Raw genomic sequence first — 72,089 nt, forward strand, 5'->3', positions numbered from 1 at the left:
CCCTGAATATGAACCAGATCTGTAACAAAGAACCATAATCCACCATGAAAGAGATAGAGACATATTGCAGCTATTTCCAAGATCTCCTTCTGACCATCCTCCATAATGCCAACAATGCATTATATGCTCCCCCTGAACCTGTACCATCAATCAGAAAAGGTTCAACAATAAGATGATGCATCAACAACCCCCAGCTTTTGCCTGAGGTATTCAAAAGTGTCCCTGGGCAATGGTTTGGTGAGAATATCAACAACTTGTTCCTTAGAAGGAACATACTCCAACTTGACCTTCTGTTCAAGCACTTGTTCCCGGAGAAAATGATACTTGATTGGTATGTGCTTGGTTTTTGAATGCATAACAGGATTCTTTGAGATGTTGATTGCACTTGTGTTATCACATAAGATGGGGATTGGTGGTGTACAAGTGATTTGAAAATCCTGCAAAGTCTGCATCATCCAAAGGAGTTGGGTGCAACAAGATGCAGCAACAACATATTCCGCTTCAGCTGTAGACAAGGCAATCGAACTCTGTTTCTTGCTGAACCAAGATACCAGTCTGGAACCCATAAAGAACGCACCACCACTTGTGCTTTTCCTGTCATCCACGCTTCCGGCCCAATCTGCATCTGTATAAGCATGAAGTGTAAGATCTGTATCTCTAGGATACCATAAGCCATAATTTTGAGTCCCTTGAAGATATTTGAAAATTCTCTTCACTGCCTGAAGATGAGTCTCCTTCGGATTTGCCTGAAATCTTCCAACTATTCCAACTGCATGCATGATGTCTGGTCGGGTACCTGTCAAATAAAGTAAACTTCCAATCATAGATCTGTAGGTTGGTTGATGTACTGCTGCAGATTCATCATTTGCACTGAGGCTACATCCTGTGACCATGGGTGTACATACTGGTTTTGCATCTTCCATACCATATTTCTTCAAAATCTGTTTGAGATACTTGGTTTGAGATAAAAAGATTCCTCCTTCTTTTTGTTGGATTTGCAAACCAAGGAAATATGTCAGTTCTCCTAGCAAGGACATTTCAAATTCTTTCTGCATGACCAAGGCAAAGTTTTGACTCATAGCTTCTTCATTGCTCCCAAAAATAATGTCATCTACATACACAACAAGTATTAGCAATTTGTCATTTTCAACTTTTATATAAAGATTGCTATCTGCCGATCCTTTTGAAAAACCTTGTTGATGAAGATATTTGTCCAAACGGTAGTACCAAGCCCTTGGAGCTTGTTTGAGACCATAGAGAGCCTTTTTCAATCTGCATACAAGATTTGGATCATTTCCAAGAATGAACCCATCTGGCTGTTCAATGTACACTTCTTCTTCCAAGTCTCCATTCAGAAAGGCTGATTTCACGTCCATTTGAAATACTTTGAAGTTTTGAAAACTTGAGAGAGCAAGGAACATTCGGATGGCCTCAAGTCTTGCAACAGGAGCAAAGGTTTCTTCAAAGTCTATTCCTTCTTGCTGCGCATACCCTTTACAAACAAGTCTGGCTTTGTTTCTAATTACTTCTCCATTTTCATTCAATTTGTTTTTGAAGACCCATTTTGTCCCGATAACATTCTTATTTTTTGGTCTAGGAACCAGCTCCCAAGTGTTGTTCTTTTCGATCTGCTCAAGTTCTTCATCCATTGCTTTCACCCAACATTCATCTTTGCATGCCTCTTTCACATTTTGTGGTTCAGTAGAGGAGAGTAATGCCAAATAGCTTGAAGCTTCTGCAACTGTTCTTCTTGTTTGTACACCTGCTTCTTTCTGCCCCATAATCTGAGATTCTGGATGGTTCTTCTGAACATATCTGGATGGAGTCTTTTCTTCTATTCTTGTTTTCTCCGTAGGTTCTTCTTGAGGTTCTTCTTCTTCATCATTCTGTCGTTGGGGGTAGCCTTCATCTTCTTCGATGTCTTCATGATGTACTTGCCTAGGAATGTATCCCTTCTCATCAACCACTACATCAATGCTGTCAACAATTCTGCCAAGTCTTTTATTGTAGCATTTGTATGCTTTGCTATGTGGAGAGTAACCAAGAAGAATGCCTTCATCTGCTCTAGGTTCAAGTTTGCCAAGCTGCTCATCAGTATTCTTGATATAGCATTTGCTCCCAAAGATTTTGAAGTGCTTTACTGAAGGAGTCCTACCACTCCAGAGCTCATGAGGAGTTTGAGTGCTGTTCACCCGGACATTTGTTTTGTTGAGAATAACAACTGCAGCATGTGCAGCTTCACCCCAGAAAGTTGCGGGAGTTCCTGACTCATCAAGCATAGCACGAGCCATTTGTTGGACTGTTCTGTTCATTCTTTCCACAACTCCATTTTGCTGAGGAGTTCTTGCTGTAGAGAATTCTCTTCTTATCCCATGTTCTTCACAGAAATCGAAAAATTCATTTGAAGTAAATTCCCCACCTCTGTCGGATCTGAGGCACTTAATTTTGTGACCTGATTCATTTTCAACCAAGGCTTTGAAGGATTTGAATTTTTCGAATGCTTCATCTTTGTGCTTCATAAGTCCTAACCAGACAAACCTGGAGAAATCGTCAATGAATAATATCAAGTATTCTTCTCCTCGAGGTGTTCTTTTCCTGAAAGGACCGCATGTATCTGTATGTACTAGCTCAAGAGGCATGCTAGCTGATCCTTCTTTCTCTGGAAAGTTAGTTCTGGTTTGTTTTCCAAACTGACATGATTTGCATATGGTGTTGTCAGGAATTTTGATATCTGGAAGATCGCGAACTGCCTGATATTTGCATGCTTTCCTTATTTGTGAAAAGCTTAGATGTCCCAACCTCCGATGCCATAACCAGTGCTCATCATCCTTGCTCAGATAGCATTGTTGTTGTCCTTCTTCAAATATGTACAGATTATTTGGAGTTCTTTTGCCTTTGATCACTGTTTTACCTGTATCAAGATCACGAACAAGACATCCATTTGATCTGAATATAACCTCGGTTCTTTGATCACACATCTGGCTGACACTTAGAAGATTATGCTTCAATCCATCAACATACAAAACATTTCCAGCCTTGACCTTTTCTTTTAACTGAGCAATGCCCTTTCCTTTTATAGTTGCAGGAGTATCATTTCCAAAAGAGACTTTCTTTCCCTTTTCTAGAGCAGAATAAGACTCAAGTTTTTCTTTATCACCTGTCATATGCTTCGAACATCCACTGTCAATGTACCATAGATTTTCCTGTCCTTCTGCATAAAATGCTATCCCACATCTTTCTGTTTGAGGTTCCTTTATTCTCCATGTTTTGGTGCTTGAGGCTTGTTCCTTTTTCTGCTGAAACCTGCTCCTGCATTCAGAGTCTTCATGACCAAAGTTATTGCAAATAGAACATTCAACTTCATTTTCAAGAACCGAAAAGTTGTTATAGGTCCTTTTTGTAATCCCTGTCATACTTCTTTGTTTTTGAGCTTCCCTAGTCATGATCGTTTTATATGCAACACATTGAGCTGCTTTGTGACCAAAGTTATGGCAAGAAAAGCATTGTCCATTGAAGAAACTTCTGCGGTTATCGAATCTACCAGCCAACTGATTGTAATTTCTATTTTCATCTATTCTTGAACCAAATTGAGAAGATTTTACCTGTGGTTGGTTGTAGCTTCTTTTCACCCTTAAGATGGATTGCCCCTGATAGTTTCTGTTTGTAATTCGTCCCTGCTTTACCTGATGATCTTCATTGTTATTTTGCTCATTTCTTCTTGCTGCATCAAGATAACTTTTTGAGGTGGATGCTTGAGAAGTTTCTCCATTATAGCCCAGACCTGTCTTGTTTAGTGGAGACCGCTGCACATTGATAATCTCATCCAAAGTTTCAGATCCTTTGACAAACTTGAGATTAATAGCTTTTGTTTTCTCAATCTCTTTTCTAAGACCAACAATTTCACCTTCTAATTTTTCAAGATGTTTTTCCTTTTCATCAATTTGAAATTGTAGAGTATCAATGATCATGTTCTTTTCTTCTATACATCTCTTGAGTCTAGTAATTTCATCATAAAGGTTATCCACATCTATAGCATCCATATAATCATCATCTTCAAATGCCATTAACAACTTATATTCATTACCTTGTTCATCTTCATCACTGTTTGATAGACCATCACTATCTTCATGAGTGTAGTAGCTTTTCTTATTTGCGTTCTGTTTCTTGTTCCATCTAGCAGGTTCCTTTCCTTTATCCTTATAAGGACATTTTGCAGCATAATGACCTACTCTTCCACAAGCAAAGCATTTAAAAGGTAACTTACCTCTGAACCTTCCAGAACCCCTTTGAAGATTTCTGACAAAATTTGATTCTTCTTCCTCTTCTTCTGGGACGTGGCTTGCTTCATAATAATCTCCTTTGCCTGATGCTTTGAAAGCAGCTTCTCTTCTGTCTGATGGACCTCCCTTTCTCATTTCATAAGCAGTTAGAATTCCATGTAGCTGAGACATAGTAAGAATTCGAGATTTTCCTTTTCTTCTATTGCAGATACTTTAGATTCAAACTTGGGGGACAATGATCTTAGAACCTTTTCAACCACAATAGCCTCTTTTATTTCTTCACCCAAATTTTTCATACAATTAACAACCTCATCTACCCGAAGAAAATAGTTAGCCACACTTTCATCATTATACATTTTGAGAGTCTCATACTGAATTCTGAGAGTTTGAAGTTTAGCACGTTTTACCTGTTCATCTCCTTCATAGCTCGTGACAATTTTGTCCCATATCTCTTTTGCGGATTTATAGTGCATTACCTTCATGAATTCTGATTGAGATATACATCCTAATAGAGTACTGACTGCTTTCGCATTTGTTTCATACTTCTTTTTCTCGGCTGCATCTGTAGGAGTAGCTGAAGGAAAAGCATAGCCTGTCTCTACGATGTCCCAAACTTCTGTACCAAGAGATTGAAGATAGGCAGTAACTCTTACCTTCCAATAATTGAAGTTTGTCCCATCAAAAACCGGTGGCCTGATTGATGCTTCTCTCTCGTAGTTGCTCATGATGAACGATCTACCTTCAAGCGATCAAGCTTCTCTGAAGGACCTGCTCTGATACCAATTGTTGAAAATAATACTGAGAGGGGGGGTGAATCAGTATTATCTTATTCTTTTAATAAATCTTCCTTACTTGTTCTTTGAATTATTTTTGCATGTCAGTACCATAAAATAATGAGCATGAACAAAGAAAAACAGATAGTCACACCAAAGAACACAAGATGTAAGGTGGAAACCCAATGTGGGTGAAAACCACCTGCTGCAATATGTCTCTATCTTCTTTCAAATTAGAAACTTCTTTTACAATGGTTTTGTACTGGTGCAGTCCTTTACCAGTACGCAGGCTGCAACCTGCAGAGAGCTACAACTCTCTCTCTCGTTTTCCAGTCTCTCCTGGAAGGGAGCTACAACCCCCTACTTCTTTTCATAAAGCATCAAATGATCATCAAGTATAAAAGTTACAGTCCACTACAGTTATCAGATCAGCAATAACAGAACTAACCCAGAACACCTTATCAACAGAAAAATTCAATCAACAGAACATTTTAAGACAGAGACGCAGTTTTCCCTTCTGTGGCCTGCGTCGCTACGCAGTTCACCTTCTGCTTTCCTGCGTATACCCGCAGAGATCCTTCTGCCGCACTGCGTGCCCACGCACTGTTCCTTGAACCGCGCTGCGTACTATTACTGCAGGTACGCACCCAGAGACATTATCGCGCCACGTACTGTTACTGCAGGTACGCACCCAAAAATACTATCGTGCTGCGTACTTTTACTATGCGTACGCACCTGAACCTTAGTCGCTCTGCGTACCCACGCAGCTCTCCTTCTTCTGCTCTGCGTACCGACGCAGGTCTCCTGTTTCTGCTCTGCGTACCCACGCAGATCTCCTGTTTCTGCACTGCGTACCCACGCAGCTCTTCTGTTAAACACCTGCGGCCTTCTGATTAGGGCCGAATAGGCAGTCCACCAGAGTGGCACAGTTGCTTAGATCTGATCATGCGCTCGAGAGATCACCCTTCACAGATTTGCCTTCAACTTCCCTTTCATATAGATCAAGCTTTTAAGACCATAACCCAATATTTCAGATCTAAAGATATTCAATTGCAAAAGATGCTTAGCCAAGTGATCTCCTTTGCTTTATATAGGCAAGCTCCTCCTAAAATCATGGAACAATACCACGAGCCAAAACCGTAATAACACAAATACCGTCGGCTAAATACCAAGAGTAAAACATAAGAAACCCCACGTGTGCTTTTCTCTGCCTTGAAATGTGTGCACTGGGGGTACGCACCTCCTGAACGGCTGGCCTGCGTATCTGGACGCGGTCCCTGCATGGTGTACCTGCGTGTACGCACCTTCTGAACTGATTTCCTGCGTACTTCTTAATTTTCAACATATTGAGAGCCTTGCCACGGGATTTGCCATCAAGTACAACATCTCTAACATATAGCCATACCAGAAACATAATGCCAACAATCTCCCCCTTTGGACTTGATGGCAACCTCACAATCTTCAGCTTCATTCTCCCCCTTTGACATCAAGGGCAAAGGGGTATGCTCCCCCTGAATATGAACCAGATTTGTAACAAAGAACCATAATCCACCATGAAAGAGATAGAGACATATTGCAGCTATTTCCAAGATCTCCTTCTGACCATCCTCCATAATGCCAACAATGCATTATATGCTCCCCCTGAACCTGTACCATCAATCAGAAAAGGTTCAACAATAAGATGATGCATCAACAACCCCCAGCTTTTGCCTGAGGTATTCAAAAGTGTCCCTGGGCAATGGTTTGGTGAGAATATCAACAACTTGTTCCTTAGAAGGAACATACTCCAACTTGACCTTCTGTTCAAGCACTTGTTCCCGGAGAAAATGATACTTGATTGGTATGTGCTTGGTTTTTGAATGCATAACAGGATTCTTTGAGATGCTGATTGCACTTGTGTTATCACATAAGATGGGGATTGGTGGTGTACAAGTGATTTGAAAATCCTGCAAAGTCTGCATCATCCAAAGGAGTTGGGTGCAACAAGATGCAGCAACAACATATTCCGCTTCAGCTGTAGACAAGGCAATCGAACTCTGTTTCTTGCTGAACCAAGATACCAGTCTGGAACCCATAAAGAACGCACCACCACTTGTGCTTTTCCTGTCATCCACGCTTCCGGCCCAATCTGCATCTGTATAAGCATGAAGTGTAAGATCTGTATCTCTAGGATACCATAAGCCATAATTTTGAGTCCCTTGAAGATATTTGAAAATTCTCTTCACTGCCTGAAGATGAGTCTCCTTCGGATTTGCCTGAAATCTTCCAACTATTCCAACTGCATGCATGATGTCTGGTCGGGTACCTGTCAAATAAAGTAAACTTCCAATCATAGATCTGTAGGTTGGTTGATGTACTGCTGCAGATTCATCATTTGCACTGAGGCTACATCCTGTGACCATGGGTGTACATACTGGTTTTGCATCTTCCATACCATATTTCTTCAAAATCTGTTTGAGATACTTGGTTTGAGATAAAAAGATTCCTCCTTCTTTTTGTTGGATTTGCAAACCAAGGAAATATGTCAGTTCTCCTAGCAAGGACATTTCAAATTCTTTCTGCATGACCAAGGCAAAGTTTTGACTCATAGCTTCTTCATTGCTCCCAAAAATAATGTCATCTACATACACAACAAGTATTAGCAATTTGTCATTTTCAACTTTTATATAAAGATTGCTATCTGCTGATCCTTTTGAAAAGCCTTGTTGATGAAGATATTTGTCCAAACGGTAGTACCAAGCCCTTGGAGCTTGTTTGAGACCATAGAGAGCCTTTTTCAATCTGCATACAAGATTTGGATCATTTCCAAGAATGAACCCATCTGGCTGTTCAATGTACACTTCTTCTTCCAAGTCTCCATTCAGAAAGGCTGATTTCACGTCCATTTGAAATACTTTGAAGTTTTGAAAACTTGAGAGAGCAAGGAACATTCGGATGGCCTCAAGTCTTGCAACAGGAGCAAAGGTTTCTTCAAAGTCTATTCCTTCTTGCTGCGCATACCCTTTACAAACAAGTCTGGCTTTGTTTCTAATTACTTCTCCATTTTCATTCAATTTGTTTTTGAAGACCCATTTTGTCCGATAACATTCTTATCTTTTGGTCTAGGAACCAGCTCCCAAGTGTTGTTCTTTTCGATCTGCTCAAGTTCTTCATCCATTGCTTTCACCCAACATTCATCTTTGCATGCCTCTTTCACATTTTGTGGTTCAGTAGAGGAGAGTAATGCCAAATAGCTTGAAGCTTCTGCAACTGTTCTTCTTGTTTGTACACCTGCTTCTTTCTGCCCCATAATCTGAGATTCTGGATGATTCTTCTGAACATATCTGGATGGAGTCTTTTCTTCTGTTCTTGTTTTCTCTTGAGGTTCTTCTTGAGGTTCTTCTTCTTCATCATTCTGTCGTTGGGGGTAGCCTTCATCTTCTTCGATGTCTTCATGATGTACTTGCCTAGGAATGTATCCCTTCTCATCAACCACTACATCAATGCTGTCAACAATTCTGCCAAGTCTTTTATTGTAGCATTTGTATGCTTTGCTATGTGGAGAGTAACCAAGAAGAATGCCTTCATCTGCTCTAGGTTCAAGTTTGCCAAGCTGCTCATCAGTATTCTTGATATAGCATTTGCTCCCAAAGATTTTGAAGTGCTTTACCGAAGGAGTCCTACCACTCCAGAGCTCATGAGGAGTTTGAGTGCTGTTCACCCGGACATTTGTTTTGTTGAGAATAACAACTGCAGCATGTGCAGCTTCACCCCAGAAAGTTGCGGGAGTTCCTGACTCATCAAGCATAGCACGAGCCATTTGTTGGACTGTTCTGTTCATTCTTTCCACAACTCCATTTTGCTGAGGAGTTCTTGCTGTAGAGAATTCTCTTCTTATCCCATGTTCTTCACAGAAATCGAAAAATTCATTTGAAGTAAATTCCCCACCTCTGTCGGATCTGAGGCACTTAATTTTGTGACCTGATTCATTTTCAACCAAGGCTTTGAAGGATTTGAATTTTTCGAATGCTTCATCTTTGTGCTTCATAAGTCCTAACCAGACAAACCTGGAGAAATCGTCAATGAATAATATCAAGTATTCTTCTCCTCGAGGTGTTCTTTTCCTGAAAGGACCGCATGTATCTGTATGTACTAGCTCAAGAGGCATGCTAGCTGATCCTTCTTTCTCTGGAAAGTTAGTTCTGGTTTGTTTTCCAAACTGACATGATTTGCATATGGTGTTGTCAGGAATTTTGATATCTGGAAGATCGCGAACTGCCTGATATTTGCATGCTTTCCTTATTTGTGAAAAGCTTAGATGTCCCAACCTCCGATGCCATAACCAGTGCTCATCATCCTTGCTCAGATAGCATTGTTGTTGTCCTTCTTCAAATATGTACAGATTATTTGGAGTTCTTTTGCCTTTGATCACTGTTTTACCTGTATCAAGATCACGAACAAGACATCCATTTGATCTGAATATAACCTCGGTTCTTTGATCACACATCTGGCTGACACTTAGAAGATTATGCTTCAATCCATCAACATACAAAACATTTCCAGCCTTGACCTTTTCTTTTAACTGAGCAATGCCCTTTCCTTTTATAGTTGCAGGAGTATCATTTCCAAAAGAGACTTTCTTTCCCTTTTCTAGAGCAGAATAAAACTCAAGTTTTTCTTTATCACCTGTCATATGCTTCGAACATCCACTGTCAATGTACCATAGATTTTCCTGTCCTTCTGCATAAAATGCTATCCCACATCTTTCTGTTTGAGGTTCCTTTATTCTCCATGTTTTGGTGCTTGAGGCTTGTTCCTTTTTCTGCTGAAACCTGCTCCTGCATTCAGAGTCTTCATGACCAAAGTTATTGCAAATAGAACATTCAACTTCATTTTCAAGAACCGAAAAGTTGTTATAGGTCCTTTTTGTAATCCCTGTCATACTTCTTTGTTTTTGAGCTTCCCTAGTCATGATCGTTTTATATGCAACACATTGAGCTGCTTTGTGACCAAAGTTATGGCAAGAAAAGCATTGTCCATTGAAGAAACTTCTGCGGTTATCGAATCTACCAGCCAACTGATTGTAATTTCTATTTTCATCTATTCTTGAACCAAATTGAGAAGATTTTACCTGTGGTGGTTGTAGCTTTTTTCACCCTTAAGATGGATTGCCCCTGATAGTTTCTGTTTGTAATTCGTCCCTGCTTTACCTGATGATCTTCATTGTTATTTTGCTCATTTCTTCTTGCTGCATCAAGATAACTTTTTGAGGTGGATGCTTGAGAAGTTTCTCCATTATAGCCCAGACCTGTCTTGTTTAGTGGAGACCGCTGCACATTGATAATCTCATCCAAAGTTTCAGATCCTTTGACAAACTTGAGATTAATAGCTTTTGTTTTCTCAATCTCTTTTCTAAGACCAACAATTTCACCTTCTAATTTTTCAAGATGTTTTTCCTTTTCATCAATTTGAAATTGTAGAGTATCAATGATCATGTTCTTTTCTTCTATACATCTCTTGAGTCTAGTAATTTCATCATAAAATTTATCCACATCTATAGCATCCATATAATCATCATCTTCAAATTCCATTAACAACTTATATTCATTACCTTGTTCATCTTCATCACTGTTTGATAGACCATCACTATCTTCATGAGTGTAGTAGCTTTTCTTATTTGCGTTCTGTTTCTTGTTCCATCTAGCAGGTTCCTTTCCTTTATCCTTATAAGGACATTTTGCAGCATAATGACCTACTCTTCCACAAGCAAAGCATTTAAAAGGTAACTTACCTCTGAACCTTCCAGAACCCCTTTGAAGATTTCTGACAAAATTTGATTCTTCTTCCTCTTCTTCTGGGACGTGGCTTGCTTCATAATAATCTCCTTTGCCTGATGCTTTGAAAGCAGCTTCTCTTCTGTCTGATGGACCTCCCTTTCTCATTTCATAAGCAGTTAGAATTCCATGTAGCTGAGACATAGTAAGAATTCGAAGATTTTCCTTTTCTTCTATTGCAGATACTTTAGATTCAAACTTGGGGGACAATGATCTTAGGACCTTTTCAACCACAATAGCCTCTTTTATTTCTTCACCCAAATTTTTCATACAATTAACAACCTCATCTACCCGAAGAAAATAGTTAGCCACACTTTCATCATTATACATTTTGAGAGTCTCATACTGAATTCTGAGAGTTTGAAGTTTAGCACGTTTTACCTGTTCGTCTCCTTCATAGCTCGTGACAATTTTGTCCCATATCTCTTTTGCGGATTTATAGTGCATTACCTTCATGAATTCTGATTGAGATATACATCCTAATAGAGTACTGACTGCTTTCGCATTTGTTTCATACTTCTTTTTCTCGGCTGCATCTATAGGAGTAGCTGAAGGAAAAGCATAGCCTGTCTCTACGATGTCCCAAACTTCTATACCAAGAGATTGAAGATAGGCAGTAACTCTTACCTTCCAATAATTGAAGTTTGTCCCATCAAAAACCGGTGGCCTGATTGATGCTTCTCTCTCGTAGTTGCTCATGATGAACGATCTACCTTCAAGCGATCAAGCTTGTCTGAAGGACCTGCTCCGATACCAATTGTTGAAAATAATATTGAGAGGGGGGGTGAATCAGTATTATCTTATTCTTTTAATAAATCTTCCTTACTTGTTCTTTGAATTATTTTTGCATGTCAGTACCATAAAATAATGAGCATGAACAAAGAAAAATAGATAGTCACACCAAAGAACACAAGATGTAAGGTGGAAACCCAATGTGGGTGAAAACCACCTGCTGCAATATGTCTCTATCTTCTTTCAAATTAGAAACTTCTTTTACAATGGTTTTGTACTGGTGCAGTCCTTTACTAGTACGCAGGCTGCAACCTGCAGAGAGCTACAACTCTCTCTCTCTCGTTTTCCAGTCTCTCCTGGAAGGGAGCTACAACCCCCTACTTTTCATAAAGCATCAAATGATCATCAAGTATAAAAGTTACAGTCCACTACAGTTATCAGCTCAGCAATAACAGAACTAACCCAGAACACCTTATCAATAGAAAAATTCAATCAACAGAACATTTTAAGACAGAGACGCAGTTTTCCCTTCTGTGGCATGCGTCGCTACGCAGTTCACCTTCTGCTTTCCTGCGTATACCCGCAGAGATCCTTCTGCCGCACTGCGTGCCCACGCACTGTTCCTTGAACCGCGCTGCGTACTATTACTGCAGGTACGCACCCAGAGACATTATCGCGTCGGGTACTATTACTGCAGGTACGCACCCAAAAATACTATCGCGCCGCGTACTTTTACTATGTGTACGCACCTGAACCTTAGTCGCTCTGTGTACCCACGCAGCTCTCCTTCTTCTGCTCTGCTTACCCACGCAGGTCTCCTGTTTCTGCTCTGCGTACCCACGCAGATCTCCTGTTTCTGCACTGCGTACCCACGCAGCTCTTCTGTTAAACACCTGCAGCCTTCTGATTAGGGCTGAATAGGCAGTCAACCAGAGTGGCACAGTTGCTCAGATCTGATCATGCACTCGAGAGATCACCCTTCACAGATTCGCCTTCAACTTCCCTTTCATATAGATCAAGATTTTAAGACCATAACCCAATATTTCAGATCTAAAGATATTCAATTGCAAAAGATGCTTAGCCAAGTGATCTCCTTTGCTTTATATAGGCAAGCTCCTCCTAAAATCATGGAACAATACCACGAGCCAAAACCGTAATAACACAAATACCGTCGGCTAAATACCAAGAGTAAAACATAAGAAACCCCACGTGTGCTTTTCTCTGCTTTGAAATGTGTGCACTGGGGGTACGCACCTCCTGAACGGCTGGCCTGCGTATCTAGACGCGATCCCTGCATGGTGTACCTGCGGGTACGCACCTTCTGAACTGATTTCCTGCGTACTTCTTAATTTTCAACATATTGAGAGCCTTGCCACGGGAGTTGCCATCAAGTACAACATCTGTAACATATAGCCATACCAGAAACATAATGCCAACAAAAACCAACCGAATGATCATTTATGGCCCAAAAGCATTTACAATGGCAGATTTATGCCTTTAAATAGGATGCATTAAAAGAATACCATGAGAAAAAACATGGGTTAACAAAATCTAGAGCTTGAAAATTGCTAACAATAAATTGACTCTAATGGATTAAACTTTTCTCGAACTACCCTAACAATCTCCCCCTTAAAATTGACTTGGGAAGATTAACCTGGTTCCAATCACTCCGTTGAAGTCCATATAAAAAATTTACTTTCCAATGAAATACGTGGGTAACCAACCGTTGTATCTGTTAGTTTTCTAGGACACTTTTTTGGTACATGTTCATCAACCATCTCACGTATTGAGATTTCACATGCCCCACCCCAAGCTAGCATACGAGTACACATGCCACCCTCATACCTACTCAAGTTGTCCATTCCACATCGTGATCATCCACAACTTATTGCACCACTGCACTCCAACATGTCTGCCTAAATAATAGGTCTTATAAAAAACTAAACTCAAGCTATCATACTAGTATGCCTAGCCCCCTCATCCCTATTTGAGTAGTTCATTCCACAACTTGAGAAATCATGTGCTACCACGCTACATGTATGCTTAAATAACAAGTTTTACAACAACCATGGGGAATACAACTTGTGCATAGCTACGATTTACAACATGGACCAAAAAAAAATTAGAGTGCTCACACACCACTGCACCTCTCCATCACATGTTCACTCCTTCATCAAACCACAACACCATTTACTTCATGCCATTTTATCGTCCATGCAGCGATGCAAACTCTTACTATATTTCCAGCCAGTGTCGATCCATAACTTTTCCTGGTCTTCCAACACCATCTTGCTAGATCTACATAGTGTCTGATCAACATAGCTCGTATCTATTTAGTGGGCATCATCCTCCTTTATCATTACCACCATATATTTTGACTGCATATGCACACATGATGCAGACTTTATTCTCAATAGCTTCTCCATGGCCTTAAAAAATGGTGTAGTCTAACTTATAGACAAAATAACCTTTTTCACTAGAATTCACCAAAATTCGACAATACAATTTCAAGATTTTTTGTTGTTTAAAATGCATTTTTGAATGCATAAATGGATTCAACACCCTGAAAAACCTTGGGGCACTCAAATTATGCAAATTAAACAATTTAAACTCAGGTTTTCAAAAGTCTCTATTGGATTTTGATTGAAATTAACCAGAAAAATGGTCATGAAAAAAGGCCATTTCTTCTATAAGTTAGAGTATGCCTTAAAAAAATGTTAAGCAAGTTGTTCTACCACTCCAACATGTATGCCTCCTTCATTTGATTGTGCTCATCTCTTCCCTTCCATGTGATTCTATCATGATGGAGGGATTCAATGATTTCGTCCCACAACTACAATGTCCAAAGTGAATGTGGCACTAACTTCATCCCTTGCAATCCTTCATCTCCTACCGTTCTCTATAGTTTTTTTGCACAACCTTAATCTCCATACAATAATCACAACTCTTTAGCAATTGCTTGCTCCTAATTTATTGAAGATATACATCTCCACATTATTGTCTATATGTCATCACCATTGTGAGAGTTTACCTCTATGGCTTTGATGCCATATCCTTGTTCCATGCTCTATTGTGTGATTATCATCCATAGCCACAAACTAATTACAACTCATCTAAATCTACCCCTGCTCATTCTGTGACATAGAGCACTTAGTCTACCGAGTCATACTAGAGTGCCTCAACGCAACCCTTGGGGTTTCTCCTTATTAGCTTTCTCTCTTCACAATATACCATAGATATGAATGTGGCTACACCATGTCCAACAACTTCTCCTCTATCTTGGCATGCACGAGAGAAGCTATGGTAGGTCATATCAATCTTGATTTCTATCTCTAGTAGAACTCCTAAGAAATTGATATAAAAATATGGAAACTCCTCTTGAAAGGTGGCTCCTCCACCCTCGCACACCATAATGAGTTTAAACTATATTGAGATCTAGCTAGCAAAAGCACTTGGTTGTTGTCCACTTGTGCATTATCCTTAAGGTTTTCTTTCTAGTGGAGATTACTACGACAATCCTTATGGAAACAACCTTCATCTTCATGTTCAAAAGCACCTCGACGTAGAACTCGATGAATTCACTATTTATGTTCGAGGAGTCACAGAGAGTAGTAACATGACTAAGATCATTAGTTTCTTGCCACATATTTACCATGAATATGCAAAGTGAATCCTCATATTCAAGTCCACCATCACTCACATAGAGTAGATCATGATCTACCTTTTATCGCTTATCATAGGATATTTCCTTGTTTTTCTCCTCTTCTTACATTACTCACCAAATTCAACAATGATTAAAACACCACGCACCCATAGTGTAGAATGTATGACGATTGCAGATCACAAGTATGCAACTTTTGTTTGTCTTGGCTTTGCTCTTTTTACAACCTTCTTCAGTTATTAGCTTGGACTTAAGACCAACCTTCTGCACACAGACTCTACTAGGCCATCCACACTCAACTCTAGCTGTAATTCCAACCGGTAAAAAAATAAAACAATAATGTGAAAGAAATAAACAAATACATCATAAACAAATAGACTTTAATAGCATGGACACAATTTTTTTACCTTGGAAACCCTTGTAGGAAACCAGCTAAGATCATTCATGGCCCAATGATATTTACAATGGAGTCTTTACACTTTTAAATAGGTTACATAAAAAAAAATATGGATATTATGGATAAAATCACGAGTTATCAAAACCTCAAGACAAAATAATGCAAACAATATATTGACCTTGACCTAATGAAATTTAAGAGAACCGCCTATTTGTGTGAAAAAGATTTCATTAATTTTTTTTTTTAATAGGAAAATGGCATGCTTATTCGAGAATAGTCTCTTTTTATGTTAATAAATGAAATAACATTTTTCAGTGGAATCCAACTATGCAATTTCAAGCAAGATTGTGATTTTTTGTTGTTTAAAATACATTTTTGAATGCATAAATAGATTCAACATCCTGAAAAACAACTATGAAATTTCAAGCAAGATTGTGTTTTTTTGTTCTATAAAATACATTTTTGAATGCATAAATAGATTCAACACCTTGAAAAACCCGGATAATTGAATTATGTAGATGAAACAGCGTAAACTCAAGTTTTTAAAAATCTCTACGGAATTTTGGTTAAAACTAATTAGAAAAAATACCATAAAAAGGACCATTTTGTCTATTAGTTAAGATATGCCTTAAAGAATAGTGAGTCAAAATTCTCCATTTATTGGATACAACTTAATCAATAGGTGCTTGCGCTCTTCAACAACTTAATATCGATCACAATCATGAGTGTCATAGCCAGTGTGCTATGTTGGTTGATGGTTGGTGATGTCAACCTTAACTTAAATTTTATGAAATCTTAAATTAGATTTTGGATCAATTTGGTTCAAACAAATGTTAAAATATTAAAATAGTTTGAGTATTTTATTTTGCTTTTTAGCATAGAGGTGCTAATTCAGTATGGTAGAGATGTGGTAATGTATTATTTTAACATTTTAACTCTATCAAAATAAAATAAAATAAAAAACATACAATTAATAATTATAATTGTAATTAATTATAATTAATAATTCTAAGAGGATATCTGGTTGGAATCAATGTCATTGGACCAAATTCCAATTCTAAGCGACTTGGGTGACAGCTAGTGTGGGGACTCCAGTAAGTTCGTATATCTGCACCCGAGAAGGCAAGAATGAATGGAGACTGTTAGACCCCGAGTGTCATGCCCCTACACCTGCGGTAGTCTTTCAACCACTTATAGCGAGGTGCGGCACCACCGAACATTTTCTTTTCACCAATACTTATGTTCGTGGACTACGCCTAACATTCACTTTCTCCTACTTAGTTTGTGTTTCGCAACCAAGTATTATTATGTTTATCCTTTATACCAATGAACACCCATACTCATTCATTATCAACAGCAATTATAAACAAGAAGACAATTGCACAGTATAAAGGGGAGGGGCAACTCCCTGCAATATGAGTCTTCCCGAATCAATATATTATATAATCATCATTTTTACAATGTACAAGCTAAATCTTGGGAAACCCCAAATTTACACAGTCAATTTTACAATCAAGGTGAACCTCCATTCACCTTCGTGCACACCTTGCACGATGGGCGGGTGCTCACCCTAGCCACTAAGACACCCACGCCAAGTCTTGGCACAAACTGGCACTTTGCACGACCGTCGTGCACACCGCAACCGATCACCGGGCACACCTTGCCCAACGCCTTCACCCAACTCCAAGAACGACACTTCTCTACCGTGCGGCTAAACCAAGAACTAGTGCATGAGGTATGTGCCCTCCCTTCTTGTCTTCTGCGCACTTAGACCTGCGCCTCTTCCTCTTGAGCGAAGTTGCTTTCCGATTGAATGAATTCCAAGTGCTCCAACGCACTTACATATATATGCATGTTTGAGTGTGGGTGGGCTACCCAGCCGATCACCTCACACTTGCCATACACACCCCTTGAAGCGCCTTGCAAATAGGTCGGCCTGCCCTCCATGTTATTTGGCCTTCAAACACCATCGCTAAACGTTCATCGGGTATAAAAGGCCATCGCAAATCGTATCGTCGCACATGACTTGCTTGTTTGTCGCTTCTCCGTGTGCGCTCGCCCGCGCGCCCGCCGTGTGCGCTCACCCGCGCGCCCGCGCGCGTGCTCGTGTCAACTCGCCCGCTCGTCGCACCACGCCCGCGCCCATTCACCGCGCCCGTGCCCGTGTCAACTCGCCCGCTCATCGCACCGCGCCCGACTCAACTCGGGGACCTTACATCCTCCTCCACCTGAAATCGTTGTCGTCCTCGACAACATACCATCTCGATAGCCATCCACCAAGATCATCAATATCCATGATGTCAACTCCTCCACATACTGCAACCATCTCTGCATCGTATGTAGAACCACCGTCTCCACCATGTCTCGCCTCGGCAACCATCTGTCACCAAGATCACCATACCAAGGTATACACCTCATCGGTATGTCATACATCAGAGATCATCTCAATCCATGATCATCGACCACCCTGTCACAATCTCCACATGCTGCTCCCCATCGTGGAAGGCTGGTCCCTCCATCCAAGCTACATGCCCACTGCAACATCTCGTGTCGACCTCATCATGTGTCATCATGTGAACTGCTGCCATGGTACTCCAACACAATGCTAACACATCTTTGTACACTACATGTCCCCATGTTTGAACTAGTTGGGTAGCTAATCCAACCGTCACGCCCAAACCATGAGAGTGCACATCCTCATGCCATCATCAGTCGTTTCTCAGAACATCTTGTCACATCCTCAAGTCGATCAAGAATCCATCTCCATATAAGTATAAGCCATGCTCAGGTCCATGAAGTAGTCCTCATCTCATCTGCAACATGTTGTCCATGATGTTTGGTGTCAATGTGCTACATGAAATCAGCCACATCTATCCCAACATCATCATCCATATGTGTATCTCCTCCATATGAAGAGACCATCTCATCAATCTCCAATTCTCAGTGTGCCACATCCAGGTCCATGAAGCAACCTCCATCATATCTGCAATGTGTCATCCCTCAAGTCTGCCATAGAAACAAGTATCTACTTGTCTCATCTATCCATGTGCTGCCTGTGATCATAGATCAATCAGCTCCCATGTCAAAGTAGTTGAGTCTCGGCTCAACCAATGCCCAAGTGTTACCACCAAGGCATCATCATCGTTGTAACTCCATCACTCCAAAGTGTCTCATATCGATCTTCCACATCAAGTCACTCTTTCAAGCCATTCCCATACATGTACTTGAAAGTATGCACCCCATCCTGCATCAAAGTCTCTGACCTCAGCTCCTCAATGCATCAGATCCTCTAAGTCCACCATATATGAAGTCCCCAAAAGTCACAACCTCATGTCATTATGAGCTCCATAAGCCATCCACAACCAACATCCAGCAAGCATACAAGTCTTGGCCCAAAGGTCTCTGCAAGATGCCTCAGCTCTCCATGTAGTAGGAATGCTCCATAGTCTACTCACAATTCCATCCAAGTCCATGGTCTTGTTGTACATAAGTGCACAACCTCTCCATCGGCTCATAGGTAATAAGTCTCCATGTCACACTAACAAATCCATCTGCACAACATCCCTGCCTTGGCACTCCTCATTAGATGCCCATAAGTGACACCTCTACAAGTGCTCCTACACAATGTCCCTGCATAAGACTGCCATGCTCCATGTTTCCAACCTGATGTCCATGACTAAGTTGTCCATGTAGTCCAACCAAATAGACCCATCACAACAATCGGTCATCCTCATCCAAGTCTGCAATCTTCGGTCTAGTGAACTCGGTCACCCAACCATATCATCATCACATGAGTCTCTCCATCATAGCTCCTCCACTGAAGGTTCCACCAAGACTATCTCTTGGTCTCGGCCATGAGAAGTCCACCCAAGCAACTCAAGTGTTTGCCCTCCAACCTGTCCATGAGTCATGCCAGGCACTTAGCCAATTCTGCATGTGGCTAAAGCATGACCCAATCATCCACAACGATCATCATGTTCCTCCCTTGTCACGAGCCTTTGTACCTTTCATCATAAGGTCACAAACAACCCCAACAAGTCCAGCAACCATCAACAATCCTTGCTCTTCATCATCGTCATCATGAGGCTCATCCATATGAGTACCCTCATCCATCCATGTCTCCAAATTGCACGATCCTGGTCCAACTTGATCAATCTCAAGTTCATCCTCCATCGTTGTCACATCTGCAACATCCTCAATCATCACGGCTTCCTCTTCCTTGATAGCACAATCTGCAACTTCACCTTACTCCATTGTCCAACCAAGTTGAAGAAGTTCGTCTTCAACATTCTTTTCCAAGACTTCAAGTTCCTTCTGAATCCAGGGATTCTCTTCTTTCAACCGCTTCAACCTATATAAGGTAAGCAAGAGCTTCCCTTCGCATTCTTCCAAACTTGCCATGTCTTGTTGTTCAGCTTGGCCCGAGCACTAAGCTTTACCCCTGCTAAACCTGTTTCACCATTCACCAGCTTCACCAAGTTCCTTGCAACCATGAACCGACCCTTGTTCGACTTGTATGTGAAACTAGCTTCCTTCACCTGCAAGTACCTGCTTCCACTGTCACTTCGTCACGAGCAACCTTGCTCACCAGCTCCAACCGAGCTCTGATACCACCTTCACTTCGGTGAAGGTGTGTAGCAGCTTACAGCTTCAATACCCTGAATCAGTTGCTTTGATACCACCTGTCACGCCCCTACACATGCGATAGTCTTTCAACCACTTATAGCGAGGTGCGGCACCACCGAACACTTTCTTTTCACCAATACTTATGTTCGTGGACTACGCCTAACATTCACTTTCTCCTACTTAGTTTGTGTTTCACAACCAAGTATTATTATGTTTATCCTTTATACCAATGAACACCCATACTCATTCATTATCAACAACAATTATAAACAAGAAGACAATTGCACAATATAAAGGGGAGGGGCAACTCCCTGCAATATGAGTCTGCCCGAATCAATATATTATATAATCATCACTTTTACAATGTACAAGCTAAATCTTGGGAAACCCCAAATTTACACTTAGTCAATTTTACAATCAAGGTGAACCTCCGTTCACCTTCGTGCACACCTTGCACGATGGGCGGGTTCTCACCCGAGCCACCAAGACACCCATGCCAAGCCCTGGCACAAACCGGCGCTTTGCACGACCGTCGTGCACACTGCAACCGATCACCGGGCACACCTTGCCCAACGCCTTCACCCAACTCCAAGAATGACACTTCTCTACCGTGCGACTAAACCAAGAACTAGCGCATGAGGTATGCGCCCTCCCTTATTGTCTTCTGCGCACTTAGACCTGCGCCTCTTCCTCTTGAGCGAAGTTGCTTGTCGATTGAATGATTTCCAAGTGCTCCAATGCACTTACATATATATGCATGTTTGAGTGTGGGTGGGCTGCCCAGCCGACTGCCCCACACTTGCCATACACACCCCTTGAAGCGCCTTGCAAATAGGTCGGCCTGCCCTCCATGTGAGTCGGCCTTCAAACACCATCGCTAAACGTTCATCGGGTATAAAACGCCATCGCAAATCGTATCGTCGCACATGACTCGCTCGTTCGTTGCTTCTCCGTGTGCGCTTACCCGTGCGCCCGCCCACGCGCCCGTGTCAACTCGACCGCTCGTCGCACCGCACCCGCGCTTGTTCACCGCGCCCGCGCCCGTGTCAACTCGCCCGCTCGTCGCACCACGCTCGGCTCAACTCAGGGACCTTACACCGAGGGTTTAGGAGTTGCTGCAATAGACACACTTAACAGGAAATTACAACGAGTTTAAATTTTTTTTAATTTTGGATTTAGTAATTTTAGAGAATGATGAAATATTTTGAGAAATTTATTTTAGAGAGAGGAAATATTTTGAGAAATTTCTTTTAGAGTGAAAATAAATTTGATTCTTGTTGAAACTTGGTAAATTGAGAGTAAAAATAAATTAATACTAGTTTATTATTAATGAAAAAAAATATTTACCGATAAAAAATTTATGAATGATATTAGATACAATTTTCTCATAATAGTGTGAGTATAAGAAATAGTAATGAATATAGAAAATAATTAAAGAGGTGTCAACATAGTGAATAATTTATGACAATGATATTTGTGGGTATAAGGAATAATTGAAGAGGTGTCAACATAGTGAATAATTAAAAAAAAAACTAATTTATATTGAATTTTGAGTAAAATGTTGGATTTGAATCAAAATTGATTGGAAATAATTGTGAATATGTTAATTTTTTAATAAAATATTGAAAAAATAAATAAATTCCCAATAAATTTGATGGAAAAGGATGTTGGACTAAAAATGATAAGAAAAAGATAAGGTTAGACTAAGCCTAACAGAATACGTTAACTTATGAGGTTACGTGCGAATGTGGATGTTCCGAAATTTTCTCATTTGGATTCGTTGCGGTGCACCCTGGCCGTGGAAATTTATTTCATTTGAGTGGTTGGGGGTGCACGCTGGCTGTGGGTGTGGTTTGTCGTAGAACTTTAACACTGATGTTGGATTCGGGGGGTTAACGGAACGGTCGACTTATAAAGTAGGGTTATAGGATTTTGTTTAATCAGTTATTTGCGTAGTAGAGTTGAGATTAGGGTATATATAAGTATTAAGTAAATGTTTTTCGTTTTATTTATTTATTTATGTGGTATGTATTTGATGGATAATTTGAAGTATTAAGTAAATATTTTATAAAGTTGTTTTTGGTTATTTTTTATTTATGTGGGTATATATATTTGATGGGCAAGTTTATTTATGAAGTAAATGTTTTATAAAGTTGATTTGGTTTTTTGTTAAATATTTATGGTGAATATAATATAAGTTTTGAGTAGATTGGTCAAGAAATTTATTTAGTGTTCAAGAGGATTTTATAAATAATAAAATAAGGTTAAATTTATTTTTAAATAGAAATTTAAGAGAATTCTGACTTTTTAAGGAATAATAGCATAATAACATATAAGGCATGCATTTTTAAGCAATAATAATATAATAATATACACGGCATGATAAGAATGGGAGGATTTTAACTTTTTATATAATGATAACAATCGGGAGGACTCTAACTTTTTATATAATAATAACATATAGGACATGCATTTTGGAAAAAAATATTAAATAAGAAAAATAAAGTTCTTATAAAAAGAGGCTAACACTTAGGCCCTAACACAATTGCCCAAGCTGGTTCAGAGAGAGATCAAATACATCTCGCGCCAAGCTGCTTAGAGTGATCAAATACATTCTCGTGGAGTTGGGTATCTGGAATTCAGAATTCGATAACATTTTGTTGGTATAGATAATGTTGATTTCATTAGTTTTGTGTCAATATAATACAATTATGCTTTTTTTTTTTTTTTTTGCTTTTTCGTTCTGGAAAAAAATGTTGATTAAGTTTCTGTACCTTCCTTTAATTTATACTTATTAGATAAATGCATTTTTCGGGTAATAAATTATGTCAACTGTTGTTATGGCAGATCAATTCAACAACATGGCAGCTATCGTTGATGGCGAATCAAGCCAATTAGGGAGCCAGCGCCGTACCGCGGCCACGGCTGCCCCTACGGCAACTCCGACCACGGTAGTACTCGATGTCCCCGGGAATGAAACAGTGGCCGATCTTATTTCTGCTATGGAGTACTGGAATAAACAAATTTCCGAGGTACAAGCCGACTATAACAACCTCGGCGATGCTATATACAAGACATTCACTATTTCTGTGGGTTTCCAGGGAGCGATTGTAAGTGCCATGTTTTCTTGTGCACGGCAAATAAAGGAGTCACTTGGTTGTGATTGGTGGTGGAATAGGCTTATTCTGTCGGCCCTTCTTCTGTCAACCCTTGTTTCCTCGGCAACGATTGTCGTCGTCCTTTTCGAGTTCGTGCAGCAATTCAAGCTGCTCGAACTTGAACGGCAGTGTCAACAAGAACGCAATTCGGTACTAGACAACTGTGTTCAAGATGGAAGATTGACGAGGAGTAGGCGATTCGTGCTGTCCAACTATAGAAGAGGGTTCGCGGTATCTGGACATCGTACGGACTCGTCGTATTGGTGGCTACTACGATGTGCATTTATGCTCATCTTCTTCGTTTTCTCAGCATGCATCTTCGTCACCTGGACCCATCTCCGATGCCCATCACATTTCTAGTTTTGTGGAGTCAATGTATACGTCTTGTCGTTCGAGTCGGTATTAGGGTTTTTACTACTTCCTAAATATATGTCGGTATTAGGGTTTTACTACTTTCTAAATAAATGTGAAGTCTGTATCGGTATCGGGGTTTACTACTTTCTAAATAAATGTGAAGTATGTATGTTTCACGTTTTTCTTAAATATAGAGAAAAAGTGGGCTCCTTGGGTTAGCTGAAATGGTATTTTTGCAGATGTTTTATCTTTATTTCTGACAGAGATTTGACGAATAAACAAAATGATGGCCCCTCTTTGAAGAGGGGAATGGCAAACTACCCCTAAAATAAATTCTATTTTGAATTATAACGAAAATTGTATTCAATATGTATCTAAGTTTACTGGGATTTATTGCTTTAATAAATATTAAAAATTTATTTAATTTTTTATATATTTATATAATAATTAAAATAATAAAATTGAGAATTATAAAATAAAAATACATTTATATTTATATAATAATTGAAATTATAAAATATAAATATAAAGCCCTGCGACAACAATTTTTAATAAAATGCAGTTCAACAAAATATATATAGTATTTATAAAAAAGAAAATAAATTAATAAACAAAATAGTGTTTATAAATTTCAATTTTTTAAAACGTGTTTTTAAATATGTAAATAAATTTAATTCTTTTAAAAACTCTGCATTAATTAAATTTTACGAATTAAATTTACAATTCCAAAAATGCAATCTCTACGAAATTAAGTAGAAAAAATGTAAAGAACGAAAACGAAAAGACTAACAGCACATACGACAGGGTAAGTCAACGCAGCGATAAATTTGTTTCCACAGATTCCATTTTAACACTCTCATTCGTGCAGAGACTTTCACGTCGCTTGTCTGCCCTTTCCATACATTGCCACTTCCTGAAATGATTATTTGGTTAAAAGCATAAATTAAACAGAATAAAATTAGATGCCCAGAGAATTTTTGCAGCCATGCAGTCAATGAAAAGATCAGTCGTTCTACCTTGAGAACGGTACCAATCACCCGTTGAAGTTCGACTTCAGAAACCTCAATTTCATCATCAAATTTCACCTCTATGTTAAATCCCACACAGAGGAACATTCTCGAATGCATCTTTAAGAGTACACAGGCGGTCTTGCACATTCACTATCCATTTGCAAATACTGCCATCATTGGCTTTTCGAACCAGAGGACTTCGGATCTAAGTAACAAGGAGGCAACAATGATCACACATTGCATATCACAAGAAACTGAATTCCATCCACGAATCTCTACAGATTCTTACCTCCAGCCCATCAGCTTGGAATCCCATGGAAAGATATTCTTCAAGATTGAGGTCTCCAATGCGCCTTGCATTGTGTAATCCCTGAAACAAACAAATCATCACAAAAGTTAGAATGGTTTAATGGCAAAGAAAGTCTGCTGAACCCCAGTTATCCAATGCGCCTCGCATTATGCAATCCCTGAAACATGGACCATAAGAAGGAAAGTTAGAATGGTCTGGCCGAGTCCCATAAGGTCCCTAAACCTGTTAGATGGATGAACATACATAGGAATGGAACCCCAACACTCTGATCCCTAGGTTTAGATCATATTTCTTTTTGGATCGTTAGACTTTTGAACAAAATACACTTTGAATGAAACTAGAAACAAAAATATAAAAGAGAAATTACCTTGTCATCTGTTATAATATAGTCGTCATGGAAGATGACAGCATGGCCGTCTTTAGTGACCTGAAACAAATTTAAAGCAACCTTTGAATTTGTGCAACACGAAGACAAAAGCAAGTTTGAACATTTTAAAAACAAAGCAAATCTCCAAGTTCCGAGAAGGCAACAAGCCTAAACATCATAGCCTATGCCAGAAACTTAGTCTACCTGTACATCGAATTCAACAAAATCTACGCCATTCTCTGCAGCCAGGGCCAAAGATTTTATGGTATTTTCCATAATAGTAGGTCTGAGATTAGGAGCGTCTCCAGCACTAAATACTCTGTTCTTGCCAGAACCGCGATGGCCCAGAACAGTCAATGATTGTTGCCCGCTTTCTATTTTATTGTCTGTTATTGGGCAATATACAAAGTTCACAAAGCGTGCAAACACATACAGCTCAAATCCTATCTTAATCTTTGAATCCTAAATTTCAGTTCACACCAGAAAAGACCAAATCGGAGGCATAGGAAATAATTCTTTTTAGGGCTAATGGTACGTAATGCCACAAATTCAATTGTTAACTGTCAAGCACAGTACTGGGAAGAATTCAAAATGAAGAACATACCATGCAAAAATTGGGCCATTCGCGGGCCTGTATATAGGATATTGAGATTTTCAGGAGTAGAAACCTGCTGCATTACAGCAGGATCTATGTTTATCGACCGAGCAAGTATTGCTGCATCAGAAACCAAAAAGTTTAATTTCAATCTCCATTGAAAAGGTTATGAAAATTTTCACCGATTTCATTACCTAAAACCTTATAAGCAATGGAAATAACAATAAAAAAAATTATAAAATCTGGGAAGTCCCTCCAACGGGTAAATCTAGAGATAAATTCCAGTATAGTGCCAGTATCAATCATTCCGCCGACAAAGTACACCCCCGTTGCTCTGGCCGTGAACGGTCTTCATCTGGCGGACGACCCCTTCGCCCTTGTTGAGCAAGACGGTCATGAAAATATAAAGAGTTGTTTTTTAGATTTTTTAGAAGTTTTTTTTTGGGTTTTTTTTGGTCTAATTTCTTTAAAATCTGGCAACCTTAAATAAAAATGTATTGGGGTTTTTCACAGGGCTGAATCCATATATACAATTTAAATAACACAAATAAAGATTTCACCTCAAATTTTTCTAAAAAAATCTAAAAATTCTCACTAAATACAACGCTAGGGCAAAATGTAAATGTGTTAGAAAACCTGCACAGATGAATCTAGCTAGTAAAGGTTAAACACACAGCTTTGTAGAGCAAAAACACTAAAAGAAAATATAGAGAACAAAAGAATGATTCATTAGAAAATAGGGTACAATGCTCATGATGTAGCATTAGTGGGTGAAGATCCCAAGGTAATGCACCATAGTGGTGATCAATGAGAAGACTCAACACCTACAACAAGTTCCGGAGAGAACTAGCGAGTTGCGGAGTGAAAGGAGCAAATCAAGGAGTAAATCATGCAGAAGAACTAACCAGTTGCAAAATTAAAGAAGAAGCAAATCAGGGAGTAAATCATGCAGAAGAACTAACCAGTTGCGGAGTTAAAGAAGGAGCAAATCAGGGAGTAAATCATGCAGAAGGAATCTTGCATGTAGTCCCATGCTCTAACTAAGTGTTCGCATGTAGGTGTATAGTACTTCCAACACCCCCCTGAACACCACTATAGGGAAAAATAGAAAATGGGGCCTGGCAACTAAGGCCAAAGGTCACCCAAAATACAATGCAACTTGTACTAAAATTAAGGAAAAAGGGAAAACCTCATGGGAAACCCCCCTCCGCCGCCCTCCCCCCCAAAATACAATGTAATCAAAAGAAAAGAGGAAGAAAAGGCAGTTTCTAAGCAACTGTGTCCTTCACTCCAAGACGACCGCGCAGAGATCGAAACCTCTGCTCAGTGAATGTCTTGGTGAAGATGTCTATAGTCTGTTCTATGGAAGGACAGAACTGTAAATCAATGACCCAATCATGTACTAAGTTTCTAATGTAGTGCATATGGATCTCTATGTGCTTTGTTCGCTGCCGCTATACTGGATCCCTACAAAATTTGAGAGTGCTCTGGTTGTCACACCAAATGACAATGGGTTAGTGGAATTGGACGCCCAACTCAGTGAGGAAGTGTTGTAGCCACAGAGCCTGAATGGTGATGTTGACTACTCCTCTGTACTCGGCCTTAGCTGAAGAGAGAGCAATAGCAGCCTGCTTCTTGCTCGACCAACAGATAGGGCCAAATCCTAGACTGAGTGAATATCCAGAGGTGGACTTGCAATCAATGTTGTCTCCCGCCCAATTAGAATCTGTAAAACCAAGGAGATTCAATGTAGTGCCTGCTGCATAGTGAATCCCGAAGGTGACAGTGCCCTGAACATATCAGAGGATGCGCTTGGCAACATTCCAGTGTAGCGCATGTGGCTCTTGCATGTATCTGGAAACTGCCCCTACTGCATATGAGAGATCTGGTCTAGAGTGGGTGAGGTACAATAAGCTCCCCACTAGCTGTCGGTAGAGAGTGTTGTCAACTAGTGGAGTGTCACCTCCATCCTCAAGGCAGACCCCAGATAGAAAAGGAGTCGGTGCTATCCTGTAGTCAGTCATGTGAAATCTCTCGAGGAGATCCCGTGCATACTTAGCTTGAGAGAGTTTGATCCCTGTGGCATCCTGGCTGATCTCAAGACCAAGAAAGAAGTGTAATGGACCCATGTCCGTCATCAAGAACCTATCATGCAAGGCTCTCTTGACTGTAGCAATGGTTGAAGTCGAGCTACCAATGATCAGGAAGATCATCCACATACAAAACTAAGATAAGAAGATAATCATGTGTCCTAAGCATGTAAACATTTGGATCAGACTTACATCTTTCAAAATTTTGTGATAAGAGAAAAGAATCCATCTTCGCGTACCAAGCTCTTGGGGCCTGCTTAAGGCCGTAGAGAGATTTCTTCAATCTGTAGACCAAAGATGAATCTTGAATGAAACCATGTGGCTGCTCCATGTAGATCTCCTCAGATAGGTCTCCGTGAAGAAAGGCATTCTTCACATCCATCTAATGTACTTCTCACCCCTGACCCTTGGGCAGCCGCAATGGCAAGTGCAAGGCATATGGAATCCATCTTTGCTACTGGAGCAAAGGTCTCATCATAATCAACGTCATGCACTTGCTGGAAGCCTTTGGCTACTAGCCTAGCTTTCTATCTGGTGATTTTCCCATCTACAGCACTCTTGGTCCTGTAGACCCATTTACATCAGACAAGTTTCCTTCCTGAAGGAAGGGGGACCAGATCCCAGGTCTGGTTCTCAAGGAGGGAGTTATACTCCTCCTCCATGGCGGACTCCCAAGATGGATGCCCAGCAGCCTCAACATAAGACTGTGGATCAGAAGACTGAACCAAATGACAATGCCAGGATGGCGATGGTTCAGTGGCAGTGAGGGCAAGAGGAGGCTCAATAAACTCTGAGCTAGTCCTCTACAGATCAAAATTATCCTCCACAAGACCATTTATAGCAGATGGGTGGTCTTGTGCATATATCTCACGTAAGCTCCTTGTTCTCTGATTTATGACAAGGGAATTTGTTTCACTGTTGGAAGCCTGATCTGGGCTTGGATGTGGATCATCATATGCATGCACTGGATTTGTATCTGAAGACTCTGTCTCTGCAACTGCATGCTCTACTGCGGCATCTGCATGCTCTGTATCTACATCTAAGTGTACCGAGTCATCATCTCGGACATGAGGTAGATAAAAGGTGTCTGCATGTGGCAATTGAGGTGCATGTGAGAGACTTTCCTCAAATTTGACACTTCGCTCAATGATGAGCTTGTCCGTAGAGGAAATCAGGAGTCAGTATCCCTTCACACCATCAGGGTATCCAACAAATATGCACTCAATGCTCTGTGGATCAAGAGATTTCCTCTTTTCAGAGGGGATCCTGGCCCATGCTCGGGAGCCGAAAACACGGAAGTGGGTGACCTCTGGTTTAGTGCCGCTCCAAGCCTCAAAGGGGGTCTGATCCTTGACAGACCTATGAGGAGATCTGTTCTGGATGTAGTTAGCACAATTAAGTGCTTCAACCCATAGCTTATGAGGCAGTGACTTAGCATGCAACATGCAGGAAGCCATCTCTTTGAGAGATCGGTTCTTTCTCTCAACAACTCCGTTCTGCTGCGGAGTGTATGGAACTGTGTATTGCAATTGTATGTCGGACTAAAGGCAAAGGTTTTGAAGTGTTGTGTTAACATATTCCCCCCCATTGTCTATACGGAGGGATTTGATCTTTCTCTCTGACTGTGTCTCAACTAGTGCTTTGAAATCTTCAAAGTGCGCAAAAACTTCAGATTTGTTCCTGAGAAGATACACCCAAGTATACCGTGAGAAATCATCAATAAATGTAAGGACATACCTTGCTTTGTTGATGGAAGGATGAGGAAAAGGCCCCATGAGATCACTATGGATCAGATCTAGAGGAGAGGATGCTCTTTGAGTCTTGCCAGTGTCAAACTTTTCTTTAGGATGTTTGCCAAGGACACACCCTTCACAAACTCCTTTGGAGAAACTGACATTTGGCAAGCCTTCCGCCATCTCATGCTTGCTTAGCTGCTGCATATACCTATAATCTAAGTGACCAAACCTCTCGTGCCAAAGCCTACTACTATCATCAGCATGTGTAAGCAATAAGGAGGACTCAGATTCAATAAATTCAGAAAATGTATACAATCTGGCTCCATTGTTATCCTCACCGGTTGCAATTTTGGAGCTTCTATGTAGGTCGTTTATGTTAACTGCATCTGGAGTGAATTCCACTCTCTTTCCGGTGCCGGAATGATTGATCTGATAAACTGAAAGTAGGTTATCGAAAGTTTTGGAACATGAAGCACATCTTCAAAGCTTCTGTGTAAAAGTTCCACTCTACCTTTTCCAGTGACCTCAATAGGTGAGTCATCTCCCATGAGGATGGGAGGTCCTTTGCATGCATCCAAAGAGGAATAGACTTCCTTTACAGCAGGCATATGATGTGATGCACCAGAATCTATAATCCATGCATCAGGGGAAGAACTAATTGCAACTAAAGCATGAAAATTGTTACCTTTCTCGTGTGGCGGATCCTCAGTTTTCTTCTTGGCGCCCCTGAGGGATGTGGTCCCCAAAGTTGTGCTTCTGAAGGATTCCTGCCATTTGGTCAATTTTTTTCTTCATGCAAGAGGATTCTGGATGGAATCCTCTTTGACAGTAGTTGCATCTATTTCCTTTCTTCCCTTTCTCATTTCTCGAGCCAGAGGAGTCATTGAAGGGCTTGGTGTAACCTTCCTTTTTTGGATGGGAATGCGCTTTTCCCTTGTCTTTTTGATGCTGATTTTTCTGATTTGAATCAGATCTGTGATTTTTATTGTGGCTGTCATCATGCACAGCAAGTGCATGCACTTTTGGAGGTTTGATTTTCCCCATGCCAATGAGTTTAGCTTGCTCAAAAGTAAGGGACTCCATGAACTCTTTGAGAGAAGGCATAGTGTAGGATTTACCTATTGCGAGCCTTACTGAATGAAATTTAGACACAAAGACGAAGTATTCTGATCCGAGCTTTGACATAATAGAGAGAACTTGGCAACTCTCCTCCTTGGATTTGTCAATTCCACAACCCTTGAGTTGCAGCAATAGATCATTATATTTGGTGAAGAAGTATTGAATTCTGTCATAGTTCCATGGATCCAATGACAGCAGCTCCACTTCGAGCATATGTCCTTTCATCTCATCCTATTTCCCGTAGAGTTCTTCAACCCTTTTCCAAATCTCATTGGGAGTATTGCAGACAGATAAATGAAACTGCAACTCTGGAGAGATGCACATGCATATGGATTCGTGGGCCTCATCCATACGGTTGAGGTACTTGGATTTATCTATGGCTGAAGTGGGTTCCACTTCTGCAGCCATGGTAATCTTGTACAACCCTTTTTGACGAAGGTATCGAGCCATTTGGTCCTTCCATTCATGATAGTTGTACAGTGTTAGGATCGATGCTTTGGGAAACTCCATTTTTCTGTCAATCTTCGATCTCCAAGTTGTAATACCTGAAAAATAAAGTACTGGTACGCCTTTTATCTAGCAACCTATGGGCTCTGATACCATGTAAATGTGTTAGAAAACCTGCACATATGAATCTAGCTAGTAAAGGTTGAACACACAGCTTTGCATAGCAAAAACACTAAAAGAAAATCGAAAGAGCAAAAGAATGATTCATTAGAAAATAGGTTACAATGCTCATGATATAGCATTACTGGTTGAAGATCTCAAGGTAATGCACCATAGTGGTGATCAATGAGAAGACTCAACACCTACAACAAGTTTCGGAGAGAACTAGCCAGTTGCGGAGTGGAAGAAGGAGCAAATTAGGGAGTAAATCATGCAAAAGAACTAACCAGTTGCGGAGTTAAAGAAGGAGCAAATCAGGGAGTAAATCATGCAGAAGGAATCTTGCATGTAGTCCCATGCTCTAACTAAGTGTCTGCATGTAGGTGTGTAGTACTTCCAACACAAAATCGCTGTGTTCCACAATCTAAACCCGAGGAGTTGTTTTCTGGGGTTTCATCGGAAAACGAAGAACTTTGTGATTAGGTTGAATTCATGTAGAAGAATGAAGACGAAACCCTAGAGATCTACTGAAAGTGAAGCCTAGTGCAAGGTAGAAGAAGAGATTACCGAACCCGGATATGCCGTAAAGGAAATCGATGTCAACGACAACGAAACGAACGGTTTCAGTGGAAGTCTTTTGAGCCACGAGGATGTGGAGCGAACGGAGTTAAGCGAAATGGTTTGGTGTGGCCGCTTCTTACATGGCATCCATAACTTGTCTCAGAAAGTTTCAAATTGTACGGCCTCTACAAAGTAGCCACCGAGGTTCCCTGCAACATTCCTCAACCCCTACAACCCTCGCCTCTGAGGATCACCGCTTGTGCCCGATGGTTTTTAGTATTTACCCTAACCTCCTGTTTCTGAAGTTCTTTCTCTCTCTTTTTTCGATTTTGTAAGAGTTTCTTGTATCTACTCTTTTTTTCTCTTCGATATTGGGGATTTTGTATTTCTTTATGTTAAATTTATGCGAGAGGACTGGCTGTGGTCTGTTATTATTTGTTTGTAATATAGAGCCCGTGGGTATACATTGGGGATCAACTATTTGTTTTTCACACAAACGCAGGAAAAAACAACCCTCCACTCCATGAATCTTAATCTTTGTACTTGTATAACCATGGGTTTGTGGAAATATTGTATTCCACGAAATGCGTTGTGTCAAAATCCGGGTGAAACCAATTTGCAAAATAATTGCAGCCAGATGCAACTCAGAAGCCGCATGATACATTGGGATTTCACTCCTACAATTGATTCTAAAAAACCATGCCAAAGGTTCCTATCACTGATGATGTTTAACAACTCCAGGTGCAACATCTTTATGACGTTTTGTCATGTTTATTTGATTTGTCAATGAATGGTTTAGGATCTGCCGTTGAGGGTTTTTGGGATTTTAATATTAGTCAAAGACTTTGTGGATCTAAAAAACATGAAGGGTGTTTATTTGATTCAATGTTCTTGTGAAACACTATACATTATGGCCGTTCCATTTCTTAGAGAATCCAAGAGCACGCAGGGGACCTTAGACACATTGTAGGACTCGCCCCAAACAACATATTCATTTAGAATATTCTAAAGTCCTCGTTGATCATTTCCATCACACCATATTCGTTTAGAAGATTCTAAAGTCCTCTTTGATCATTTCCATCACTATAAATTAGACACATTGTAAGACTCGCCTCATCACTATAAATTAGACACATTGTAGGACTCGCCCCAAACACCATATTCGTTTAGAAGATTCTAAGGTCCTCATTGATCATTTCCATCACTATAAATTAAGGGAAGCCATCAAAATTGAGAAGAGAATGAGTACTCTTAATAGGAACAATGGATGGAAGATGAGCAATTTGTGGGTCCCTTCCCTTTATTCCTAAGCCCTAGGTTTTTCTCCCCTCCTTTGTTTCCTTCTCCTCTTTTGGTTTGCTCATTTGTATGGGTTTGTATTTGTCCATGGTCTCCTTTCTTTTCTTTTATATGTTTTGATTTTTATTTATATTGTGAAATTTGTTTTTATTATTGAATTTATGGGTTTTATTAATATTTTTAGTATATATTATTTCCTCTTTCTTAATAGAAAAATATAGCTTTTAATCAAACAATTATTTAATATTAATATAATTTTAATATATAGAGTTATAAATGGTTGAATCTTATTACATTATATGATAAAATATTAATAATTGTCAAAAATGTTGGATAAATAAAAATCAAAATTAAATTTATAAGTAATTAATTAAATAAATTTTTTATTTTAATTATTTATTTGGATCCCTTAACAAATATACAGTTGCATCTCTAATATAAATGGGTGACCCTAAGATTTCTATGTGATTTCTCTGCAAGATCTTGGCTTAAATCATGAATCACAAAGGTATCCCATCTAAGCAAAGTTGGTTATATTTGCTTTCCCTAATAACGACTACTTATAAAAAGTTTAAATAATAATTTTTTTAGTTAATTAGTTCAAAAAATTTTGTTTTATTTTAAAACTAAATTTCAAATTAATAATTTAGTTTTTTTATTTTAAATTTAAATTTAAATTTAAAAATCTGTATTAATAATTCAATTGGCTGTATTTTAAAATTAAATTTAAAATTAATTATTATTATATATATATATATATGTGTGTGTGTGTGTGTTTGTGTGTGTGTGTGTGTGAGAGAATGAAAATATTTTTAACAAATTATATATTATCTTTACAATAAAAAATAAAAAATTAAAACTTTATCATTTTATTAAAAAAACTTAAAAACATTTGTAATAGATAAAAATATCTTAATTTCAAAATAGAGAAAATTAGTTTTACATTCAAAAAGTTTAAAAATATCTTAAATAAATAAATAAAATCAATCTTAACTTGATGAAAAAAATAAAATATAGATAATTGCATTAAATATATTAATATTTAGAAGTTTAAAAGAAACCATGTTATAAATTAACTATGCGCCATAAAGATAGTTTCCTCTCAAGCCACTTGCTAACATTCAATGCCCTAAAAGTGCATTAAGGATAGTGGCCTCTTAGGGCAGGTGCATTCTTGGGTGATTGGGTCAATTCATATTTAATATACCAACATCTAGAACTATAAGTATTGAGTCATAGGGATTATGACTTCAAGTATCAATGACTAGGTTCAAAACAATAACTAAGAAATTAGTATGGAGAGGGTTTTGCTAGCAAGTTGAAATTACCAACTATGCAAAATAACAAGACAAATGATTTCATATTCCTCAACAAAGATGTATGGAATAAAATCACAAGAAAATTTATTTTTTTAAGTAGATTGATGGTTACTTACTTTTTAGAAGAACTTGTTATTTTTTGTGAAGATATGTCAAAAACAATATATGGTACTTCCTCTTTTGAAAAGGAACTTGTTAGTTTTTGTGCAGACATGTCCAAAAAAAGTAATCTATGTTTTCAAAATTAAAGACCCATTAATCTACCTATTATGTAAATTGAATGATAAATAATTCAAATGACAATCTTATTTCTAATTGTTGAAATCTTTCCAATGATATATTCATTGAAGTTATAAATGATAACGTTATATTTTCACTTACTAAATTTCAGTCAAATACATTTTTATATTCATATGTAATTATTGTGAAGATAGCTTTATGTTTTCAATGATGAAGAACAAGTTTTCAAGGAACATATGAAATGCACCATAATTAATTAAAATTTCAAAAGAAAATAAAGGTGTAATGTAATGGTCCACTCCATTAAGAATTAATGACAAATTCTATTAAAACCTGGCATTTTTTATTTAAAATTAGAAAGGAAAAGATGAAACATACTATTTAAATTAATGTGAAATAAAAGATGTAATATTAGATTATGTTCTAATATATATTATAAAGTGTACATCAATGAAAAATAAATTAACCCAAATCATTATAGAAATTACATCACATATCAACCATTTCTAATATTTAAATAATTCATAAAAATAATTTAGCACAAATCAATATAACAATTACATCACATATTATTCATTCATAATAGAGTCTAATCTTTGTTGTTAATTTTTTTACAAATATTTATTTATTTGCAATAATTTCACCATCCTAATGCACCATTTTAAACAAATTAAAAGATAACCTCTCAATAAAATCTCTATATAAACTATACTTTCCCTTTCTTAAAGTATAATACTACATAAATTCAACATATACCTAAACATTATTATCACTTAAGTCATTTAATCTTTTTAATGGAAATCATTTAATTAACCATAAAAATTAATATTATTAAAAATTTTAAACACTCCTCGATCAAGGTGTTGGAAGTAGTGTCAATCGAGGAGGAGGGGATGGGTGAGCCCACCACCTCACTTCCTTCCATCACATTTAAGAGGGGTGGATGGTGTGGCTATCCCACCCCATGTAGCTACACATGTTAACCAGTTTTCATTCCTTTCACATTAATATGGAAACTTGTATTTTGTTTGCAAGCTCTTGCTTGGGTAGCCTCAACTCTGTGCCCTTTTGTGGCCCCTGCGACATTCCCTTGCCACAGGTGGGATATTTCCTCCACAACATTCGCTTTATGGAGTCAAAATTTGTTTGTCACGACCCTATGTTCTACGGTAATATGTGTGCCTTGTCTCTGATACAAGGAGAAGATATCCCCCATGGCGCCAGTTCTGTGAGAAATTTATGACATGATGTTCTTGGCTCATGGGAAGCTGGTCGTTAGTTCATGCACCTAGTGCCAGCCATTCACGTGAGGAGCAAGGCAACAACGACCAAGGAGGTGATCCCTTAGACATTGGCAAAGACGATAACAGAGGAGAGAACAAGGGTGAGAGGCAGCTAACAAAGATTTATCCTTTGCTTAAAGCATTTTCAACCCTGGTAGGTCGGTCGTTACAGGGTAATTTGTTTTGTGTCCAAATTATATAGCTCTTTCTGTAGAAAATCGGATGTAGGTTAACCCGATAATGCAATATAAATCAAAGCAGAATACTATAACCTACTTCTACTATCAATTTTGTGGAAGCTTAAAGATCGAGTTGAACAAAATAACCAGAAGAAGAAGAATCAATGGCACAATACACATGAAAATACTTTGGGGAAAGCCTCAGCTAAAAACCCCACTATCTGTATTATCATACAAGGTGGAAATACATAGGAATTATACAAAGCCTTAGCTCTCATAGCTAGCCAGCTCTCAGTACAATCCTCACAGATGTTCACAGGCAGTCCAGGCTTCTCTCAAGCCTTCCTCTATGCCCTCCAAGCTCCTATTTCCTTGCATTGTTCCTATGGGATGATTCGCCTTCAACCAAGTGGAACACTATGACCTCACACATTGTTAGAACTACGCAATCCTCAAGGAATGATTCCTTGACTGCATGCATGAGTTTTCTTTATAAGAAAACACATGCAACTGATAATACACTGTCCTTGTCTTTAATCTCAACTGGGTGTTTCTCAGAATAGACATGCATGAGTTTCTGAAGAGGGAATCTTCCTTAACTGGAGTACACTATTTGAGTGCATGCATGCATCAACTAACTTTTAACTCTCTATTAATTCTTAAAACAGTTTGGAACTAATTTAACTGGACTTAACTTAATAAACTAAGTTAACTAATTACAACTCAAATATAACTCAATCTTGTCTCCTTAATTTAAGGGATAACTCTTGCATGACTTTAGAAAGACTTCTAACTTGAATTTCTCCAACTAATTAATTCAAAATGAATTAATTAATTATTTCCAAGCAACTGTTAAGACTAAATTATGTTTTAATTCACAATTTAATTGAAGGACAAATAAAATTGGAATATTCTTGTTGCCACATTTCAACACTCCCTCTCAACAAGAAAGAGATTATCTGTCATCCCGATCGTGTCTCTATGGAACTCGAATATACACTTTGACAATGCCTTTGTCAAAATGTTAGCATCTTGCTCCACTGTTGAAATATAATGCAGCAACATGATCCTCCCATCATCAGTAGCTTGCTTTACCTTTTTTAGTTCCTGGAACTCACAACTGACTTGTTCTCCGGTCTCGAAACCACATCTCAAACACTGTTACGAACTACGGAGTCATACTCCTCCACGATAACATCAACTCAAATCGGTTGTTGCACTGCTTCCTCAAAGGAATATGACTCGGTCTCAACACATTCCCCAGCAAGGGCCATGTATCCAGCGTACCTCTCAAGTGACCTCCTCTGTCTGCGCTGAGAAGATGATGCTCCCACATTCTCTCTTGCATCCTCCAATACTCTGTCAGCTTCTCTTGTGCGCTTTCGTCCATATCTGGAAGACTCTGCTTGAGTGGATGTCTCCACTCCTGGAACCTCTGCATGTGGCTTCTTCGCCTCAGTTTGAGGCTCCTCCTCCTTAGGAACCAACAATTCCTCCACAACTAGTAGTTGAAGCTCCCTCTCAAGGGAAACTTGCATGGCCTTCTGCTCATCAAACTTGAGATCTCTGCGAACCACTGTCCTCCGATTGGTAGGCAAGTACACCCGATAGTTGTGAGGTGTATTAGTGTACCCCACAAATATAACCAACTCTGTTGTTGGCTCAAGCTTCTTTTGTGCATCCTTTGTCACATGGAAATATATCGATGAGCCAAAGATCCTGAGGTGACTCACATCTAGTCTCTTACCGAAGAAAGCTTCCTCTGGTGTCTTCATCCCAAGTTTGCGATGTGGGCTTCTATTTTGCAAATAGACTGTTGTGTTGCATGCCTCAACCCACAAGTGAAGTGGTAGGCCTTGGTCATGCAGCATTTCCCATGCTTCCCCTACAATAGTTCTGTTCTTTTTCTTGGCTAACCCATTCTGCTGTGGGTTATGAGGTACCATCAACTCTCTTTTAATTCCTTCCGCTGCACAGAATTCCTTAAACCCTTGAGAGACATATTCTCCACTGTTGTAGCTTCTCAAGGCCTTGAGCTTCTTCCCTGACTCTTTCTCGACCAAATATTTGAACTCACAAAACTTTGTGAAAGTTTGGTCCTTCTTTTGCATGAAATAAATCCAGCATTTACAAGAATAGTCATCAATGAAAATCATATAATACCTTTTCTTTGTTGTGGATTCCGTCGAGAATGGTCCACACACATTAGTATGAACTCTCTCTAAGATCACCTTTGCTTGACTGTCTCGATCATGAAAGTAAGACTTGGTGTACTTTCCCAAGGTATAACCTTTGCATGTGTCAACTTGCTCAAGTTTACCTTTGGGAAGTCTTGTAGATATATGTTGCATTATCTTCAAAGCCCCATGATGCAAATGGCCCAACTGCATGTGCCACAACTCGCCAATGTCTTGGCTTTGCACCAATTCTGCTTTTGTACTCAATTTTGCACAATCATCTACCTCTAGTTAACAGAGATTCTTCACCCGAATCCCTATCCTCTTGGTCTGACCCGTGGCTATGTGTCTTAGGAATGCCCTTCCTTTACTAAAGACAAAATCGTAGCCTTTTTCCTCCAACATTGCGACCGATACCAAGTTCTTCTTCAGTCCAGGAACATACTTCACATCTATCAAGGTGAGAGGAGCTCCATTATCCCTCTGAAAAGCAACCGTGCCCACTCCTGAAACACTATAACTTCCATTGTCACCCATCTCTATGCACATCTTAAGGTCTTTCTCCTCCAAGGTGTTGAATAAACTTTTATCACCAGTCATGTGGAATGAGGCTCCACTGTCAAGATACTAGACATAAACCATCATCGATGACACCATGCATGCGATGAGGGTTAAGTCCATTTCGAACTGAGAGGCTAATGCCTCACCTTCCAATCCTCCCGAGGATCCCTTCTTGGACTTCTTCGATGGCCATTTAGTCGCATAATGTCCCATCTTGTGACAATTAAAGCATCTCACTTTAGACTTGTCACCCTTCTTCCCTCTATGAGAAGAATCTGATTTAGAATGGGAAGCATTCCCCTTCGCTTTCCTTGCCTTACTTGCTAAGGCCAGATTTTCTTCATCATCATCCTTAGATGAAGAACCATCTCGTGTGCTCCTCCTGCTCTCCTCCTGCATAAGATCCAACCACAGTCGTTCCCAATCCGACAGTTTTTCCCTTCCATTCACAGAGTCCTGGTAGCTATTCCAACTCTTTGGAAGGCCAAGGAGAGTGAGGCTCACCATATCATCATCGGTAATAGTCATTCCCACATTGCTAAGCTCATCTCTGTAGGTGGTGAGCTTGTTCAGATATGTGGAAATAGTATTTCCCTTCTCCATCTTGATTCTTCAAAGGTTATCCTTGAGCGCCAATTTCCTCTGGTCGCTACTGTTCTGGTAAAGGTCCTTCAATGTCTTCCACATTGAAAATGGAGTATCCTTCCAATGGAGACTCGAGACAATATGGTCTCGAACTCCCTCAAGGATGATCTGTCTCACCTTCGCCACACACTTCTTCCACTCAACCAACTCTTGTGCATTAGTTGAAGCTGGCTTTGGGATTTCTTGATCAATGAATTCCTTCAAGCCATTGTCTTCTAATACAACCTACATTCTATCTTTCCATGCTATGTAATTCGAGCTACCTTCCAAGGCATACTCGAGTCTCAAGCCATAGAACGCCATTGGCCAAAGTTGAAGTATGATATGAATTCGATTTGTACCTGCAGCCCCGAAGTTAAAACTTTGAATTCTCTTCTCAGTATATTGTTCACAGCTCATATACAGTGCAGAATAATTTCTAAAAATCTCTCTCTAATACCATGTAGAAAATATGTTGTGGTAGGTTAACCCGATAATGCAATATAAATCAAAGAAGAATACTATAACCTAGTTTTACTATAAATTTTATGGAAGCTTAAAGATCGAGCTGAACAATATAACTAGGAGAAGAAGAACCAATGGCACAATACACATGAAAATACTTTGGGGAAAGCCTCAGCTAAAAACCCCACTATCTATATTATCATACAAGGTGGAAATACATAGGAATTATACAAAGCCTTAGCTCTCACAGCTAGCTAGCTCTCAGTACAATCCTCACAGATGCTCACATTCTCTCAAGCCTTCCTCTCTGCCCTCCAAGCTCCTATTTCCTTGCGTTGTTCCTCTGGGATGGTTCACCTTCAACCAAGTGGAACACTCTGATCTCACACACTGTTAGAACTGTGCAATCCTCAAGGAATGATTCCTTGACTGCATGCATGAGTTTTCTTTATAAGTACACTGTCCTTGTCTTTAATCTCAACTGGGTCTTTCTCAGAATAGACATGCATAAGTTTCTGATGATGGAATCTTCAGTTAATTGGAGTACACTAGTTGAGTGCATGCATGCATCAATTGACTGTTAACTCTCTATTAGTTCCTCAAACAGTTTGGAACTAATTTAACAGGATTTAACTCAGTGAAATAAGTTAACTAATTAAAACTCAAATATAACTCAATCTTATCTCCTTAATTTAAGGGATAACTCTTGCATGACTTTAGAAAGACTTCTAACTTGAATTTATCCAACTAATCAAGTCAAAATGAATTAATTAATTATTTCCAAGTAGCTATTAAGACTAAATTCGATTTTAATTCACAATTTAATTCAAGGAAAAATTAAATTTGAATATTCTTGTTGCCACATTTCAACACTTTCATCTCTTTTAGTTTAATATACTTTGCATGGTGAACTCTAGTTCATAATTTATAGTGTTCCAGTGGTGTGTATTTTTATTGGAATCATTGGATTCCCATGGTTGTCGCACCTTGCCTGAAGCTCTTCCCTATAAGTTTATCATCTATTAGAACCTACTAGATTATGTTATAGTCTTTCTTGGTAGTTGTGTGTTACACAAACTGCTATGAATCCTATTTTATCAGTCTCTCTATCTAGTAGAGGTTATCCTTAATCTAGCCATTTGCATATCGAGATAACATGACCCCCTGCTAACAAATGTGTTGTCATGGGGGGTCTGGAGGCAAAGACCCTCAACGTCAGTCGTGGGCTCAATCCTCAACTCAAAATGCTACGACCATATTCCATTCTTCAACTCCTTTGGATATCTAAGAAGAAATTCGCCAACTAGGAGCCTTGACTACTAATGATAGCCAAGCATACTCTAATTCTAAAATCCACTCTGAACTAGCTGATTGGGTTCTTGATCTTGGCTATACCATGGGATGACGGAGCCAATATCTTAATTCCATCACACTTCATTAGAAAATGAAGACACTCCTAGGCAAGATCTTGAAGGAAAAGCATGGGGACCATAATAGTATCTTCTCCTTTCTGAATGAAATCCAACAAGCCCAACACCACTAGCCCTCTTGTCTTGTCATTCAAGATGCTCATTTACCCCACATAGAGGGGCCATATTCAGTGTGTCCTAAAGCCTCCAACCCCAATAGGTACATGCACCCAAGATCTAACCCCAGTCACTTCATCAGATACCTCGACAGGTACACGCTCCCAAGATCTAATCCCAGTCACTTCATCAGATACTTGATGTCTCATTTAGCCTCTTGGCTTATGCCTTTTACTTTTGGTAGAATATTTTATTTCAGCAATTATGTATTTAGTAGCAATGGCTATTTGCATTTTGGTAGCCCTATACATTTTCAGTGATCAACAGTTTTAGTTATTGAGTTTAAATAGTGATCTCTCGTTTTGTAAGATGATATTTTGAGGTAATAAAAATTCCATGTAAATACATTGAGGTCTATCATTTATGTGCACGCATGCAGGTTTTTAAGCGCGTGCGCCTGCTCCCACTGTCGCCTGAACCAATGACTTTGAATCGGCCCCTGGCTTCATCATGGCTCCTCCAGAGGCGCCACTGGAGGAGGCAGCTCTTCAGCAAGCATTCTCTGACCTGGTCCGATCTTTACCTCCACAACGAACTCGCCCCACAGTTTCGAAGTTTGTGAAAAAGCTTGATGGGTTGCAGGAAGTTTCTCTGCCTCCAACCTTACCCCGTATGGCTGCCCTTGCCTTGGCAGAAAGAGGCCTTATTGGACAATTTACAGGACTTTGGCCCTCTCCAAAAACAGTGCAGAGGTGGGTGGAAAGGAACTGGTCAGACAAAACTCAAGGGAAAATCTCTATCAGATTTTGTGGGAAAGGATACTTTACTTTTCATTTTGAAACAAAGGAAGATAAGGACTTGATCTTCCATAATGGGCCTTACTTCATGGACTCCAGAGGACTATACCTCAATAAGTGGACACCAGACTTTGATCCGGAGCTGGATATCCCTAGTGTTGTGCCTGTTTGGGTCCGTCTACCACACCTCCCCCTGCATTGCTGGGGAGATGAATCAGTGCGTGCTATCGGGAATGCTGTTGGGAAATACATTGATCGGAGCGAACCTAAAGACAACATGCAGGCATGTGCTCACATCTCTGTTGAAGTTGATTTGGGAAAAGGCCTGCCAGAAGCCATCAAGCTTAAGGTTGACGACTGGACTCACATTCAGTAGCTTGACTATGAGTAGATCCCCTTCAAGTGCAAGGTATGTCACTAATATGGCCACTTTGCAAATCGATGCACTAAACTTCTTAATGTTGACAACTCTCCACAAAAAGAACAATGGGAAACAGTAAGAAAACAAAAAGGCAGCCCTTAACCCCACCACATATCATGAGGCTGGCCCTTCCACTCGTCCTCGCCCCAACCCCTCTCCCTCATCTCCTTCCCCCTCTTCATCCCATCCTCCCCTTCTTTGCCAACCTGATCCCCTTTCCTCCTCTCCCTCCTCCAATCCCTTTCACATCCTATCTCTTTGCAAGGATCCCCCTTCTCTAGTGATTCAACTTGTCCCTTCTGACTCTCCCCTTCCCCTGACTATCTCCTCTTCCCTCCCATCTGATCCCCCCCTCTCAGAATCACTAGAAGCAATTCTAAGGAGCATGGTTCCACCCTTGATAATCAAAAGAAGCCTGGAAGAAAATCTGCCAAGCAACACAGAGATGAAAATGCGCAAAAAGACATAGCATTGGGTATTTAGAACCCCATAGAATCCTATATACAAGGGCAAATAGACAAGGATTTAGTAAATAAAGACCAAGGAGGAAGAGCAACTCCCCGCATCCCTCATCTGAAATGATGAAAGTGCTCTCTTGGAACAGCAGGGGATTGGGGCACCCCTCCAAATCAAATGCCTTAAAAGATCTTATTATCCAAGAAAGACCAGAGATTGTTTTACTTCAAGAAACAAAACAGGGACAGGTAGAGATGAATAAAATTATTGAGAAGCATAAGCAATATAAAGGATGTGTGTGTGATTCCAGAGGGGCTTCAGGAGGAATCGCTACGCTTTGGCATCAAGACAAATGGAACAATACAGCAGAAACAATAGAACAACACTGGATAAAGATTGTTCTGAAGAACAACATGAGTAGTCAACAGCTTGTCATCTACAATGTTTATGTTCCGAATCACTATAGAGACAAGGAAGCTTGCTGGAATTCCCTCAGCAACAATATAGCGGAGGAAGAGAACAACAACATAATTTTAGGTGGAGACTTAAATCTCATCCTGCATGCTAACGAAAAACGTGGAGGCAGCTTTACTCCTGATCCTTTTAGAAATCAGCTGGAGAATGTAATGCAGCTTGGAGATCTTGTTGATATAATCCCAAAGAATCGTAAGTTCACTTGGAGCAACCGCAGGCTAGGGAAAAGCAATATTATGGAAAGGCTTGATCGAATCCTGGTAAATGTGTCTCTGCTCTCCACTTTTACAGCTATCTATGCTTCTATTCTTCCCTTTGCTGCCTCAGATCATTACCCCACTGCTTTAACCCTTGAATCCCACTGCCCCTTGGGCCCTATCCCCTTTAAATACAACCCTTTATGGAATGACATTACAGCTGCAAAAAATCTAATCCAACAAACTTGGCGTCAGCATGTTGAAGGCTCACCAAGTTTCATATGGGAAAGCAAACTCAGGAACGTAAAGAATGCACTCAAGAATTGGGCAAAAACTCAATATAAAGAACCGGAAGCAAAGAAGCTAGACGTGAAAGCTAAAATTGAAGATTTACACCATGCAATGGAAAATCAAGAGTACCTTCAGGTAGGGAAAAGCCAAGAAGAGAATCTCTACAGTCAATTATACAGTATCAGAAGAGAAGAGGAAGAAAAATGGTGAATAAAATCAAGACAAAAAGTGGGGACAGGAATTGGTGAGCTCCAGTATTGTAGCAATAATGCTACAACTCCTTGGGCTTCCTGTCTCTCATTTTATCAACCCGGTAGTTCGTACAAACTTGGAAGCGACGGTGCTATATACACAAGTACTAGCTCTTGTCGCAGTTGTCACTTGGTCAGCTGGCACAAGTCCGCTAGGGCTCAAGCCAACTTCTATAGGCTCTCAGAAGAAGCTTGCTAATTGATGGACGAAAGCTAATCTCAAGGGAAAGCTACTTTACTTGACAAAAATGAACTGAAAGAAAATCAAAGCATGTAAACCTAGGAAACCCTAATTTGACTAGTCTAACCTCTACAATGCAAAGAATGTAAATGCAACTTCTACCAATGCTGTCATTACCTCTAATAAGTGAAAATGCATGGATCTAAACTACTTGCATCATGAAAGTTATGTTTTTGTATTTTTCCTTTAAGTGTGTTGAATGATTGTGATCTTGTGCTAACTAGGGTTTGGTTGTGCATATGGGATGGAGAAGGAAGGAAAGTGTGGGACAGGTTAGGGAGGCTAGGAGAGGTTCCTAGGGATCCTTAGCATCCATCCACAGAGGTTCCTCGCATTCAGATGCTCAGCAACCGAGAGAGTGGCCTCCTACAGGATGTCTGCAGGGGATCCTACAGGATACTCTGGTTTCTACAGGATGTCTACAAATGGCTACAGGATGACCTACCATGAGTGTTTGGCATGATGGAGGAGTGATGAAATGGTAGGGGGAGATGTGTAGGGTAGGAATAAGGCTGGTGATGGCTGTAGAAGTGAAGGAATAGGATGGGGAGTGAGTGTAGGGAGTGGGTTGGAAGATGGAGGGCTATGTCAACGAAAAGGCTAGAGGAGGAAGCTACGTGATGAGTGAAAGACTTTGGGAGATAACAGAGCGGAGCTGAGGTCAGAGATGTGTTTTCATGCGTGATCAAGATGGAGGACGAAGTAATGGAACGAGAGAAAGCAGTGTAAATGGAACAAATGCTTGTCACTATCACCAAACCGAAAATGCATTAACTTAGACTACCTGTGCTTATAAATTCAATGAACAACAATCTAAACGCGAAGGAGAATGTGCATGAAGCTGTGGTAAAGGAGTGTGGTGTAGGTGTGAATCATGTGGAAGCATCTAACATAACGTGACTGTGTTTGCAGCAATCATGGAATAAAGAAATGCGTATTTTTGGTGGTTAGTCATGGACTGCACTCCAATCCCAGATGAGATGGCAGTGAGCCTTAACAACCTTTTTGTTGGAGCTCCAATCGATTATATCTATCCTCTGCTACACTAAGAAAGTGGAAACAAATTCACCATAAGCAACTCCTATCTAACTCAAGAAAAAGACCAACTTAACAACCTGTAATTCGAATTGCATGTGCAAATGAAAAGCTCAAAGTGCTGAAATGAAATGGAAACAACACTACAACAGAGGGGATCTATGGCTCTCAGGTTGGGCCCTAATCTGAGAGCTATAGTCTCCTTAAGAAAACTCAGAACTAGATCAGAATCTGCCTTCTTTATTCATAATCTGATATCATGCCAAATTGGCTTACAAAAAGGAACAAAAACTGAGCTGTGCTCCAAAATTACAATAGCAATACGAGAGTTTCAACAACCTATCCAAGGCTAAGGCCTCTATACTTATACAAAAACGATGATCCAACAAGTGTCCTTGATTTTAGGAGCTCGGCTGTCCAACTAGAGTTTAACTGCTGATCCTGTAGGACGGTCATAACTGATGTTCCTGTAGAGCAGTTTATAACTGCTGTTCCTGTAGAATAGCTGGCTGCTTCTAAGCTCGGAGGGGAAATGGATTGGAGCTCGGAGTTCTTGGTGGGAATCATGAGGAATGTCCCTAAGACCATGGACATCCTCTCCTAAAAACCAGCAGTGCCACCTCATTGTCTCCTTGTCTCCTTTTTCGTTGTCTTTTGCTCCCTTTTAATGCCAAAACCTGGAATCATAATGCATTAGTCACGTAGATAGAGTGTCTACCCTTCTTCCTACAAACAACATGAATAAACTAAGAAATGCATGCATAAGCAATAAAAAATGAATGGTTTGAGCAAGTAGAATAGGCCAAAATGAGCCCAAATTGTACCAAAATTGGGGCTCATCATCACCCCCCAGCTGAACCATTTGCTCATCCTTGAGCAACCTTGCTCCTGCTCCTTGTCCTTGGCCGAGGGCTTGGGACCGGAACAGGCTCTCTCTTTTCTGCCTTTGATGGCCCTGCCTTCTCTGCCCTTGGTGGTGACGAGGGTGATGCTTCCTTCCCCTTTCCTATTTCCTTGAGTCGAGCTTCGGAAGGCGACTGGCCTATCTTTCGTGTCCAGGAAGTTATTTTTGGGCTCCCTTTTTCGGGGGTGGCTGATGTTTTAGAGGGGGTCCTTGCAGTGGGTGAAGTAGGGACATCCCCTGAAGTGGTTTGACTGCTGGGCGGAGGCTGTGGCTTGCCCGTGGTCATCCTCTTGCTTCTCTTGGCTTCAGGTGGTAGAGGGGTCTCCCTCTCCCTTTTCTCTTTCGGTTTTGGAGGTGTGCTGAGGGCAGCCAGTGCTGCTGCTGCCTCCTTTTCGAGAATGCCAACCTTCTCTTTCTTGCGTTTTTCTCTCTCGGAGCTCCTTGTAGAGGGCCCCTCCTTTTTAGATTTCGGGCTTCCTGTGGAAGACCCTGCTTTGCCCGCTTCCGGGCCTCCTGTAGAAGATTCTTTCTTTGTCTTCGGACTCTCTATAAGAGGCTGTTTCTCAATGACCTTCGGGCCTCTTGTAGAAGCCCCTCTTTCCAATCTCGGGCTTCTTGTAGAAGCCCCTGTCTCTGTCTTCGGGCTTCCTGTAGAAGCCTGTGGTTGCACTTTCGGGCTTCCTGTAGAAGCCTTTGTCTCCGTTTTTGGGCCTCCTGTAGAAGCCTGTTCTCCAACGATTTTCGGGCTTCCTGTAGAAGCCTTGGTCGTTGCTCTTGGGCTTCCTGTAGAAGCCTGCTCCTTACTGATCTTCGGGCTTCCTGTAGAAGCCTTTGTCTTTGTTTTCGGGCTTCCTGTAGAAGCCTGTGTTTGTGTTTTCGGGCTTCCTGTAGAAGCCTGTGTTTGTGTTTTCGGGCTTCCTGTAGAAGCCAGTTTTTGCGTTCCTGCAGATGCAACTCTCACCACCTTTTCTTGCTTGGCTGCATGGACTTTGCTTTTGGCTTTGACTGCAGGAGCTGACAAGGTGCTTGGGTTGGCAGGGACCACCTCATTTTTGACTGCCCTGCTTTTCAACCTCTTTTCCCTTGCTAACAGGATGGGGGTGTCCTCTTTTGCTCTGTCATCCTTTCCCTCCTCCTCCTCCTTTCGTTCTTTCTTCTGTGTTGGAGTCGGGACTTTTTGGCTTTTCCCTTTCTTACTCTTGGCCACTGGCTCTTCTTCTTCACTGCTAGAGGATTCCGTTTCTTCAAGCAACATTTTTATGTCCCCTTCTCTTGTTAAATTCCTAAATGATTCCCATGCGAGGGGGACTTTATATGAGTGGAGAGCATCCTCCACAAGAAGCTTGACTAACCCATGGTGGGCTACCTGATCCGGAATTCCGTCCTTGAGCTTTGTAGAGCACTCCATCAAGGACTGCAGTAAAAAGTAAGGAATGCTCAGCCTCTGTGCTGCAGGGAGGTCAATCTGGTGTCTTAGTTCATTGAGCAGCCTGAAGTGATATGCATATACGATGTTGTAACGACCCTCACAGGTGATATATTTCATAATTTGCAAATTGACTTCGTTCCATGGTGGCAACAGGCTTGTCCTTTTCACCCCATTTTTGTCCTCTGTGAATGATTCTTCAGGTGGGAAGAACTCCTTCTTTGCTTGCTGGCTCTGCTTCCGCTCTTCTTTATCCCACGGCAGACCCATGGGCAGTTCTGTGATTCGACTTATATGCTCTGGGGTGAGTTGGAGGCTGAGACCTCTGAAGCTTACTGTGGCCAGTGTCTGGGGTTTAGGCTTCAATGCCTGCAAGAATTCCTCGGCTACTTCATCATCGTAGCCCTGTAGCTTATCACAAAAAGGCATCCACTGTGCCCTGGTAAAGAGATCTACCACTGCTGGATTTCTCCTTAATCTGGTGGAATCTGTGGGTTCTCGCCTGATAAATCCACCCGGCATGATGCACAATTTTATTAACCGGAGGTGGTGATGGTGGAAGAGAGTTTAGTTTCGGTGACAGAGTGCAGAACAATGCGTATAACCCACAAAAAATTTACAACACAGTCTAACCACGCAACAATCTTGTAGAATTGCAGTATGGGCACAAAGACAGCAATTGGTCTACTTTCTCATTTACCCTGATAGTAACTGACAATCCTACCACCTTAAATGAGCAATTGCATGAGAAGTCCGGGGTTACCTCGTTACTCGGCCACCTTTTTTCGTGAACACCCGCGTTCCTGTAGAAGACTGCGTCCTGTAGGACTGCGTTCCTGTAGAAACTGTTCCTGTAGGAACTGTTCCTGTAGGAGCAGTGTGCAAACTTTGGGGAGGACTGCAATTGGACTGCGGTTGAGGTGCGCTTCACTGGTGTTCAGTCGGCCGAAAGCTTGGCGTATCAACATGCAGAGGTATTCAGAAGAGTTACTCAAGTTTTGAAGTGGAGGTGGATGGATATACGCGCACAATCTAGCCGATTAGATTTTGAATCGGCGCAGCTCGTGGCGCGGAGGGTGAGCTGTCCCCGCCGGACCGTTGCGTGACGTCACCCGTCATCCGCCTGCACATTCGCTTGCTGCCGCATTCATTCCCACAGATCTACCGCCTCCCTTTTCGGTTAAACTCGTTACTCGGTTGACGGGACTGATCTTCACGTGCGTGCTGCGTGTCCCCTTTGTCGTGGCTGCCACCCCATCATCTGACTATCTCTTCACTAGCCAACGTGGCCAGTCAACTGGCCTTACGGCCGCTCAACCATTCATTTCTATGCCATGCAAACAAATCAAAGTAATACCCATGCGATTTGATGGAAGGAAGGATTAGAACACTTACCTGCGCGCGTCTGCACATGATTTTCAGTTTTTGGACGACGGATCTACCTGCCGCATGTGGCTTACACAGTCCCGGAGGCTCGTGGTAACAGGATGCTGGCGCTGTAGTAGACGCCCCGGTTGCATGCGCCCGCGTGTTGCTTGCAGATGGTTGGGCGATGAATGGTATCCACTCCTGCAGGTTTGGCTGCTACAGGATTCCCGCGGGGTGCCTTGTAACAGTCTCACCTCCTCGGGTGCATGCTACTTGACAATGGAGATGACCTGCTAATCGCGCTCCCGAAGCTTCTGATGCTTGACATGGACATGGTATGAGCTCTCGATGTTCATTTTTCTCTGACAACTGATTTTTCCACGAGAACTCATTGATCTGGTTTGCTGGTGCAGGGATCTCAGTTGCATGGTGACGAGGATGGTGGAGCAAAGTATCAGTGTCGTGCATGGGCCCAAAAGAGGCTTGCATGTGTCCACACCAACCCGTAGTCATCAGATCTGCTCATGAAATGCATTCTGGCTCGTTCTCGAGCTTCTACAGGAAGTTTCCTGTAGAAGTACAGAGCTTCCTGTAGACAGGTAGCTCTTCCTGTAGAAATTCGCACCTTCCTGTAGAAAAATTGTGCCTTCCTGTAGAACGACAACAGTTTCCTGTAGAAGATTCAAACCATGATAAAATTGCACATACCTTGAAAAACATAAGCATTCTTGGAGGAGGAGCTTGTGAGGTGTCCTGGCTTCATGAGAAGGACCTTTGACTTTGACCTGAGAGGCTTCCTCTCCTCCATAGAACACCTTCAATCTGCATGCAAATTTCACATAATAGCTTATTGATCTTGTTTTTTTCTTTTTGTTTTTTTCTTCCTTTTTTTTTTTTTTTTTTTGAAAGATAGCAGGGGCGCCTCAATGAGGTTTTCACCCTTACCACCTGCCTTAAGTGCCTCAGAGAGGTTTTCACTCAAGGATCTTTATTTTTTTTTTCTCTTTTTTTTGAAAGATAGCAGGGGTGCCTCAGATGAGGTTTTCACCCCTACCACCTGCCTTGGGCGCCTCAGGAAGGTTTTCACCCAAGGATCTTTATTATTTTTTCTCTTTTTTTTTTTTTTTTAGATTCTTCAGGGTGTGCCCAAAGCAGGGGCAGGACCCTTCTCTATGACCAATACTGCTTTCTCCATAGTTTTGATGAACTCTTGTCTGGAGGGAGGCCTCCTGTAGATCTTCAATCGATGCTCGTTGACAAGCATGAGGATGGCTTCCTCATCAATGGTCCGGATAAGAACAGATCCATTGTCATGACATTTTTCCACTGAATATGGCCCTAGCCATCTGGTTCTCAGCTTCCCCTTGAAATCTTTGTATCTGGAGTCATACAACAAAGCCCAATCTCCCGGCTGAAATTGCTTGTCATGGAGATGCTGGTCATGCCACACCTTCCTCTGAAGTTGAACCACTTCTAAGTGAAGGAGGGCCTGCATGCAGTGCTCATCCAGTCCATTAAGCTGCAATAACCTTTCTTGTTGTGCATGGCTGAGATCTAGATCCAGCTGAGCTGCCACCCTCAAAGTGTTATACTCAAACTCAATGGACAGCAAAGCTTTCTTCCCATAGACCAGCTCATAAGGTGTGAAGCCGGTGGTGGTCTTCCAAGTGGTGTTGTAAGCCCATGTGGCTTCAACCAGGCGATCTGCCCAGTCCTTTCTGCTGCTGCTCACCACTTTAGTCAAGATCCCTTATAATGCTCTATTGGTGACTTCCACCTGCCCATTTGCTTGAGGATGATAGGGAGTGGAAGTTCTATGCTTGATCTTGTGATGAGCTAGGAGATCTTCAACCAGGTGGGAGGTGAACTGGCTCCCTTGATCGGTGACTAGCTCTCTTGGATAGCCAAACTTATAGAAGATGTACTCTCTTAGGAACTCGGCCACTTTTTCTTCTGTTGCTGCTTTGATTGCTTTGGTCTCTGCCCACTTCGTCAGGTAGTCAGTGCACACAATGATGTAGGATCTTTGCCTCAAAGAGGGATTGATTGGACCCACAAAGTCCATGCCCCACTTCTCAAATGGCTCAAGAGTCACTTGAGCTTGGAGAGGCATCTCATCCCTTTGGGTCGGTTTCCCCAGTCTTTGGCATTGGTCACACTGGCTGACATATCTTCTGACATCTTGATGAAGTGTGGGCCAATAGTAGCCTGCCTGCAGGATCTTGAAGGCAGTTCTCTTTGCTGCAAAATGTCCTCCACAAGGCCCATCATGACAGGTGAGGAGGATGTCAAAGACTTCCTCTTCCCTTACACAACGCCTTAAGATCTGATCGGGGCCAAGCTTGAACAGATTGCCCCCAATCCATGTAAATGAGGCACTCTTTCTGATGATTTTGCTCTTCTCTTTTGAAGAGAGGTGCGGAGGGAACTGAGCTGAAACAAGGTAGTTTGCTATATCAGAAAACCATGGAGAGAGTACTGAGATAGCAAACAAATGCTCATCAGGCATCTGGTCATCCACCGTCCCATCTTCATCTGCAGACAAATCCAATCTAGACAAGAAGTCAGCAACAACATTTTCTCTCCCTGGTTTATCAACAATGGTTAGATCAAACTGCTGCAATAAAAGTAACCATCTAATAATACGAGCATTCACATCTGGTTTATTCATCAAATATCTAATAGCAGCATGGTCAGTATGTACAAAAGTCTGGTAACCCGTAATATAATGTCGGAACTTGTTTAGTGCATGAACCACAGCTAAGAATTCCTTCTCGGTTACAGTTTAATTCAGCTCTGCTTTGGACAAGTTTTTGCTAACGAAGTAAATGGCATATGGAAGTTTTTGCTCAACTTGTCCTAAGGCTGTACCTATGGCTTTGTTTGAGGCATCGGTGTGGATGTGGAAAGGTAGGGCCCAGTTTGGACCTCTCAAGATTGGAGCTGACACTAACTTGTCTTTTAATTCATTCAAACTCTTCTGACAATCGTCAGTCCAATTAAACTCCACATCTTTTGCCAACAGACCAAACAATGGTGAGGCTAACTTGCTGAAGTCCTTAATGAATCTCCAGTAGTATCCTGCTAATCCCAAGAAACTCCGGACATCCCTTACTTTTTGAGGAGGTGGAACCCTCTCGATGAGAGCAATTTTGTTGGGATCCACCTGTAATCCTTGGGAAGAAATGGTATGGCCTAGCACGGTCCCTTCAGTCATCAGGAATTCACATTTCTCAGGGCTAAGGGACAAGTTCATCTCGGTACATTTGGTTAGGACCTTTCCCAAGTTGGACAATGCTTCCTGGAAGTTAGCCCCATAAGGAGTAAAGTCATCCATATAGATTTCTACTGCATCATGGACCAACTCCGAGAAGATGCTCAAGACAGCTCCCTGGAAGGTAGCAGGAGCATTGCATAGCCCAAAGGGAAGGACTCGGTAGGCAAAGGTACCCCAAGGACAAGTGAAGGTGGTCTTATCTTGGTCTTCCGGGCTGATTTGGATTTGATTGTACCTGCTAAACCCATCCAGGAAAGAGAAGAACTTCTTTCCTGCCAGTCCATCCAACACTTGATCTATGAAAGGTAGAGGGAAATGGTATTTCTTGGTAGCTTTGTTCAACTCACGGTAATCTACATAGATCCTCCACTTCCCATTCTTCTTGGGAACCAACACTAGAGGGGACACCCATTCACTATCTGAGATGGGGTAGATGAATCCGGCATCCAACAGTTTTTGCAACTCTTCCTTGACAATGTCCTTAAGGGCAGGATTCATTCTCCTCTGAGGTTGCCTAACCGGTTTACAATCCTCTTTGATGTATATATGATGGGTACAGACCAAGGGATGGACTCCTTTCATCTCCTTATAGCTCCAAGCAAAAGCATCTAAGTGGCTGGCCAATAGGCTACACAACTCCTTCTCCTGGGAAGGAGATAGGGAGGAGCTGATATTTAATGCTCTCTCAGGGCAGAACTCCACACTTTTGACTCTGGGAGTGACAGGGCTGGTTGTACAAAGGTCCACTAAGGTGCTAGCTTGGGCATCCTCCACCAACTTCTCTAAAGATAGTGCACTGGAAGGTGGATTCTGGATCAGGGTCTCAATCAAATCATCCTCGGTAGGAGGGTCTCTTCTAGTGGTATCTAGGGTGCACAGTGGTGCAGAGTACACCTCGTCTTCCTCTCCTTCCTCCAACCAGAGTGGTAAATCATGCTCTAAAGAAGGTTGGGCAGGAGGGTATAGGACTAGCTGCTTGGACATGGGACCATTTTTTATGGTCATGTTTCCTGCCCGACAACTTATGTAAGCATCTGCAGTAGCTAACCAAGGCCTTCCCAAGATGAGAGGATATCCAGTAAGCTTGGCCTTTGGTTGCAGAACCAGGAAGTCTGCAGGGTATTCCCAAGAATCAATAGAGACCAAGACATCCTCCACAATCCCTTCGGGAGTCACAATGGAGCGATCTGCTAATTGCAGTACTGTCGAGGTCTTCCTCAAGGAACCCTGAAGATTGAGTTTAAGCATGGTATCCCTGGTCATCACATTGATGGCTGCCCCCAGATCAATCAAGGTGTGGGGGATAATGGTGCCATTGATGTGAACATCTACTACAGGACTTCCAGGATCTAGGTACTTTGGGCAGATGACTTGTCCTAGCATAAGGTCAGACAGTTGTCCTATGACATTGATAGTTGAGGCATCTTTCTTCCGTCTGCCTGGGTGGTTGAAACACTTCTCCTTAACCAGCTTGTTATATATTGGCACATCCTTGATGGCTTGGAGAAGTGGGATTTTTACACACAACTGCTTGAGCTCACCCAAGAGCTCATCTTCTTCTGGGTTAGGTTGTGTGGTGGCTGTTAGTCTCTCAGGAAAGGGTGGAATAGGCTTTGGTTCACTCTCCTGATGGTTTTCCTCATCCTCTGGGGGAGGAGGTTGGCGATCTGGAAGAGTCTTTCCAGATCTAAGATTGATCTCCTGGATCTCCACAACATAGGTAGGGCATGAGGTCTCCCCAGTATATACCTGCTGAGCCTGTCTATTGTTGGGGTTCGGGTTCGGTTGAGCAGGCATCTGAGGTTGCCTTGGAGGAGCAGGAGGTAAAGGCTGAGGTTGAACTGGTGGTGGAGGCAAAATGGCAGGAGGAGTGTTGTATTGGGGCCTCCACCCCGACTGAGGAGCACTCCATTGAGGCTGTGACTAGGTATGTGAGTGATATGGATGAGAAGTAGGTTGAGTAGGGTACTAAGGTGGATAAGACCATGGAGGAGGCATGGACCAAGAAGGATGAGCAGGGGGACCCCAGGAAGGCATAGGAGTTGACTGGTTGGGGTTGTAATAAGCTTGAGATGCCCCTTGCATCCCCTGCTGATAAGGTCTAGATCCTTGAGGCCTCCTTTGGTTGATGAAGTAGAGAGGTTCAGTGGGGGCTTCGGTTCCTTGGTACATGGCTTTAAACCCAGGTAAGGTTGGACACTGATTTGTTGGGCGGTCCTCCTAACAAACGAAACACACTTCAACCGAATGCAATGGACATTCGTTCTTAGGGTGTCTTCTGGTGCACCTAGGACAGAAGACAGCCAAGGCTCTCTCAGCTTCTTCTTTCTTCTGCTGGATCCTGAATGTGTCCAGCTGCATGGCAATGGTCTGTCTCACCTCACTCTTAAGATCTTCTAATTGGTTTGTAAACTCATGTTTGGAGAAAGGGACACCAATGGAGAGGAGATTTCCTCTACCTCGTTTTCTAGCTGCCCTGGAATGGTTTCGAAACACAGTCTTGATGTCCTCATAAGGCAGTTGGTAAATGTCCCCCCCAGCTAACATGTGAAGGGTGTCTAAGAGATCTTCAGGGACTCCTCGAAGTAGAACCAACTTGAGGGATTCAGGGTCAAGTGTGCACCTAGCCCGTTTATAGCTAAGTTGGAACCTCTCCTCATAATCCTCTAAAGACTCATCATTCCCCATGGTCATTCGAAAGATCTCTCCCTTGGTTTCCTTGGACCTACAATAATCCCTATACTTGGTATTGAAGGCTTGCTGCATCTGAGCCCACGTAGCGATGCTATTCCCTGGTAATCCCATGAACCAGCGTAGTGCTGCATCCTTAAGAGTGGAAGGGAAAAGCTTCAGCTTTTGCTCATCTTCAGTATAGTCATAGGTTCTACAAAGGACAGCAAACTCAAACAAGAAGGTATCAGGATCCTCAGTGGTCAGTCCATGGAAGTGAGGCAAGGCGGAGGGGCTAATGTTTTTCATTTTCATATCTCCATTGGTCTCTCGGATGGGGAAAGCTCCTTCTATTCTCTCATCTTCTCTCCTATTATTAGCCATGGCTTCAGATGGAGTGGTCTCTAACTCTTCTTCTTCTATAGGGTCTTGGTATATCTCAGGATGTTCACCTATAGGTTCCTCTGGGTCACTGTCACCAAAGAAGAGAGAAGGGTGACTCAGTGATGTGGTGGGGGTGTTTGGTAGGAATTTGCCTGATCTATCTCGGTTCCTACGAGGCATGAAATGGAAAGGACTTTTTTTTTTTTTTTGAGTGCTTTTGCTTTTTCTTTGGTACCTGCAAAACTGAAACAAAGTGATCTACAACTAACTATATTGCTCAAATGAAATTACAGAATTGGAAAGCTAATCTAGGAAAGCAAGAAAAATTACTCTAGGAAAGCAAGAAATATTAATCTAGGAAAGTAGGAAATGCTAATCTATGAAAGCAGGAAATGCTAATATAGTAAAGCAGGAAATGCTAATCTAGGAAAGCAGGAAATGCTAAGCTACTTTTGCAGAATGGAAATGAAATAAACTACTGAGCAGAAGTAAGAGTACGAAAGTAGAAGAAAAGCAACAATTACTAATACTCTAATGCTTCCCCGGCAATGGCGCCAAAAAGATGGTGAGCTCCAGTATTGTAGCAATAATGCTACAACTCCTGGGGCTTCCTGTCTCTCATTTTATGAACCCGGTAGTTCGTACAAACTTGGAAGCGACGGTGCTATATGCACAAGTACTAGCTCTTGTCGCAGTTGTCACTTGGTCAGCTGGCACAAGTCCGCTAGGGCTCAAGCCAGCTTCTATAGGCTCTCAGAAGAAGCTTTCTAATTGATGGACGAAAGCTAATCTCAAGGGAAAGCTACTTTACTTGACAAAAATGAACTGAAAGCAAATCAAAGCATGTAAACCTAGGAAACCCTAATTTGACTAGTCTAACCTCTACAATGCAAAGAATGTAAATGCAACTTCTACCAATGCTGTCATTACCTCTAATAAGTGAAAATGCATGGATCTAAACTACTTGCATCATGAAAGTTATGTTTTTGTATTTTTCCTTTAAGTGTGTGGAATGATTGTGATCTTGTGCTAACAAGGGTTTGGTTGTGCAGATGGGATGGAGAAGGAAGGAAAGTGTGGGACAGGTTGGGGAGGCTAGGAGAGGTTCCTAGGGATCCTTAGCATCCATCCACAGAGGTTCCTCGCATTCAGATGCTCAGCAACCGAGAGAGTGGCCTCCTACAGGATGTCTGCAGGGGATCCTACAGGATACTCTGGTTTCTACAGGATGTCTACAAATGACTACAGGATGACCTACCGTGAGTGTTTGGCGTGATGGAGGAGTGATGAAATGGTAGGGGGAGATAGTAGGAATAAGGCTGGTGATGGTTGTAGAAGTGAAGGAATAGGATGGGGAGTGAGTGTAGGGAGTGGGTTGGAAGATGGAGGGCTATGTCAACGAAAAGGCTAGAGGAGGAAGCTATGTGAGGAGTGAAAGACTTTGGGAGATAAAAGAGCGGAGCTGAGGTCAGAGATGTGTTTGCATGCGTGATCAAGATGGAGGACGAAGTAATGGAACGAGAGAAAGCAGTGTAAATGGAACAAATGCTTGTGACTATCACCAAACAGAAAATGCATTAACTTAGACTACCTGTGCTTATAAATTCAATGAACAGCAATCTAAACGCGAAGGAGAATGTGCATGAAGCTGTGGTAAAGGAGTGTGGTGCAGGTGTGAATCATGTGGAAGCATCTAACATAACATGACTGTGTTTGCAGCAATCATGGAATAAAGAAATGCGTATTTTTGGTGGTTAGTCATGGACTGCACTCCAATCCCAGATGAGATGGCAGTGAGCCTTAACAACCTTTTTGTTGGAGCTCCAATCGATTATATCTATCCTCTGCTACACTAAGAAAGTGGAAACAAATTCACCATAAGCAACTCCTATCTAACTCATGAAAAAGACCAACTTAACAACCTGTAATTCGAATTGCATGTGCAAATGAAAAGCTCAAAGTGCTGAAATGAAATGGAAACAACACTACAGCAGAGGGGATCTATGGCTCTCAGGTTGGGCCCTAACCTGAGAGCTATAGTCTCCTTAAGAAAACTCAGAACTAGATCAGAATCTGCCTTCTTTATTCATAATCTGATATCATGCCAAATTGGCTTACAAAAAGGAACAAAAACTGAGCTGTGCTCCAAAATTACAATAGCAATACGAGAGTTTCAACAACCTATCCAAGGCTAAGGCCTCTATACTTATACAAAAACGATGATCCAACAAGTGTCCTTGATTTTAGGAGCTCGGCTGTCCAACTAGAGTTTAACTGCTGATCCTGTAGGACGGTCATAACTACTGTTCCTGTAGAGCAGTTTATAACTGTTGTTCCTGTAGAACAGTTGGCTGCTTCTAAGATCGGAGGCGAGATGGATTGGAGCTCGAAGTTCTTGGTGGGAATCACGAGGAATGTCCCTAAGACCGTGGACATCCTCTCCTAAAAACCAGCAGTGCCACCTCATTGTCTCCTTGTCTCCTTTTTCGTTGTCTTTTGCTCCCTTTTAATGCCAAAACCTGGAATCATAATGCATTAGTCACGTAGATAGAGTGTCTACCCTTCTTCCTACAAACAACATGAATAAACTAAGAAATGCATGCATAAGCAATAAAAAATGAATGGTTTGAGCAAGTAGAATAGGCCAAAATGAGCCCAAATTGTACCAAAATTGGGGCTCATTAGGAATACGGCCTTCTTCCACAAGCAAGCAATAGTTAGACAAATCAGAAACAACATAACAACTATCACAGACAGCACAGGTACTCAACACAATGATCAAGTTGCTATCAAAAACGTGGCTTCAGCACACTTTAAAGAGCTCCTATCTGAAAAAGGGGAAGAAGAGAACTATGCTGATCTCTTACAGCATATGCCAAATAAAATCACAGTAGAAGCAAATGAAAGATTGACCGAAGAGATAAAGGAGGAAGAAATCAAGGGAGCCATCTGGGGCCTCCAGCCTGACAAAGCTCCAGGACCGGATGGATTCCCAATTTGCTTCTATAGGGAGCACTGGGAAACCATAAAAAAGGATCTCATCAAGTACTACAAATGGATACAAAGGAAAAATAAAATGGGAGGCTACACAAATTCAACCCATCTTGCCCTCATTCCCAAAGAGAACCGTCCCTCTAATTTTTCCCATTTTCGTCCCATATCCCTTTGCAATTCTTCATATAAAATCTTCACAAAAATCCTTGCTTCCCGTCTCAAGCCTCTCTTGCCAATGCTAATTTCTGAAAATCAGGGTGGCTTCATGACCAATAGACAAATTTCTGACTCCATCCTATTAGTTCAGGAAGCCATCCACTCAAGCCACTCTAGGAATGAAAAGGGCTTCATTCTGAAATTAGACTTGGCTAATGCTTTTGACAGGGTCCGACACTCCTTTCTATTTGCTACTCTTCAAAAAATGGGCTTCGCTTCTCCTTTTATCAACCTCATAAGAACCTGCATCTCTGGACCTTGGATCTCCCCCCTTATCAATGGAAGGCCTAGCCCTACCTTTCAATCTTCAAGAGGATTGAGGCAAGGTTGTCCTCTTTCTCCCTACTTATTCATTTTAATGGTTGAATCCTTTAGTTGCACCCTCGACCATAAGCAACAGGCAGACCTCATCACAGGAATCAAATTTGAAGATGGAGTTAAAAACATTAATCACTCCCAATTTGCTGATGATACCCTACTGATAGGAGGGGTGTTTGCAATAATAGCCCGAAGATTCAAATCTCTATTAGATAAGTTTATGAGATACTCTGGGGGAATGATAAATCATCTCAAAAGCTGCATTTATGGTTGGAATGCTTCAGCTCAAACACTCCAAAACCTATCCAACATCTTTGGGGTGTCGTGCAAGTTAAATTGGGACCACTTCAGCTATTTGGGAATGCCAGTGAGCATGGGACGTGCTAGAGCTGAAATATGGGACACAATGCTTGATAAATTGAAAAGAAAAGTCCAGAAGTGGGGATCCTCCTGGCTCAACCCAGCTGGCCGATTGGTTCTCCTAAAATCAGGCCTTTCTTCTCTCCCTCTATATCAGTTCTCCTTAGCTCAGGCGCCAACCTCATTTCATCACAAAATGGAGAGTATTCTCAGATATTTCTTATGGCAAGGTGGGAAAAATGATAAGAAAAAATATAACTTGGTTAGTTGGAAACAAGTTATTCAAAGCCAGGAAAAAGGGGGGCTTGGAATCAGATCTCCAATGCTCACAAACTTAGCCTTTGGTGGCAAGATAGTTTGGAGATTGCTTGAGGATCAGCAAGCTTGGTGGAAAAAAGTCATTGAGGCCAAATATCTCAACAGCCCAAGGCAACAACTTCTAACAAGTGAAATACCCGTCAGGAGCAGCACAAGTATTTGGAAACTCTGCAAAAAAGCCATCTCCTTTATGGCACAAAATGTCTCAAAGGTCCCCAAAGGTGGCAGCAAAATCAGCATTGGAGGCGATAAGATAATGGGAAACCAAGCAATCAACAGTTATCCAGGTATGGAACCAATTCTCCTCTTTCTTCAAAGCAAAGGAATATATCGCTTAAATCAAATTTCTCAATGGGATATAGATACCCAGGCTTGGAAGGGCTGGAGCTTCCCTCCCATCCCTGATAATCTCAAAGAGATCTTCAACAATTTTCAGATCCATCTCCACAACATCGCGCCTATAACTAAAAATGGTATTGATGGATTCTGATGGGATCCTACGGGATCCAGCTACTCAATACAAGCAGGCTATCATTATTTGTGTAACAGGGACCACCCAACTTCTCCATGGACGTATTGGAAAGCAGTCTGGAAATCTGAAGCCATCCCTAAAGTTAAATTCTTCATGTGGACCCTCTTAAAAGGGAAGACCCTCACCTCAGAAAATCTGCAAAAGAGAGGTATTATTGGACCCTCCCGATGCCCAAATTGTCATGAGGCAGAAGAGACTATGCAACACCTTTTCATCTCGTGCCCCTTCGCTATCTCTTGTTGGAAAGGCATAGCTTCAATTGACACTTTCACCTGGAATTCACAACACTCCATCGGTGAAGCCTTAAGCAACTGGAAGAAAAGTTATCCCTGGCAACACAAGAAAAATAACATTGCCAAGAGGGTATGGGATGCCCTCCCATATGCTCTCTTATGGAAAATATGGATTGCTAGGAACCGCAAGGTTTTCAGAGATCAGGGAACATTAACCAGACAACTTTGTAGTAAGGCTAAAAGCCTTGCAATAGAAACCATTGCTACCAAAAGTATAAAGAAAATCGATATGGCCAGCCTCTGTATCGAAGAGAGAGACTTCATCAGGAACCTGATAGACAAGCGCAGTATCCTCCCATCAGCAATCACCTTCAGTAGCTCAATCAACACCCTCAGCCACAACTGGAAAATAAGATTAAAGCAGGACGAATTTAATGAATGGCTTTGCAACAGCAACACTCATATCCTATTTTTTGATGGTGCCTCCAAGTCAAATCCGGGAGCTGCGGGGGCAGGGGGAATTATCTATACACCCAAAGGAGACCCCCTAGTCACCTTTGAGTGGGGACTGGGAAATCTTTCAAATAACAGAGCAGAGGCTCTGGCTCTCTACCAAGGCTTATACCAACTTCAAATCCACGGAATCAGGAAAGCATGGATTTTTGGGGACTCTGCTATTATTATAAGTCTCATGAACAGTAAGAGAAAAGCCTCCAACATTCACATACAGCAACTCATCAGCAGATGTCAAACCATGATCAGCCAAACCTGGGAGATAAAAATTTTCCACGTCCTCCGCACCTTAAATCGAGAAGCAGACAAACTCGCTAGTCAAGCGTGTATCCGAACTAAAGGAAATATTTTCTGCAACAACAAGGATTCTTTTCATTACCTCCCCTGATCTCCCTCATGATTCGTGACAAATCTATTGAGCCTGACACTGGCCGAAATTACAAGGCGTACCCTGACCAAATCCATTGCAATCTCGATGTGGCACTCTCTCTGCCGCCGAAAAATCTTGCCTCCCAATCCTACAGTCTTCTCATCTACTTCGATATTTGATCGATCAAGTGAAATCCGTGAACCCACTTCCCCTCACCGCGTGACTCTGTCCTATATCTCTTATAGGCCGCTTGCTATAAAGACCTGGACACCCCGACTTCAAGCATTCATCTCTATCAGAGTTTTTTCCGCTGCTACTGCGCTCATATTCGCTCTCAGTTGCCTCTCAGCGCTTTCTGCTAGTGCCAGTATCCCCTGTAATCCTTCCTTCTCCTTTGTAATTTTTCTCACTCCTCTTCGTATCCCCTCCCTTGCTCATCTAGTCGCTTCTACTCTCCTTGTTTTTTGTTGGACTTCGCGCCCTCCCTCGCCTTCTCTTTTTATTACAGCATTGCTTGTGCTGTTAAGGATCGGTCCAATCCTTTTCTTTTCCCAGCCAGCCTATTCAGCTCTTCCAGCAGGCTTCTTTGGAAGCTCTCTTTGGCCTTTTCCCTGCTCCCTGATCTCTAATCTTTTCCCCTTCTTTGTTCTTTAGATCTTCTGCTCAGATTCTCTTATTACGGTTGCAACTGCCACTTCTTGGCGCAGTAAATTTCAAGCGCACCTTCAGCATAGAGCACAAGCTTCTCAGATGGCTCGTAATGAGGACTGCCTTCACTGCTAGGATCTCCAGGAAGAACTAGAACAAATCAGGGTGCATCAGCGAGTTTTGAATGAAAAGATTGACTCCTCCACTCGGATAATCAATGCAAAGTATGAAGCAGATTTAAACCTCTTTCTTCATCGTGTTACTTCCTTGCAGGAGCAATTCAATGCTTTATCCAACGTCTGCGCTCATATTCAAGAATCCATGGATATCCTCAAATATATGATGGAGAAACTCAATGCTCCAAGCGCCAGTTGTTCCAGCATCAAAATCGCTGATCAGGAAAGCAAGCCAGAGGAATCTACTGCGCGACAGATCAGTCACATAAATATAGATTAGGATGTTTTGTAAAGTCTGTTTACTCCTCTTCCAGTTCGTCAGAATCTACTCTTGTGTTAGTTTTCTTCAAGTTAGAAAATATAGTAAATTAGCAGAATGTTGTAATGTAGTCAAACTGCAAGCTCAACCTTCGAGCTCCAATCATGTATCTCTAGAGCTTAGCCTCCTAAACTTTTTTGAAATATAAACAACAGCCGAATTTGTCAAAAAAAAAAATTCCATTTAAAAATAATAATAATAATTGTAGACAAATTATGTATTCATATTATTTATTTATCAAAATTCTATGGGAAATTATTTTAGAATAAATAATGCAACGACTTAGGTAATTAATTTTTTTATAAATAAGTTTCCTTTTCTAATAAGTAATTAATTTTTTGAATTATATTTATTATTAATATCTTAATATAACATAGGTAATATAATAATTAATAAATTTATTTAGTTTATCTATTATATCATGTATTTTTAATTTGCTTGTCAATTGGAATTATTTTTGGTAGTTAAAAGAATGATCAAGTAATTGGGACACATTATTGTTTTCTTCATCATCCAAATTCTTTTTATGCTTTATTAATATTTAAAATAATATGCTCTAATAGAAAAATGAACAAAGAAATTTATATCTTTCATCATTTATATCAATAATTATTTCAAATTATAAATATTTTAATATAATTACTACATATTAATTACTACATTTAAATTGTAAATATTTTAATATATAAAAAAGAAATATATTGAAATTTGTTGACGGTGCTCGACCTGCCAACATGACGGGGTATTTCCCTAGTAAGAAGACCCAACTAGACCTCAGACCGTTTGGAGTAGGAGTCCCATCTGTGGGTAGTATAGTATCGCCTTGATTGCAGTTGCACGCAAAGGTAAGTAAGATGTCCAGGGAAGGTGCATGAAAGGCTCTAACACATAGAAGGGCAGAGGAGTGTGCCCCTTAGAAGCCTGTGATAACACGCAACTTGAAAGGGAACACACGAGATGAAAGACATCAGGAGATGGAAAGAAAGATAGCCAACAATCCAAAGTCATGAGTTATACCAACAACACACGTCGATAAGATTCATACAAACACATATACAATAGTACATACATACATGCGTAAATTACAACTAAATAAATCGTTAGAGTAACCAAGATAGCCGAACTACAATAACAATATATGCATGAAACGTGTTGGCTCTGTTATATTAAAAGAGTGAAAGATCCAATCATACATACAACCATGACAACCACTAGCCCCAATAGTGGAACGTTACAGTCACTGTCGTCTGCTCCTCCAAAGAGATGTACTCGCTCTACACTGTGGAGAAGCTAAGATTTGTTATAATACACTCCAAAATTTCTCTAAGTTATACCTATCATAAGCTTGGCTCCCAAAAGCTTGTACAATGAGTTATGAGGTTCTATATATAGAAAAGGGTGGGGTGACCCTTGACATTCCCCTTTGTGACTCTTCAACTTACACATGACTGTTTACATTCTACTATTGACACTTGGTCTTTCACTTTACAACATGTTTACAATACAATCTGCACATGTACTCATGTGAGACAAAAATGGGCTTGACTAAGCCATACAAGACATCGCTGAGACTCAAACAGCTGTGGGAAGACTAACTCATTGACATCCTCTTAGTGATCAATCGTGGGGAATTGATGCCAAGCTTGGTAGTCTATTATGGTGTTTGCGTACTCCATGGTGACATCCTTCTGAAAGCAAACTCTTTCCTTCATTTCATCTGGGTACAATGATTTGGCACCTCTGTCCAACTCGTCATATAGCATGTGCATCATGGTATTGAGTGTAGCTGGACCAACGACATATTGGTGCATAGTGTCTGCGCTCATCTGCAAATATGCGCTAGTGGCTGTGTGAATCAACTGCTTGAAATACATGTCTAGCTCCAGTCGAACTTGGTTCTTTTCTTTTGCTTCGGTTAGTGTGCCAATGTATCTGACCCTGGACGCATGCCTTCAGTTCCACTGCCATTGGCTTCATCATATTTGGCAAGTACAACGGGGCTCCCTTATACCTCATTGTCCACATATGCATGTGATCAACATTAGTGTGTATGTTTGTCAAGATGCATGCTCTCTTAGCACAACGTTGTTGCCAACCATTAAGATGGACAACTGACTTATGCATAGTGATGAACCTGAAGTACATCTTCCGCATGATTGTCTCGAGAGACGATACTTCATCAAGTATTTCTTTCTTAAACTCTACTCTGACAGATATTGTAGCTTTTTCTTCTCCTTGTTGTTTGCTTGCAACTACTTAGCCATGCGCTCGTTCTCAGCTATCAAGAATATCACACTTGCGCTGGTGGCTTGGCATATACCTTTGTAGCATTGTCTTATACAGTTGGATGTCTACACACATCAGACACGATCACTTGTTCTTGAAAATGCGCAAGAGATGAATGGACATCTGGAGTGGCACTCTGCATGATTGCACAACTCTATGTTGTGACTCGTTGAAGGATATGTTGTGCACATCTACTTCCGGATTGTCCTCAAGGATTTCAGTGTCTCCTTGATCACTTGGGACTTGCTTAGTTCACATATCTGGTGAAGTTGGTGGAGTGACCTCCGTGCCTTTTGGCATGAGATCTATATCCTAATCCTGCTCTAGCTGAACCACATCTGTATCCATCTTCTCCAACATCTATTCAATCTCTTGAGAAAAGTTCTGCTCCTACGACTTCTCACCCTATTTTCTATCTGCTAGCTGCTTTGATGAGTCAATAACCTGTATTGGCACAGTTTCATCAATGTGTGCACATTGTGCTTCCTAATGTTCCCATTCCCATTGCACTTCCTTCTCCTTTTTGCACAGCTCTTGTTCTTCCATTAGCTGTTTCTTCACCTCCTGCAACTTCTTTCGGCCTCCTCCAGTTTCTACTTATCCCTCTCTCTCTGCGCAATCCTTTTGTTGTGATATCATTTCCTTGCCTCAATCTCCAAATATTCTCTTAATACAAGTGGATTTCCCTTGACCTTGCATCTTTTCTCTACCTCTATGTTTTTGGCAACCTTCCTCTTACCTTTGTCATGCGCAGGTTTAGTACCCTCTGCTGCGCTGATATTAATGCTCTCTGAGATGCTCCTGCCTTGTGCATTGCTAACCATTCTATAGCCACTCTAACTCATTCATTGAGCCTTACGGAGTTGTAGAATTATCTCCATGGGTCTTCCTCGGGCCAATGACATGCCCCGTGGATCCAAGGATGATACACTCTCGCACAATGGTCCTCCACTAAGCGATGCGGGTCATATGGATTGAAACTTCTGGTGCCGAAGGTGAGTCTCTTGGATCCTTCGTCTTGGCCTCAACATGCTTGAGATTCTAGATCTCATACAACCCGATCAACAAAGGAAGGGTGGACCAAAGTGCCTTCTTCTTCCTATGCAGTCTTACTAAAAACCCTGTCGAGATGTGGTATGCAACTTCTTGCATGACCAAATTATCGATGGCAAACTTCGGTAACACATGCAGAGCCTTCTTTGCGATGTACACTCGGACGAAGGTGCCAATGGGTGAGGCATACCAATCTCCTATGTTTACCAATGCCTCCATTGTTTCCTGTAAGATGCAAGGCGGATCTTGTTCAAATATCATCCTATACACGGGGTGACAAAGTGGTCTGATAGTTGTAGTATAAATCCACGGAAGTTGCACTCAGAGAATAACCTTCAATAGATATGCACAGAGGTTTATGAAGGCATCCATGCCTAACCCAAGCCAGGGTACTACTAACGGACATAGATTGCATCAAGCATGTAGGCAGACATGAATAACTTAGTTTGCTGACCTTGGGCAGATGTGGGTATTTGTTACTCGCCCCTTATGTTGGAGAGCCAACATGTCTGACCAATTGAAATATTTTCCTTCATTCGCCAGTTGATCTAACACAATCACCCAACTCTACGGGAAGGTCTCCGTACTCTCTTGGCCATATAAGAGACATGCTAAGATGACCAATAATTGATAAGCCTTCTGCAATGTCTTTGTCTTGTATACTTGGTTGGTTGTTGTACTAAACTTAGACGACTCTCTCATCCATCTCTTCAAGATGTCTCTTAGGTCTGCACTGTTGTTCAGATTGGTGAAGGGTGAATCCATTGTGTTCACCAACTGCAGTAAGTGATACATCTCCTGAAAGTTCTCAGCCCTGAAGATAGAAATTTTTGTTCCACTGACACTACTCAACACCATTTTCTCCAGATCATTATGCGAGACAATCCAATGGATCATGTCCACACATGGAAAAGCGAGATACCTGCATGCAACCCGGTACAATCTAGACTTGTGTATGTTGACATAGACTCTGCAGTCCTCCAAATTCTCCTCAAAGGAGCATGAAAATATATCATTGATGTCCTGCCATTTGATCTTGATTTACTTGTCTATAAACAACTTAGTGTCTTCATAGATGGGCAAGCTCATAGACACTTGCTCGAACATATCTTCAGTTGCACTCTCGTTGGTGCCCTTTGACCCTACTCCCTTGGAAGCCATTATACCTGTATTGTTGAGAGATTGATGAACACCTTTGATACCTGGAGACAAAGAAACACTCATGACAAGCAAAATATTAGTCAAAAACTAAAAGCAACTTGAGGATTGACATGTAACACACCTGGGTGACTGACTAAGAAATCTGCACAATTTTCTCTGGGAGAGGCTAGGAGACTAACTACTAGAACTGCATAAAGCACAATCCGAACTACCAATGATCTGACTAACTGTTGAAACTAGGCAGACCACAGTCCGTCTTGGCCTGCTGAGGACTAGAACTACACAATCCCTAGTTTCTGTCAGCATGACTGCAACCCCAGAAATTGCACTGCACAATCCCCGAGGCCAACTGAGGCATTGCCTCTCAGAATTGCGTAGAGAACACCCTTGGAGGCTAGTTTAAGGCAAGCTCTGTGCAATTTCTAGGAGCAAGGCAAGGCCTTCCATCCCAGAAATGTGGAGTGTAAGTTGGTCAAGGCAAGGTCCGAACCAAGGCAGAATAGACCCACCGACTGGCGACTGAAAATGGTAAGGACTGAATGCATGTGCGAAGCTAGGTGCAGACATGAGTAAATGAACATGTATGCAATCCATAAGTTCATGATTCAGTAAGATGGGAAAACAACGAAGTGTGTGAAGTGAGTCATCGCAATGATGATCATCAGTGCAGAAACAATGTCATGCATGTGACAGCAAAGAAATGCAATGGAAAACTTGAAACAATGCTTGTACAAGCTAACGTGCATTAAAACGACAACAAGCATTCAATAAAAACAAGCAAACAACACTCACACAAACAGAAATACAAAAAGCAACAGAAAAGTAGCAAAAGAGATGAAAAGCAAACTTACCCAAAAAAAGATGTGTTGAGTGTGCCGAAGGTTCCTAGATGCATTGGGAATGCCAGAGCTCCAAAATTGAAGTGAAGAATGAGCTCTGAAGCGTCGAATAAATAATTTTGATAAGATCGAGGCTGATGACGTGCATGCCACAAATCTAGGAAAAAGCAACACTTGGCCGAAAGTTTCTAAAATGAATCTTGCATGTAACCCCGAGCTGCTAAAAAAGATCCGTAAAGTCTAGGGATGCTTTTTGCTTTTTCAAGAAAAATCTGCCATGTATGCAAGGAAAGATTGCATAATCATGGAGGGAACCAATCAACATGTGAACACATGCAATAGACACCAAGCCTCGGGATGATTTCTGCGTAGTTTCCAGACTGAGCGACTTTGGCTGCCCCTCAATCTCTGCATAATTTTTGGATTGAAGGCAAGGCTACTGGCCAGAACTGCACAAATTCTGAGAGCAAGCTTGGTGATGGGCTACTCTACGCAATTTTCTTGGGGAAGGCAACTTGGATGCTTTGCACAATTTTGGAGAGCAGCTGGCTGCTAGGATATTTTGCACAATTCTGGAGAGCAAGGTTGGTTTCCCTTTAGTTTTGTGCAAGTCAACACAAGAACCGGTTGAAAACCATGTCACAGGAGGTTAGTTTGCAGGTGAAAGGCAAGCAATTTAGTGAACACACACTGATAAGCCAAAGAAACTCAACTGAAAACATAAGTACCTGGGTAATGAAAGACATGCTGCTAAGGATGGTTGGTAGGGAGGCTCCAAAATGAAGCTAAGGAAAAATTTTGGAGGATGGTTGTAGCCACTACAACAAAAGTTTAAAATGATTAAAAACAAACAAAGAAAAATAAGAAGAAAAAATTACATTTGCAAAATTTAAATTAACCATAAAATTTCTAATTTTAAAATTTTATTTTATAATAGTGATCCTATAACATAACATAAATTAGTACAACCACATTAAAAATATTAAGTGGTTGATATAGGTGAAGGCTTCATAAATATAACCAAAAAAATTGTTGCACATGAATAGACTTATTAAATCACACATTTACCTGATTAACTATGTATAAAAAGGTTATGGGTCAACTTTAACTTAAGAAAAAAAATGAATTATAAATGAATGTTATAAATAATAATGAGAAACTTATCATGGAGGAACTTATTAGAAATGGAATAATCTTAAATCCCTAGGAAATTGGTGGGTGGGGAGCCACATGGCATGAATCTAAATTTTTAAATTTATTTAAATCTATTTAATGGGCATAATCCTCCTTTATCATGACCACCATAGCTTTTGATTGCATATGCACACGTTATGCACACTTTATTCTCAATAGCTTCTCCATGGCCTTAAAAAATGGCATAGTCTGACTTATAGACAAAATAACCCTTTTCCCCAGAATTCACCAAAATTTGGGCAATATAATTTCAATATTTTTTGTTGTTTAAAATACATTTTTGAATGCATAAATAGATTCAACACCCTGAAGAACCCTGGGGCACTCGAATTATGCAGATTAAACAATTTAAACTCAAGTTTTCAAAAATCCCTGTCAGATTTTGATTAAAACTAACCAAAAAAATGGTCGTGAAAAAGGCCATTTATTCTATAAGTTAGACTACACATTAAAAAATTGTTTACCAGGTTGTTCTTCCACTCCAACATGTATGCCTCCATCATTTATTGTGCTCATCTCTTCCCTTTTATGTGATTCTATCATGGTGGAGGGATTCAATGATCTCCTCCCATAACTCCAATGTCCAAAGTGAATGTGGCACTAACTTCATCTCTTGCAATCCTTCATCCCCTACGGTTCTCTATAGTTTTTTTGCACAAGCTTAAACTCCACACAATAATCACAACTCTTTAGAAAATGCTAGCTCCTAATTTATTGAGGATATACATCTCCACATTATTGTCTATATGTCGTCACCATTATGAGAGTTCACCTATATGGCTTTGATGCCATATCCAGATTCCATGCTATGTTCCCCGATTATCATCCATAGCCATAAACTGATTACAACTCATCTAAATTTGCTCCTACTTATTTTGTGACGTAGAGCACTTACTCTAACGAGTCATACTCTAGTGCCTCAACACAGCCCTTGGGGTTTGTCCTTATTAGCTTTCCCTCTTCACAATAGACCATATACATGAATGTGGCTATATCATGTCCAATAAATTCTCCTCTACCTTGGCGTGCAGGGGAGAAGCGATGGTAGGTCATATCAATTTTGGTTTCTATCTCTGGCAGAACTCCTAAGAAATTAATACAACAATATGGAAAATCCTCCTGACAGGTGGCTCCTACACTCTCACACACCATAATGAGTTTAAACTATATTGAGATATAGGTACCAAAAGCACCTGGTTGCATGTCTACTTGTGCATCATCCTTAAGGTTTTCTTTCTAGTGGGGATTACTATGACAATCCTTATGGAAACAACCTTCTTCTTGATGCTCGGAAGCGCCTCGATGTAAAACTCGATGAATTCATTATTTCTATTGGAGGAGTCACACAAAGTAGTAACATGACTAAGATCATTAGTTTCTTGCCCCATATTTACCATGAATATGCATGGTGAATCCTCAGATTCAAGTCCACCATCACTCGCATTGAGTAGATCACGATCTACCATTTATCGCTTGTCACAGGATATTTCCTCATGTTTTTTATTCGTCTCACATTACACACTAAATTCAACCACTATTAATACATCATGCACCCATAGTGTAAAATGTATGACGATTGCAAATCACAAGTATGCAAATTTTCCTTTTCTTGGCTTGGCGCTTTTTACAACCTTCTTCTGTTATTAGCTCGGACTTAAGGCCAACCTTCCGCACATACACTCTATTAGGCCATCCACACTCAACTCTAGTTGTGATTCCAATCAACAAAAAATAAAACAATAATGTAAAAGAAATAAATGAATACATCATAAAGAAATAGACATTAATAGAATGGATACAATGTTTTAACTTGAAAACCCTTATAGGAAACTGACTAAGATCATTCATGGTCCAATGATATTTAAAATAGAGTCTTTACACTTTTAAATAGGGTATATTAAAAAAATATGAATATTATGGATAAAATCATAAACGTTAAGCCAAAATAATGTCAACAATATATTGACATTAACCTAATCAAATTTAAGAGAACTATCTTTTGTGTGAAAAATATTTCATTAAAATTGTTTGTTTAATAGGAAAATGGCATGCCTATTCCTAAAGACCTTGCACTCAAAATAGTCTCTTTTTATATTAATAGATGAAAAAAAAATATATCATGGAAACCGACTATACAATTTCAAGCAAGATTGTAATTTTGTGTTGTTTAGAATACATTTTTGAATGTATAAATAGATTCAACACCCTTAATATCATGAGGCACATGCACTCGAATTCTGTAGATTAAATAGCTTAAACTCAAGGTTTTAAAAATCTCTACTGGATGCATAAAAAAAATACGCTCAAAAAGTCATTTTGTCTATTAGTTTGGCTATGCCTTAAAGAATAGTGACTCAAAATTCTCCTTTTATTGGGTACAACTTAAGCAACAAGTGCTCCTACTCTTGAACAATGTAAATTTCAAACTTAACTTAAATTTTATGAAACCTTAAGTTAGATTGTGGATGAACTTAGTCGAAAAAAATGTTAAAAAATTAAAATAGTT

The 72,089-nt window shown here is 40.7% G+C and overlaps 2 protein-coding genes and 1 pseudogene across 3 annotated transcripts; 2 read left to right on the top strand and 1 right to left on the bottom strand.

Annotated features, from left to right (window-relative positions):
* Positions 1–24,579: 24,579 nt before the first annotated feature.
* LOC149255473 (glycerophosphodiester phosphodiesterase GDPD2-like) lies at positions 24,580–26,249 on the bottom strand (annotated as a pseudogene). Its single transcript, XR_016265507.1, has 5 exons — positions 26,086–26,249; positions 25,686–25,867; positions 25,482–25,541; positions 25,094–25,174; positions 24,580–25,009 (listed from the first exon to the last, which is right to left on the bottom strand). The product of XR_016265507.1 is annotated as a glycerophosphodiester phosphodiesterase GDPD2-like (transcript).
* A 16,122-nt stretch (positions 26,250–42,371) lies between these two features.
* Positions 42,372–43,034, top strand: LOC149255474 (uncharacterized). The gene has a single exon (XM_089455053.1). The coding sequence runs from the start codon at positions 42,372–42,374 to the stop codon at positions 43,032–43,034; it is 663 nt and encodes a 220-aa protein (XP_089311179.1).
* Positions 43,035–43,789: 755 nt separating this feature from the next.
* Positions 43,790–44,707, top strand: LOC149255475 (uncharacterized). Its single transcript, XM_089455054.1, has one exon. The coding sequence runs from the start codon at positions 43,790–43,792 to the stop codon at positions 44,705–44,707; it is 918 nt and encodes a 305-aa protein (XP_089311180.1).
* Positions 44,708–72,089: the final 27,382 nt, after the last annotated feature.

Source organism: Pinus tabuliformis, chromosome 7 (genome assembly GCF_031772625.1).
Source record: "Pinus tabuliformis cultivar Carrire ecotype Pingquan chromosome 7, CPIR1, whole genome shotgun sequence".
NCBI classification, from domain to species: domain Eukaryota; kingdom Viridiplantae; phylum Streptophyta; class Pinopsida; order Pinales; family Pinaceae; genus Pinus; species Pinus tabuliformis.

Excerpts from the sequence above, each read along its gene's own strand:
- LOC149255475 (XM_089455054.1), top strand. The coding sequence starts at position 43,790 with ATGAATAAAATTATTGAGAAGCATAAGCAATATAAAGGATGTGTGTGT.
- LOC149255474 (XM_089455053.1), top strand. The coding sequence starts at position 42,372 with ATGGCTCCTCCAGAGGCGCCACTGGAGGAGGCAGCTCTTCAGCAAGCA.